Source organism: Microcebus murinus, chromosome 23 (genome assembly GCF_040939455.1).
Source record: "Microcebus murinus isolate Inina chromosome 23, M.murinus_Inina_mat1.0, whole genome shotgun sequence".
NCBI classification, from domain to species: Eukaryota; Metazoa; Chordata; class Mammalia; order Primates; family Cheirogaleidae; genus Microcebus; species Microcebus murinus.
The window spans coordinates 10,287,232-10,359,320 of record NC_134126.1 but is presented as its reverse complement, the minus strand read 5'-3'; positions in this window follow the sequence as shown (position 1 = coordinate 10,359,320).

Genomic DNA, 72,089 nt, shown 5'->3' with positions numbered 1-72,089 from the left:
GAAAAGAACTGAGAATGTCACTAACGCTTTTATTTTTGGTGCTTGTTTCTATGGTGATGCTAGTAACCTTGAAAACGTAGTCAAGGTGGTAGATGATACAGCAAAATAAGTTTTAGATATACTGACTTTATAAATAGAGATGGCCTAATTGCTCCCACCTTTAGGCATCTAAATATGCAAAATTTCATACATTGTCCTTTTAAAGGTATAATTGCATTGAAATAGGACAAAAAACATCTTATAAAATAATTTAATTGACAAGTATATGAAGCAAAATGTGTTTCACCTTCCCCTTCCAAACCTACTCTCCTCCTAGGGGTAAACACTGTTAAAAGTTAGGGGGGCAGGTCTTTGCAATTGTGAGTTGTGCTGCTATAAACATTTGAGTGCAGATGTCTGTATTATAGAATGTCTTTTTTTCCTTTGGGTAGATGCCCAGTAATGGGATTGCCGGATCACATCTAGTTTTAGCTCTCTGAGGTATCTCTATTACTTTCCATAGGGGTGGTACCAGTTTGCAGTCCCACGAGCAGTGTGTGAATGTCCCTATCTCTCCACATCCTCGTCAATACTTGTTCTTTGGGGACTTTTTGGGATGGGCACGCGTGTAGTTCTGACACAGGTGAGGCAAAGGCAATATGTAAAACCCAAATATTTGTACCCCTGTAATATTCTGAAATTAAAAAAAACCCTGAAACTATTAAGATGCTATAATAGAAAATATTAATAAATTCTACTAAGTAAAAAACTAAGTTAGGTGACCAGGCATCTGGAACTTAAGTGATCCCAACACGTGTTATATTTATGTATCAGATTAATCTTATGTGCCACTATGGTCCTCTCACTCTCTCTTTTCTCCTGGGCCCTTGGCTGCTGGTCTCTGACTGAGACTACTAGGACAGCCAGCTCTGTGTGGGTGACCATCAATCCACGCAGGGACAACTCAACAGTGCTTGAGTTGTTGAGGCCTCTCGGCATCCTTGTCAAGGCCTCCATCGAGGCAGGTCTCTCTAGTTTGTCCACTCATATATCTCAGGAGTGCAGAAGGACTGACGCCTGTGAAGCAAACATGTGGTATGTGGGAAATGAGAGTTCCTGGATAAAACCTTTCTTCTTCCCCAGGATGAATTGTCTTGTTCTGAGAAGTAGTTATTTCTCTGGGAATACCGTCCCTAGAGATCACACAATCACTGGGGACAAACACTAAGCAGCGCCTTGCATCCTAGTGTTGGTCCTTTCTGCTTGTTACTGCTCCTATTTCCTAGAATTACACTCTTTAGTACTAATACTCTAGTAGCATATGAGCCTTTGCTTCAGGATTTGCTGCTTTCAGTGAATATCAGTGCAAGATAATGTAGTGAACTAGATGTATGGAAATTATTGTACATCCCTAGGTGGAGAGGTCTCTTTTTATGTTGTTTCTTTTTAATATATCTGGCTATATTTAACAACATTATTTATGTTGTCATTTTTTGATCAACCTTTACATTTTTTATTTCATTAAGATTCAATGGGATATGTTTTCTTTATGCTTTATTTTTTAGCATTTCAATATATTTGCTGCATTATGAGTGGACATTTTTCCAGTATAGTTTATAATTGTAACAGTTAACAGTTCCATTAAAATATCATTGTAGACATATATATTATTGCTTTAAGGTAGATTCTGAAGGTGAAATTCTGAGTTCACATGGCAAATTTTTATTTATTTATTTAAACTTCATTCTTTTTTTTATTTCAGCATATTATGGGGGTACGTATGTTTAGATTACATGTGTTGCCTTTCTGTCCCTTCCCCCCGCTACGTCCCTCCCCCTGGAGTCAGAGCTTCAAGCTTGTTCATCCTCCAGATGGTGCCCATCCCACTCATTATGTATGTATATACCTATCCCTTCTTCCCCCCCTCCTATCTGCCTGATGCCCAATAAATGTTATTCCTATATGTCCACTTAGGTGTTGATCAGTTAATACAAATTTGCTGGTGAGTACATGTAGTTCTCATTTTTCCATTCTTCGGATACTTCACTTAGTAGTATGGGTTCCAGCTCTAGCCAGGAAAATACAAGATGTGCTATATCACCATTGTTTCTTATAGCTGAATAGTACTCCATGGTATACATATACCACATTTTATTAATCCACTCATGTATTGATGGGCACATGGGTTGTTTCCACATCTATGCACATCTATGCACAAATTTTTATTTTTTTCTTCAAATTATGTTTCTGTAAAAAACATGATTCATACTACATAAAACTGCTATTATTAATATTTACTTATGTTAGTCACTAGTAGATGGATGTTAAATATGTTACTGTGGATTTTTTTCTAGCTTTATTGAGGTATAATTGACAAACACAAATTGTATATATTTAAGGTACACAATGTGATGATTTGACACATGTATATATTGTGAAATGATTGCCAAAATCAAGCTAATTAACACATCTATCACCTCACATAGTTACTATTTGTTTATGACTAGAACCCATAAGATCTACTATCTTAGCAAATTTTAAGTATAAAATACAGTATTATTAACTATAGTCACCATTCTGTACATTAGATCTCCAGAACTGATTCGCCTTGTAAATAAAGTTTGTACCTTGCGTCCAACACCTGTCTATTTCCTCCACCCCAGGTCCTGGCAATCACCATTTTACTCTCTGCTTGGTGAACTTTTTTAGATTCTACACGTAAGTGAGATCCTATAGTATCTGTCTCTCTGTAACTGGCTTATTTCACTTAGCATAATGTCATCTAGCTTCATCTAGCATAATGTCATAATGGCATCCTGTTGTAACAAAAGGCAGAATTTCTTTTTTACAGCTGAATAATGTAAAATTCTGTGTGTGTGTGTTTGTGTATCATGTTTTCTTTATCCATTAAGCTGTCGATGGACATTTAGGTTGTTTCCATAAACCACAATTTTGGCTATTGTGAATAATGCTGCAATAAACATGAAAGTTCAGATATCTTTTGGGACACTGATTTTAATTCATTTGTATATATATCTAGCAGTGGTATTGCTGGATCATGTAACAGTTCTATCTTTAATTTTTTGAGAAAACTTCATACTGTTTCCCATAATAGTTGTGCCAATTTATAATACTACCAACAGTTGCCAACACTTGTTATCTCCTGTCTTTTTGATAATAGGCATCTTAACAAGTTAGAGGTGATATCTTATTGTAGGTTTTTTTTTTAATTTCCCAAATTTTTTAGTAATATTTTATATATATTTATTTATAATGACAAATTAAGGCAAAAGACATTTAAATTTTTTTTGCAACTGGATTTTTTTTTCCAAAATATTAAGGGGGTAATAAACATATGAAAAAATGCTCAATGTCACTAATCATCAAGGAAATGCACATTAAAACCACAATGAGACATCACCTTACCTCATTGTACTTTTGATGTGCAATTTCCCTGGTGATTAGAGATGTCGAGCACTTTTTCACGTATCTGGTAACCATTTGTATGTCTTCTTTAGAAAAATGTTTATTTAGGTTCTTTGCCTGATTTTTAATTTTTTCTTTTTTGCTGTTGAGTTGTACAAATTCCTTGTATATTTGGAATATTAGCCCTTTGTCAAGTATATAAATATATGGTTTGCAAATACATTCTGCCATACGGTAGGTTGCCTTTTCCTTTTGTTGATTGCATCCTTTGCTGTGCAGAAGCTTTTTAGTTTGAGCAGTCCTGCTTATTTTTACCTTTGTTGCCTGTGTTTTTGGTGTCATAGCCAAATAATCATAGCCATAGCCAATGTCAAGGAGGTTTTCATTCTAAGATTTTTACAGTTTCAGCTGTCTTTAATCCATTTCAAGTTAATTTTTGTGCAAAGTGTCAAATGAAGATCCAATATCATTTTCTTGCAGGTGAATATCCAGTTTTCCAAACACTATTTATCAAAGACTGCCATTTCCCCATTGTGTATTATCTATATGTGTGTGATTATTTCTGGATTTTCTATTGTGTTCCATTGATATGCATGTCTGTTTCCAGTATGATAGTATTTTGATTATTATAGTTTTGTGATTTATTTGAAGGTCAGAATGTGTGATGGCTCTAGCTTTGTTCTTTCTCAAGATTGCTCTGGCTTTTCAGAGTTTTTGTGGTTCCATACAAAACATAGGATTGCTTTTTTCTATTTCTGTGAAAGATGATACTGCAATTTTGATAGGAGTTGCATAGAATTTGTAGATCACTTTGGGTAGTATGGACATTTTGTTAATTAATCTTGTTAAAGATTAATTCTTCCAATCCATGAACATGGGATATCTTCCCATTTATTTGTGTCATCTTCAATGTTTTTATCAATGTTTTATAGAGTTTAGTGTACAGATCTTTCATCTACTTGATTAAATTTATTTTTAAGTATTTTATTCTTTTTGATGCTATTGTAAATGGGATGATTTTCTTAATTTATTTTTTATATAACTAACTCATTGTTAGTAGATAGGAACACAACTAGTTTTTGTATACTGATTTTATAACCTGCAATTTTACTGAATTTGTTTATTAGTTCTGGAAGTTTTTAGTAGACTCTTTAGGGTTTTCTCTATATATGATCATGTCATTGTCAAGAAGAAATAATTTAACTTCTCCCTTTCTGATGTGGATACATTTTATTTGTTTTTTGTCTAACTGCTGTAGTTTTAATATAATATTCTAGATTACAGTGAGATAGAGTATCATTTTGAATATTTATTGACCATTTCCAGTTTTTGTTGTTATTATTGTTGCTATTGTTTATTTTTAGTTGAATTGCTCACTAACTTCCTTATAACTTCACTAGTTCATGTTTGGTTTTCTTTTTTCTTAGTGGTTTGTAGAAGTTCTTCATATATTATGAAACATATTTTCATATGTATCTCATGGATGTTATTTATATTTTAACTTTGATTATGGTGTTTTTATCTTTATAAATTCCAAGTTTTCTTATATAAGCATTTCCCTTATTCTTTTAAATTTTATTTATTGCTCCAAAAGACTTTCCTCATTCATATCTTACTAAAAATAAAGTTTTCTTCTAATTAAATGTAGTTTTTCTGGTGCTTTTGGGATTGTAATTCATATCTAAAGTTTTTATATGTACTGTGAGATAGAAATTAATCTTACTTATTTTTTGTCTTAAACCAGTAGACAAGTGTTAAAATCTTACTTGTTAAATATACTATTATTTTCCCATTGATTCAAAATTCCACATTTATCCTAAGCGCTTTCTTTTACTCTTTCTTCCCCATCTTCCTTTTCTAGACCTTCTATTTTGTATTGGCTTTTATTGGTGTTGTCTTGCTAATGTTCTGGTGTCTAGATTAGTAAAAAGTTATCATATAATTTTGCACCAAGGAAAGAGGAACATCCCATATATAATATTTTAAATGTTGGTTATTCTGTTGTACTTGTCTTCCAATATAAAATCTTAGATTCATTTTGTTTTTATATTTTAAAAAATCACTTAGGATTTTGATTGTCATTCCTTTTAATTTATAATTTAATTTGGGGAGAACTGACAGTGTCACTATATTGAATATCATACTTCATGAAGTCAATGGCCATACTACCATAAATGTGCCCAGTCTCTTCTGATCTTGGAAGCTAAGCAGGGTTGCCCAGTCTCTTCTGATCTTGGAAGCTAAGCTAAGTACTGGTTAGTACTTGCATGGGAGACTTCATGTATTAAAGTAACTTGGATATTATTTTACATACCAAATAAAGTTGAAAAAATAATATTAGTATGAGTTTTCACATTTTTTAAGATTGTTCTTTGATTTTTTATACAAATAATATTGTATTGAGAGTTAAATTTTTCAGTACTTTTTAGGGATATGAGAGTGCAGGGTGTCATCTGTATGTTGATCTTAAATTGGTGATTTATTGCTTACTCATGTTTGCAGTTTTTTAACTGACTCTTGTATTTGATCTCTTAATCAATTTGTGTATTGTGTCTTTCTCTTTGGAATATTTAGGATCTTTTAGGAATATTTAAAATGAAAAGTAATGGTGTATATCCTTGTTTGGCTCCATATGTTAATGGAAATCTGTTTCTCCATTAAGTTTGATATTTCTTATAGAATTGATACAGAAGAAATTTTCTTATATTTCTAGTTTGTTAAATTGTATTTCTTTTTTAAAAATCAGAAGTGTAGTGTTCATTTTAAGATAACTATAGTATATCCAAGTGGTAATGTTGAATACTAGTTGTAATATCACAGGTCAAGAGAATGATCTGAATAGAAGAAAAAAAAAAAACTCAGCAAACTTCATAATACGAATGAATGATAAAGATGCACAAGTGAATGATATCATGAGGAGAATCTATTTCCAACAGGGAAACAGGCTGACTCCTTCTTGCTTCCATTGATCTTTGTACGTACTGCCTTTACACCATTTATGGCATTATATTATAATTATTTACTATAAGATATTCCTTTACATTCTGAAATAATTGGGCTCATTCTTCACTCTATTTGTCCTTAGTGTCAAGCACAGTGACTAACAAGGTAGCCATTTAATACATGTTTTTCCAATAATGGTAAGATAAGGAATAGCCAAATGTATCTAGGAAATCCAGGAGAAAATTCTGGCCAAATGATGGTAATATTACAAAGATTAGGTTAAAAACCCAGGAGAGAATCTTGGATTAAAAAAATTGGAGAATATCAGGGACTTTAGCAAGATCAATTTCAGTTAAGTGATGTATATGGGAGCTAGAAAGTAATGTAAGAAAAATGAAGGTAAGAAATGAATTGGAGTAAGATAGAAGATAGTATTGTTTCAAAAACCTTGAGAGTTACACCAAAAAGATTGAAAGGATATTTAACTTGTGGGAGAGGCAGTTTTAATGTTACTAATTTTAAGAATGAGAGAAATGTTTTAAGTTTTGGGTTACAAAGATGGGCCATTGAAAAAGTTTAAATATGATTCTGTTTATCCATGAAGTAGGGGTAATTGAATTTCAGATAATGTATAAGTTCTAATTTTTTTTTAAAGCCCATGACTAGTAATTTCAAGGGATCCATTAGTTTACTTTCCTCATTTATTGAGAAAAAAATATTTTGCTATCTTGTTTTAGGATGGTCAGAGAAATATAGACAGAACATAATAATTAATAAATACATTTGTAGACTTGGGTCTGAGGAAAAATGTAGATAAGTAATAAAAAGTCATTTTCCATTTACTGATCACAGCTGATTTCAGGGCTGGGTCATCCAAAACAATTTGCTACATCTGGGAAAGCACATTCAATCTCCTTTTGCATAATGTTTGAAGTAAGCTTTTGTACATGATAAAATGTGAAAGTCTGTACAAAAGTTTTTATTATTCAAAACTGCCTTCCTTGCAGAATATGTCATCTGGATGTTTACATAAAGATTCAAAATTTGTATTTTATTTTCTTCATTTTGGGTTCAGCATGAGCTGATGAAAGAACAACCAGGTCAGCAGTTTTGTCACTATAGAACTGCAGAAAGAGAGTTCAAATTGTACTTAGCCCCCTCCTAGATGGTATTTGAGGGTTGTAAAGAAGATGCTTTTCACTTAAAAATCTGATGCAATTAACCAGCTTTGAATTTTCTTGCATCAGCAAATCTTATATTTGAGTGATCTAAATGATTGCTGACACAAACTCTCGGCTAAGAAGGAAGAACTTTTCTTAGTGTATAAAAAGGTACCTATCATTGCTCTTTAAATTGAAAAACTAACATATAAGTTGCAACGGCTTCCAGTAAATTAAGTTGGTATATGTCTGTAAGAAATAGCTATAAGCTTAAGTCAAGATAATCAAATCAGAGTGGAGGAGTAACAACATTTTTTCAACCTTCCAGAATTGTTTTAATTCCTTGAAAATGCATATCTGTACCTTTGTTACATATAGTTTGTCTGTTTAACATATAGTTTCACTCATTCAATTTTCAGTTTATAGGAGAAATTCACTCCATTTGACATGAAGTAGTACTCCTATGTTTCACAATTATAGCTTATTTATTCACAGAATGGCATGACAGAAACAAAATTCACCTTAGAGCTGTGAGTGAACATGGATGTAATTATCCATTACACCAGTTACTTGCAGTGTGTCCTTGAGCCAGTTGCTTATTTTTCAGAGCCCCGATTTCCTCACCAGTACCATACAAATAATGCCAGCCACCTCACAGATTTGTTGAATTAAATAAAAGTGCATTTAACTACACATGGTAATAATTAGTGCTAACAAAACTTGAGTCCTTATCATATCTCTGAGTGCTTTCTTTGTACAATTGCACCTAATCTTCATAATAATCATGAGGTGGGAGCTCTCCTTATTCAGTGAAGAAGTGATATATTTAGAGATCTAAGATTGCCTTCTTTCTCTCAAAATTATAACCTATTTCTTTGTGTTTTTAAACATTCTGTTTTTAATGTCCATAATTTACATGACATGGAGCCTGAATAGGGTCTGATAAGAAATGCATTTCCCAAACTTAACCTTAACTGAATAAGTTTAATTATCCATAAATATAAACTGTGAGTCATTTCTGATTTACAGACTGAAATCATTCATTCATAGATTCTGCTCTATTGCATGCTTGGTGTGTCACTATTATTATATGTGGGGGATACAGTAGAAAACAAAGTAGTTGGCCGGCCGCGGTGGCTCATGCCTGTAACTCTGGAAGGCCAAGGTGGGCGGATTGCTCAAGGTCAGAAGTTCGAAACCAGCCTGAGCAAGAGCGAGATCCAGTCTCTACTATAAATAGGAAGAAATTAATTGGCCAACTAGTATATATAGAAAAAATTAGCCGGGCATGGTGGCACATGCTTGTAGTCCCAGCTACTCAGGAGGTTGAGGCAGAAGGATCACTTGACCCCAGGAGTTTGAGGTTGCTGTGAGCTAGGCTGACACCATGGCACTCACTCTAGCCTGGGCAACAGAGTGAGGCTTTGTCTCAAAAAAAAAAAAAAAAAAAAAGAAGAAGAAGAAGAAGAAAACAAAGTAGTTGTGGTCTTTGCTCTCATGTAGCTTACATTCTGGTGGAGGAGACACACAGGAGTCATAAATAATCAGATAATTATAGACAATTACAATAACCATGTAGGAGAATGGAAGAAGTAGGACTGACTAGGAAAACCTAAAAAGATGGCAAAGAAGTACAGAGTCCAAAAGGGATTAGAAACAATAAATTTTGTAATAACCACTTTGGGTGTCATGATTATCTCCATCAGATTCCAACTATTTATTATCAAAAAGTAGATGACTAGATTGATCTAACTATATCAGAAATAAAAGCTTCTGGTTTAATGTGATAGAAGATCTAATATCAAGTGGTTTATATGTAGGCACATTTATCTCATTACAAGGAAAGAAATTGAGACAGATAAAGAATCCAGTGTTAATTAATTCACTGACATGATGTTGTCACTTAAATTCCAGGGTCTGACTGAATTCAAGATGGCGGACTAGAAGCCTACACATGTTGCTATCTAGGAGAGGATCAGAAACTGCAAGCAGATGCCCATCTATGGATGGACCCTCTTGGAGAGAGCATTGTAAATTATCAGAGAAAGAAAGGATACACTCAGAGTGAAGGAGATGGGGACAAAGAGTTCCACTAGCCAAGATCGGAAGGTACCTGGGGGAGACTTATACATGTAGGGAAGTGATAAAGAAGAGAACCCCAGGGCCCCAGCTTCCTATGTAGACAATGCAACTTGAGCTGTGCAGAGCTCCCAATACCATCATGGGCCTTCATACTTATCAAGGAATGTTTGGAGACAGTTTAGTAAAGTTGCAATGGAGAGGAGGTTTAGCAGGAACATGTTGGCCCGGGTTCCCAGGTTGCTGACACCACTCTGACCTTTTGGGTCTGGGGAACCCAATCTGCACAGGGATTAGCTTAGCTGCAACTGCCCAAACATCACCTCTTGCTAGGCTGAGGCCCATGCCCTGCAGAACTGGGTGCTAAATAGAAGTTCAAGCCCCTACACATGGACCCATATCCCTATGGACCTGCACATCAACAAGAAGGCTGTGACCTTGCAGTCCTGTGTGCTGGATGGAGAAAAAGCCACCTGGCCCCATGTGCCACTCAGAGACCCATGCCTCCATGGACCTGCAGACCTGCATGACATGCAGTGGACCATGGTTCTTGGTTTTGAATATTGGACAGCAGGCCACACCCCCCTGTGGCCCCAAGCCCTGACCAGCCCCCTAGTCCTGCATGTTGGCTGGTGAGCCATGCTCCATGGCACTGTGCAACAATATGCCTGTGGTCCAGCTCTCCACCATGAACCCAGTAGCCACAATTCACCCCCTGTCACATACTGTCATTACCTACACTTGAATGGACCAAATGCCCGTGGTCCTGACACCTATGGCCACCACCTAGATAGCCTTGCAAAACAGCCACTACCACCACCCAGGAGACCGAGAGCAATCTTCCACAATGCCTGCCCCAATGGAGAGGGACTTACCCAGCCCCCTATCCAAGCTTGTGACAGCAGTCGGCCTGGGGACCAACCTACCACTCCACATAAAGATCCTCCAGCAGTGGCTCAGGTTCCATGACCCAACCAGGTACTGGACATGATCTTGTGACAAATCCAGGTACCTTCCAAGGTCCCATAACCTGCCTTGCCACCAGATGTAATCCTGTGATCTGTGAAGGCACTCCATACGATCCTGTGACCCACCACTCTGTAAGCTGCCATCCTGTGATGCATCCAGGTAATTACCAAGGTCCTGCGACCCATCCAAGGGCTGACCAAGATCATGCCACCCACCTCCATGGAGAGAGACTTGCATAGGCCCCTGCCCGAACTTCCAACAAGGGCCTGGGGACCAACCTATCAATCTGAACAAATATCTCCCAACCCTAACTTGGACTGTAACAACCACAGGAGATTGAGATGATGCAGGAGAACGATTGTGTTACAGGTTCTCAGTGCATCCACCCATCTCCTGCTGAGCCAGTCTTTTGGAATAGGACACAAAGAATTATCAAGGGACCTCTCCTCCTTCTCAGCAAATAGAGGAGTCTTCAACAAAAGAGAATAAATGTGCTTCAACCTATTAGCTCACAGCTAAAAGGTTTCAGATGAGAAGAAACCAGCAAAATATATATATATATATATATATATATATTGGCAACATGAAAAAACAAGCTAGTTTGACACCCCCAAAGGATCACAATAGAACTTATTGAAGGAAACTGTTGGCATTTCAGAAATGGAATTCAAAATATAGATGACATACAAGATGAATGGAGAAGATTAAGTTGAAAACTAACACAAATAAACCAAAAAATTTTCAGGAAATGAATGAAAAATATGGAAAAAATATTTCACACAGATTGAAAATAAAAGCAAGCAGATTAGGCCATTCTCATATCAGGTAAAACAGAATTTAAATCAACAATGATAAAAAAAAGACAAAGATGGTCATTATATAATGGTAAAGGGAGCAACTCAACAAAGAGACATAACAATCTTAAATATATGTGCACCTAACATAGGAGGTTCCAATTTTATTAAGTAAATTCTTATAGATCTAAGCAAAAAATAAAACATGATGTCTTAATTGTCAGGGACTCAACAGTCTACAGACAGAACTGAACAGACCATTGAAGCAGAAAATGAATAAAGAAACACTGGACTTAAACACAATTCTAGAACAAATAGACCTAATAAACATTTACAGAACATTCTGCACCATAACTGATGAATGTACATTCTTCTCAACAGCTCAGGTGTCAAATACCAAGATTGATCATATCTTAGGTCACAGAACAAATCTGAGTTACTTCAATAAAGTAAAAAATAAATAAAAAAAAAATATTATGTATCTTCACAGACCACAGTGGAATAACACTAGAAATCAACTTTAAGAGAAAGACTGAAATCTACACAAAGTCATTCAAATTAAACAACATGCAGCTGAATGATCCTTGGGTCAATGATGAAATTAAGATGGAAACCAAAATATTCCTTGAATGCAATGACAACCTTTCAAAAATCTATGGGATACAGTAAAAGTAGCCCTAAGGGGAAAAGTTATAGCTATAAATGCTTACATCAAGAAAACAGAGAGATAACAAATTAACAATCTAATATCGCATCTGAAGGAATTAGAAAAAGGAAAACAAACCAAATTCCAAACCAGCAGAAAAAATAATGCTCACAGCAGAACTAAATAAATAGAAACAAAAAGTATAATAAAAAGAGTCAAAGAAACAAAAAATGGGTTCTTTGAAAAGATGAAATCAATAGACAACCAGCCAGATTAACCAGAATAGAAGAGAAAGAAGTCAAATAGCCTTAATGAGAAGTAAAAAAAAAAAAAAAAAAAAAAAGACATTCCAACAGATACCACAGAAATAGAAAATATAATCATGAATACCACAAAAACTCTATACAAACAAACAAGAATATCTAGAGGAAATGGATAAATTTTGAAACACACAAGCTCTTGAGCCAGAATCAGGAAGAAATAGAAATCCTGAACAGATTCATAACAAGATTGATGCAGTAATAAAAAACCTCCTAACAAAAAGAAGCCCTAGACCAGATGGATTCACAGCTAAATTCTACTAGATCTATAAAGAAGAACTGATACCTGTCCTACAGAAATTATTACATAACATCAAGAAGGAGGGATTCTTCCCTAATTCATTCTATGAAGCCAGTTATCACATGGATATTGAAGCCAGGAAAGGACACAACAAACAAAGAGAACTACAGAACAACATCCCTTATGAACATAGATACAATAATCCTTAAGAAAAATACTAGCAAACCAAATTTAACAGATCATCAAAAAAATAATCCACTATGATCAAGTGGATTTTATCCCAGGAATACAAGGAAGGTTCATCATAAGCAATTCAATAAATGCGATTCACCATATAAACAGAAACAAAAACAAAGACCATACAGTCACCTCAATAGATACATAAAAAGCATTTGATAAAATCCAGCACCTGTTCATGATTTAAAAAAAAAAAAAAACCCTCAATAAACTACGGATAGAAGGGTCATACTTGAAAATTATAAAATTTATATATGACAAACACACAGCCAACATCATATTCAATGGGGAAAAGTTGAAAACATTCCTCCTAAGAACTGGAACAAGACAAGGATACCCACTATTACCACTTTTATTCCACATAGTATTGAAAGTCCTTGCCAATCAGGCAAGAGAAGGAAATAAAGGGTATCAAAATTAGGAAAGAGAAGATTAAACTATCACTCTTTGCTGACAACATGATCCTGTATTAAAATACCCCAAAGTTCCACTAAAAGACTTCTGAGATTGATAAATATATTTGGCAAAATCTCAGGTTATAAAATCAATGTATACAAATCAGTAGCATTTCTGTATACTAATAACAGGCAAGCTGAGAGTCAAATCAAAGACTCAATATTCACAACAGCTACAAAGAAAACAAAATATCTAAGAATGTACTTAATCAAGGAGGTGAAAGATCTATATAAGGAGAACTAAAAAGTACTGATGAAATAAATTATATGTGGTACAAACAAATGGAAAAAACATCTCTTGCTCAAGGATTGGTATAATTAATGTTTTTAAAATGTCCATACTGCCCAAAGTGATTTATAGATTCAATGCAATCCCTATAAAAATACTAGTATCATATTTCACAGACCTAGAAAAATTAATTCTAATCTTCATTGGGAACCCAAAAAGAATCTGAATAGCCAAAGCAATCTTAAGGAAAATGAACAAATCTGGAGGCTTCACATTATCTGACTTCAAATCAAACCACAGGCTATAGTAACCAAAAGAGCATAGTACTGGTATTAAAGTAGACTTAGACGAATGAAAGAGAATAGTGAACCCAGAAATAAAATCTTGTACATATGACCAACTGATCTGCTTTGTCAACAAAGCAGACAACATACAATGGAGAAAGGAAGCCCTGTTCAATAAATGGTGTTGGGAAAACTGGATAGCCACATGCAGAAGAATGAAACAGGATCTCTACCTCTCAACATATACACAAATAAATTCAAGATAAATAAAAGACTTAAATGTATGGCATGAAACCATACAAATTCTAGAGGAAATCATGGGAAAAACTGTCCTAGGCAAAAAATTTATGACATTCTCCTAAGGAAAGAATTTACGATGAAGACCCCAAAGGCAAATACAGCAACAATAAAAATGAATGAATGGGATTTAATTAAATTAAAAAGCTTCTGCACAGCAAAGGAAATAATCAACAGAGTGAATAGACAACCTTACAGAATGGAAGAAAATATCCACAAACTCTATATCCAGCAAAGAACTAATACCCAGAATCTACAAAGAATTCCAACAAATCAATAAGAAGAAAACAAACAGCCTCATCAAAAAGTGGGCAAAAGACATAAACAGAAATTTTTCAAAAAAAGATTAACTAGTGGCTAACAAACACATGAAAAAATGCTTAACATCACTAATCATCAGGGAAATGCAAATTAAAATTACAATGAGATACATACCCTCTTGTCCCATCAGAATGGCCACCATTAAAATGTGAAAAAACAATAGATGGTGGCATGGATGCAGAAAGGAATGCTTATATACTGTTGATGGGACTACAAATTAATACAATGTCTATGGAAAACAGTATGGAGATTCCTCGAAGAAATAAATGTAGACTTACTATTTAATTTAACAATCCCACTTCTGGGTATCTACCCAAAGAAAAAGTGTTTTTTTTGTTTGTTTGTTTGTTTGTTTAATCAAAGAGTCACCTGCACTCAAATGTTTATTGCAGCACAAGTCATAATTACAAAGATGAGGAATCAACCTATGTGCCTATCAATTTGTGAGTGGATAAAGAAAACATGATATACATATGTATAGGTGATATATATACCATGGAGCACCACTCAGCCATAAACAGGAATGAAATAATGGCATTTGTAGCAACTTGGATGGAACTGGAGACCATTAACCCAAGTGAAGTATCTCAGTAATGGAAAACCAAACACCATATGTTCTCACTAATAAATGTGAGGTAAACAATGGGTACACATGGGTACAAAATGGTATAAAGGACATGAGAAACCAAGAAGGCGGAAGGTAAGGGGGGAGTGAGGGATAAACACTTACCTGTTGAGTATAATGAACACTCTTCTCGAGATGGGCACACCAAATGCCCTGATTTAAGTATTACCAAGATATCCATGTAACAAAAACACTGTATCCCCTAACATTTTGAAATAAAAAACAAACAAGCAAAAATAATTTCCAGATTCCTTTTATCCTTTTTGTCCATGCTTGTGGGCCTGTTGGCTGCAGACAAATCTCCTTATGTTTGTAAGAGTTCTGTAGCAGTTCCCACCTTAGATTAGACAAAGTATTTGTACTAATGCAAGCCAAGAGCAAGTGCATTTAAATAGCAATAACTGAAGGTCCTGGCAGTGAGAATTCTACATTAGAGAGAGAAAGAGAGGTGGCGTGTGTGGTATGCACTTGTTTAGTTCTTATTACACACTACACACTCTAATCCTCACCGCAACCCTGCAAAGAAGAAATTTTAATTATGTCCGTTTATATGAGGAAAATGAGACAATAATTTGTGGGGCCAGAATTTAACTCCACACACCCCAGGCTTTTGAACATTACGTTCATATGAGGCGAGGTTTATGGTTGTGGCTATTCTGTGAATGGTATTCATTTATTGATTTCTTTTTTTTTTACAATTATTCGCTTAACGTTCCTTCTTTACTTCATTCATTTAAAATATTTATTCAGCACCCACTCTGTCCTAGCCACAGTGCTTGTGTGTCCAGTCATACTGATGCACAAACAGATCGAGCCCTAACCTTCACGTTCCTCCCCCAACTAGGAAACATAGCCATTAAATAAATAATAACACATATGTAAAAATACACAGTGAGATAAATGCCGTGTTCAGGAAAGTATGAAAGTACCTGGTATGGGACCTAATCTAATCTAGGGGTCATCAAAGGCTTCCTTGAGAGAGTGACATTTGAGCTGAGACGGGAAGGATGAGCGAGTTAATTAGGTAAACTGTGAGGGAAAGCTGTTGAGGCAGAGGGTAATAACATGTCTCCTTTAACTAGCAAATTCCAGCCGACATGATCAACATAGCATGCAAATAGAGAGCATGTGCATCAGCAGTGGGCTCAGGCAGGGTACCATCCTCACAGAAGTCTTTCCACAGGCACGGCCCTTAGCTAAAAGAAGCAATAGGAAGTTGGTGCTTATCTCCATTTCAAATCACGTCAAAGAGCTATGTGGAACTAAACCAAGAGTGTTCAAATCCCCCAGAAACGTCGGGCAATCCTCAGGTTAATTCTTGAAATGGTCCAGAACACTACAGAGACTGAGGCAAGGCAGAGAGAGAGGCTTTTAACCAGGGGTCCCATCTAAATTGTGCACCTGACTTAGAACACGTAGCTTCCACTGTGCTTCGTGTCTTTCCCCACTTCTTTGGATTTTCTGGATCTCCAAATGGATAACTGTGTGTTTTGCCATTGTAGTCATTATTGCTAATGTTGCTTGTTTTTATATTTATTAAATATAGATATTTTACTACATAAAGAATTTGATAGTGAAGCACATCAGGCACTCAAAAAATTCAGTTCAAAAATCCTCCTTGACAATAACTTAACAGCATGGAAACATCTCTCTTTACAATTGATTTTATAGATATACATCAATGAGCTTAGCATATTAAAATAACCACTATTTACTAACTGCTTCCTGTATATCAATTGAGGTACTATCCACTTTGTAAATTATGTCTTAATTCTTATAACAGCTTAATGTGTTATTGTTAACTCCCTTTCATAATGAGGAAACTGAGGCTCAAAGAAATATATGTAAGTTGAAGGGTCTTATAAATGGGGTGAATTGGGACCCAGTCCCAGATTTGTCTTGCTTTGAAGTCTATGATGTTTGTACTATCCCACATTACATTCCAGTTTAAAACATGTTAATATTCTGAAGAGGAGAGCATTGGACTTGAAATAGATGATAGGTGAAATAAGATGGCTTGCCCTGCACACTTGGGACCCAAATATACTCATGTCTCTCTTTCCCTCCAGGCAATCACTTAAGTGCCCCCTTATTATCTTAGCAGAAAGCTTTGTATGACAGTATTAGGACTGCTCTTTTGTAGAAGCTGTTGTAGTAGAATTCTAGGAGGTGGATCAGACTTTCAAATCTCAGTGGGAAGAGTGCTGATCTCTGAGGAGTCTATAAATCTTTGCTCCATGCTGATCCCAGTGCTGGTGTAGAAAAATTGCTCTATAGAGTTGATAGACAATACTGGTTCTGTAATGCTTTATGTTCTGATCTGGTTCTTCAAGAGAGGATAATCCCATACTTCTGGGGGTTGGAAAAGACAATTGGCATAAGTTGCCTATACTTAGGAAATAGAGATTGTCTCTTCCTTTGTATCTTTCTAAAAATGGAGGAAATCTTTGATAGAAATTTTTCAGCAAATACTGTCACCTTTCAGTGGCCACTGCTGCATTCTAACTAAATCCAAATCAATCAATGTCAGTAAGGGTGAGAAGCTCATGATTGGCTGAGGTCAATCAGGGCCCAGATACTGAGTCTGTGGTTGGGGTCAACCTACCCCTGCACATAATTATACAGAAAGGGGCAATAGTTGAATAAAACAGAGGTTTTGTTAGTAAGAAAAAAGTGAGGAAAATAACTTTAGATAGAAAAAAACAAAGGTGTTTGCTGTCACCTTTGGAGTTTACACAATTAGGATGAAGGAAGGACAAGGTAGCAACAGAGTGGAATGTACAGGTTTTCTGAAATGTCATCCCAATAGTTAATAATTTCACTAATAAGTGAAATAATAATATTATAATAATAATAATTCCAATTACATTTTTTTTTTGAGACAGGATCTTGCTCTGTTCCCCAGGCTAGAGTGCAGTGGCATCATTATAGTTTACTGCAACCTCAAACTCCTGGTCTCAAGTGATCCTCCTGCCTCAATCTCCTCAGGAGCTGAGACTAACGCACCATCAGCCTAGTTAATATTTCTATTTTTTGTAGAGACAGGATCTTGCTATGTTGCACAGACTGTTCAATTACATTTTAACATTTAATTAGTAAAAACAACAATTTGGCTTAAAGGAAGCACATTTAAATATTGAAAATTTCATTATATAAAAAGAAAGTAATATTACATCCATTTTTATTTTATTTTTTTAAAAAAACAAGACATGATGGCATTAACTATGAGTGTAACTACTTTTATGTTATTGGAAAAAAACCTCTGGACAATTTGAATATAGTATAAAGAAATTACAAAATGCAGACTGGGCTGCAGAATTTGGTTATGTCCATATTTAATATCTTTCCTCCATAAAGATGTCTAGTAGTAATAGACAAAAAAGATTATAAAAAATCATTTAACGTAAAAGGCGACAATTGAAAAATAAGTAAAATATTTATGAAATAAGTAGTTCATTATTCTCATAGGTAACCAAATTCTGTCACAGCAAAAAAAATATTTAGCTTCGATTTCTTACTTTGGAAAATTATATTTATTGTTAATTAGTAAAAAAGTCATTTATTTGACAATTTTCTCTCAAGAAAGGCAAGCTCAGAAAATTGTAGGTTTGAGTGCACATCACATAATTTTAATTTGTTGCACATTCCTATCCTTTTATAGCAGATACATGGATCACCTGCCTAACTCTGTTGTTAAGACTAGACATTTTTAGGGGGAAAATCTGTTTAATTTAAGAATAATACTAACATTTTCTTCCAGAATTCTTATAGTTTTGGCCTTAGGTTTGTGTCTGTTATCCATAGTGAGTTAATTTTTGTGAGTGGTGAGAGATATGGATCCTGTTTCAGTCTCCTGCAGGCCTCCTGTACTCATCATTAAATTGGAAATAATCGATCAACACATGGGCACATTTGGAAATAACACTCATCAAAATCAAGGAGGTGGGAAGGGGGAGAAGGGGATGGGTAAATTCACACCTACCAGGTACAATGCACACTATCTGGGTGATGGGCAATGTATGTAACCAAAAAATTTATTCCCCTATAATATTCTGAAATTAAAAAAAGAATAATACCAATGTAGAAGAAGAAAATTAACCTCAAAGGCATAACTAAGAAGAGGACATAGACTTTACCAACCCATTTATTCTTTTTCATTCTAGCCTACTTTATCATTGAAATTAAATCAGCATGAAAATTAACATAATGTTCACTTATTATATTTGTGTCTTTTCAAATTCATGAAATGTGTTTAAAACACATGAAATGTGTTTAAAATAATGAAAATGTAAAGCTTTTTAAACATGGAAATATACAGGAGTAGACATATACATAGGTCAGTATTTAAAGTCTTTTTAAAAATTTTTTTTTAATTTCAGAATATTATGGGGGTACAAACATTTTGAATATTTCAGAATATTATGGGGGTACAAACACAATTTCCTCCGTGATTCTGATGTTCCTGGTGCTTGGACCACATTTGAAGTACTAAGGCTCTATAATACTATGAAAGAACTTGTATTAGTTGTTTTCATACTTACATGATTCTATTAGCTTAACATGATCTGTATTGAGCAACTATTACCTGCTAGGAGATACAAAAAAGTAACAGATAAAATGCCCTCATAGAGATTTCCTTTTAGTAAGATGGAGACTAGATAACAAAATAAATATATCATATTTGATGGTCATAAGTTACAGAGATAAATGTCAGAGAATGGTGATTACTCATTTAATTGGGAGTGCCAGGTGTGCTTGGCCTTCCAATTTTAACTGAGGCCTTAAAAAGAAAGAGGCATTTAAAAAATTACATGATGAAAATGCCAGTCACGAAAATATCTGGAGAAGAATGATATAAACAGAGTGAACAGAGTGAAAGAAAAGTGCAGGAGACCTTTTCTAAGCTTATGTATTCTTCTAATATAAACTACATAAATCTATTTTATAATGCTTTTTGCATTTGGCCTAATGTCTGCCAAGTTCATTCATTTTATCAAAAATAGAAGAATTTCTTTTTTTTTAAGGCTGAATAATTATATGTATGTGCATTTACTATATATATTTGATATATATATATATATCACTTTTTAAAAATCTATTCATCTGTCAATGGACACTTACATTGATTCCATATCTTGGCCACTGTGAGTAGTATTGCACTGAACATAAGAGTGTAAATATCCCTTTGAGATTCTGATTTCATTTCCTTTGGATATGTCCCCTGAAGTGAACTTATGTAATCATATGGCAGATCTATTTTTAATTTTGTGAGGAATTTCCACACTGTTTTCTATAATGGCTGTACTGATTTATGATACATTCCCACCAACAATAATGCAGACTTAACAGTCCAATCCCAGAGGTACTGCATCAGAATTTGTATTTTAACAAACACTCCAGGGTGAATTGTTCATTAAAGTTTGAGCAGCAGGTATATAGCATAGGCACTCAATGAATGCTTCCTCTGTGTAAATGCAATATGCTAACAAGTGAGGGCTAACTAAATGTAGACCATTTGGTCTTTCAAAATTGATACAGTTTAGATTAATGAGCCAAGAGAATAAATAACAGAAGGGAGCATTGGGCTTTAAATGTTGAATATTCTATTACATATCATTTTGATTTACCTGGAATTTTACATTTTGGTAGAATTATTTGTACGGCCATAATCCTGTGATGGTCCTTCAAAAGGAAATATAAATAGGATTAGGGCATATTAATAAGAAAACACCAAATATTATTTACTGTAATTAGTAAAGATAGCCACTCATGAGTCAGTCAATAAACCTAAAAATAATTAAGGTGATTAAATAGAGGCTTAAAAAGTTGTATGGGTGAATGTTTATAAATTAAATATCTTTCATATAATACCCAGATGCCTGGCAGAATTGTGTAACTTGAACATTTGAAAAGAAGAAAAATAAGTACATAGATATGGCAAAATATGGTACTGACAGACAGAAACTTTCAAAGAGAATTTCTAAAAGTAGAATACTGTGTTAGAATTAGTGCCAGGTCTCTCCCACAAGAGCCCCATGAGATCCTTCCTACAAACCTGATCTCTAAATGAGTGTCAACAGCAACACTAAGATGAGACATGTCCTGGGCCTCGTGGCTGTGCAGTAACAAGGAGCGCCAAATCAAGACTACCTCTGCAGGATAGCTCACAACCTGCTCCTTGAGAGAGTGTCCTCCTAGTTGTGTTCAGAGTGAACTGTGTACCCAGTCTTATTAAAAGCATCTTAGTGATCAAAACTGCACTGTCCATTCAAGGCTTTGGACTTTTATTTTTCTGCCAGAGCTTTGGCTTAAAAGGATTAGTTTCCAATACGGCTGACTTCTTGCTGGCAGTTCTGATCTAAGACAGCTACATCAGGACAGCAAGTGGTTAGGGTCCTCATCTCCTGCCAACGTGTCTTCGCAGCTGATTCCATTAGCTCCAGCCATCGTTAACTCCATGTTTAACACTGACTTTCTCACTTTCACTCTTTCATCTAGCTAGTCCTGACTACATTCAATGTGAAGTGCATTTTAACTTCTTGACACATATATATACATATTTTTATATATTTACTTTACACATATATCTAAATTTATATTTATTATTTATTTATTTTAAAAGACTCCAAGAGGTGAGACATGAGGTACTTGCTCAAGGTGAAACAGACAATAAATTTAAAATTGCAATCTACGAACTCCAAGTCTTATATAATGTTACTAGTAAAGGCACCCCTGGTTGCTAGTATAGGCATGTTTGTTGCTAGTATAAGGCTAAATCTTGTTTGCCAGTCACATCTGTTCATTCATTTCTTCCAAACTGCATCCTAGTCTTTTCTGCAAATTTCTAATACATGACAATTGTAGCAATTCAGTTGTTTTTAAGTTCTTTGCTTTGAAGGAAACAGAATGCACAATGAAATAAATGAAATCCAAATTTAGAAAAGCTAAGCAGAAATTATAGTTTGAACAGTGAATTTTATTATATGCCAATCTGGTAATCATAAATCCTATGATATGTTTTATAGCATTATTACTACTATTTTTTTTATTTGGATAACAAACATACTTAACAGTGTACTTTAAATTCCATGCAAATTTTGTTAAAATTTATTTATAAAATGTGATGTTGAATCTTATATGTCAACTTGATTATACTAAGAGATGCCCAGAGAGGTGGGCAATGTGCCTGGAAAGGTGCTAAATTAAATAGGAAGAGATTAGTATTTGAATTACTAGACTGAGTAAGAATGAGTGCCCTCAACAATGTGGGTGGAAATTGTTCAAATTAGTGAGGGCCTGAATAGGACAAAAGGGCAGAGGGTGAATTCTCTCTCTATTTGACTGGGGAATCTCCTCCTGCCCTTGGCACTTCTGGTTTTCAGGCCTTCAGATTCAAACTGAAATCTATGCCACTGGCTCTCTGGCTCTTGGGCCTTTAAACTATACCATTGGTTTTCCTGGGGCTCCATTTTGCAGATGGCAGATTGTGGGACTTCTCAGCCTCTGTAGTCACATACATGATCCAGTTTCCATAATAAACTTCAGTTGATCCACCAACATCATTTTCATAAGTGACTTCAAAAGCATATTTATTAGGACATATTAGCTTATCAAAGATCTGATATGACCATCAATATTCAAAAGCATTTTGAAAAAAAATCCTAAAAACATAAAATACTTTAGGAGAAAAACAGATCAAGAAGCAGCATTATTAGTAAAAGGAATTTGGGCATGTAACTAAAGGGAATTTTTATACTTATCACAGTGATCAGTATAAAAGTTATATTATTGAGCCTAAAGGATCTATGGAAAAGTCACATATGTGACATTAAAAGAAATCTTAACAGGTATTTACCTACTTGAAATTTGAAAATTTGTTAGAAAAAGCTCTTATTTTACTTTTTAAAATTCTTTGTGTATTTCGATGCATATAAGGGGAACTAAACAAAGTTTAATACTCTGGGGATCGTGTGTAGGGTATAAGATTAGTATCACAAACCCTCCTCTATAAAATGCTATGGCAGTTTTCTGACACTAACACAATGTCAATAAACTAAGTAAATAGAAGACAGTCAATTGGCTGTGCAGCCTTTCCCTTTACTGGTAAGATTATGTGTCAACACCCTAATGGCTTTGAAGGATTTGTTTCTTTCTAGAGTTCAAATTACAACTCTAAATAGAGATGAAGCAATTCACTTCCCAGTGAGGAGGAAATTTGAATTAGACAATAAAATAACAGATAACAGGACTCTGTTCTAAATATAAAGTTTTATTTTACCAGGGTGAATCGCTGACAGCATTCCAAAGGCCATGGGCGATGAAACTTAGATTTGAAAAGTAATTTAACTCCTAGAAAAAATAAATAAACAGTCTAGATGAAAAACAAACCGAATGAAGTATTTATAATAGGGGAGAGTAGACAAGTGTTACTGAACCTAAAATTCATTGTGAAAAAATTTCTCAACCTGAAAAATGGCTACAAAAGAAAATTTTTCTTTGCAATTCCCAATGATAAATTTAAAGAATGGATGATAACATGTGGTGATCTCATCCAGGCCCAAGGCTGTAAATATCATCTATAATGTTAAAAATCCTAATGTTATTTCTTCAGCCTAGGATTCTTTATCTCTTGAACTTCAGACTCATATATTATATTGCCTACTTTACAATGTCAATTTTATAAAATCTTATAAAAATCTTAAATTTAATAAGTCCAAATAGAACTCCTGATTGTCTCCTCAAAAAAATACACTTCTCACAGCCTTTCCCATCTCACCAGATGGCAACTCCAGTCTTCCAGTGGCTGAGGCCCAAAACCTTGGTATTGTCTTGATGCTTCTCTTTTTCTCACATCCTGTGGAATTTGACTGTTTTCCAACACCTCCGTTGCACCTACCATGTTCCAATCCACCATTATTTCTCAGATTATTACAGAAGCTTCCTAATGGATTCCACGTGGTCTACTTCCAACCTTTCCACCCATCTCCCAACACAGTCTCTCCCCAACACAATGTCCAGAGTAAGCCTTTTACTACAAAAGTCAGATCATAACATTCATCTGCTCAAAACCTCTAATGTATTCCCCCATACCTCTTCCCAAACATGTGTATTAACACACAGTAAAAGACAAAGCCTTTAGAATGGCCTCCAAGGCTCTGGATTCTTTGTTTCTTCTCTGACCCAACCTCCTCCTACCTACTCCTTTGCACACTCCACTCAAACCACACTGGCTTCCTCATTTTTTTCTTAAAATACCAGGAAAGCTCTATATTAGGAACTTAGCAGTGGCTGTTCCCATTTCCTAAAATGCTCTGTCCTCATATATCCTCATGACTAATTCCCTAATCTTTTTCAAACTTTGCTCACATATCAACTAATTAATGACACCTATCCTGACCACTGCTTGGAGCATCATCAACAAGTCAAGAAAAAAAGAACAATAACATTTAGAAATATAGCTTATAGAAGACAGCTAAAAAATATTAAAAATATAATAAATAAGATAGTAGCTAAAAGAGAGTATTATGGGATAGAAAAATACATCCAGGACTACATTAGGTCCTTGAAATGATCTGTATATAATCAGATGGTACTCCAATTCCATTTTCTTCCCACCCAAGATAACTATCACTCTGATATCCAGATCAATAATTCCCCTGGTTTTTATATAATTTTATTGCATCTACATATCTTTAAAATTATTATCTTAGCTATATTTAACTTTATACATAGTATCATAGTACATGTAATTTCACACTTATTTTATCACTTAATATTGCTGAAATATTATTGTCTGTCACTGTAGTTTATTTGTTCAATAATGTTTAGTTGTGTCTATATTTCACAGCTTATCTGATCACTCTCCTGGTGATGGGAATTTGAGTTATTTTACACTATTTCTATTATGTGTGTACTATTCTTGTTTGTCTCCTTTTATATAGGTTCTCTCTTCACAAAATTTCAACTTTATTATTTCCTATGCTTAGGGCCACAAGTTCTAAAGTTGGTCTGAAATTTGATGCATTGAGCAATATCAAGCTAGTGTCACAGACCTCTCATTCCCCTGTATTGAGCACCTGACTCATAGGAGGCTACCTAACTCCAGTGGGCTACCATTCCAAAGGAGTCTCCACAAAACAGCTCTGACAGTGTGTATCACTTGCAAATCTTTCCTGCAATCCCAGAATATGCCCCCACCACCTACCACAACCATGTTCCAAATTTAGCTACCAGAGAGTTTGCTTCGAGGCTGAGGGAAGTGGGACAGTGTTTCTTCTGGATTGGATGGGAGCAAGCAGCCATGTGGCTAGTGAGGACAGCTTTCAGACCTGTCTCTTTGGAAACTGAAAAGCTGTTTTTCTACTGCAATGGTATAATGGTTGTTCTAACTGCTTTTTATTTCCTAAATATTGTCAGAACCATAAATAAGTTATATTATTTCCTAAGAAATGTATTCTGAGTCCAAAATAACCTATTTACAAATGACCTTTGGAACATAACCTGTTTACAAGTTAGGGACTCTGAATAATGCATCCCAGAGCTAAATGCAAATAGTTTTTCATTATCTGTTGTTATGGATCATCTGCTTCATTGCTCCTCTTCATTAGCACAGATAATAGAGACCTAACTGAATTATTGCTTTCAAGCATATCCATTACTTTTGTTCTGCACTATACAACTTTCCTTGAGTCTTTAACATCATTTCCAGCTTGATGTTCTGGCTCCCTGTTTTTGAATTTAAAAGCCCCTAATGTAACTAGTGACCTCCATAATACACCAATAAACAGACAAGCTGGATAAACTTTGCCTCCTTTATTGAAAAGACATTTACCAAGAACCAACTCAGAGAGTAAAATGGGGTGTCATGGACTTTAGGGCACATAGAAATAGAGCATGTTTCAGTAAGTTTATTAAATATGTATTAAAAACTTATTACACACAGGGCACTCTTCTGGATGTTAAAGATACCTATACTGATGGTTCATGCACTAATGGAGCTTACATTCAAGTGGGGAAGATGGCAATAAACATTTTAGAGAGTAAAGCACGCAATGTAGTATATAAAACCAGCCATGCGACAGTGAGGTAATGCAATGCATCAGGAGAAACTATTTTAGGTACAATGATCAAGGAAGTCCTCTGTGAGGAAGTGATGTCTGAAATGACATCTGAATGATGAGCTGGGGCCAACCCTGGGAAGAATGGGGTAAAGTGCTCTAGGCAGAGAAGAGCAAGTTTGAAAGCCCTGAATTAAAAACAGGGTTGGTGTGCCCAAAGGACAAGAAGAGGTCAACCAGGGCCTTAAATATAAAAATTATTTTTTTAACTCCATGTTTAGTAGTTGGTGAAGGATATAATATGCTACTACCAAAAATCTGAATATGAAAAATAAAGGTGCGATGGGCGAGACAACAGACCCAGGTAAGAGAAAGCAATGTGAGCATGCAAAAAGAAACAGACTGTATGGATAAAAATGTGCATCCTATACTTTAAAGATAACATGTATTAGCTGTTTTTATTGCTAAGATAATAACAATTAACATTTACTGAACATTTACTATGTTCCAAGCACTTTTCAAACAACTACAAGAAATAACTCATTTACTCTTCCAAGCTTTCCCTATGGGGAGATCCTATAAAAGTATATCTTTATATGAGGGAATTTTAGCACAGAGAGGATTAAGAACTTGTTTAAGTTCAAACAGACAGTACATGATGATGCTGGGATCCATATCCATGTAGTCTAACTAATCATTATAGTTTATAATCCAGAACTTGAGTTGTGGTCTATTGCAAAAATGACCACTAATTGTTCACTTCTCTGTATGAATACCTTTTTGCAGTGTGACTTACAGCTATTCCTATTAAGAGATGAGGTCATTTACCCACCCTGGGTGGTGGTGGTGGGGAATCTGTGTTTAACCATGTTACTTGCTTTGGCTAATGAGACATTAAGAAGCATGAAACAAGAAGAGGCTCAAACGATATACATTGGGAATTGTGAACACTGTGATTATGACCACATAAACAAGCCTGGCCTAGCCTGCTAGATGTCGAGTGGGATATGCCCACTTAACTCCATTATTGCTGGTAACAGTCATCGCCCCACCAGACACATCAGCAATAGAAAAACCTATTTCTATCTTCTGTTGCTAGCTGATCACATATTCGAGAGTGAGCCCAGGCAACACTTCATGGAGCACAGTAAAGCCGTGTCAGTGGAACTGAGCCCAAATTGCTGATCCACAGAATTATAAGCAAATGAGCTGTTGTCATATCAAGCCTCTAAGTTTCAGAATAGTTTGTTACATAGTAAAAATTAACTGATGCACACGACAAAGTAAAATGACTTTTTTTGCATATTTGAAGACATTGATCAATCACTTTACTTTCTCTGCTATGTATAAATATGCTGTTATTCTATCTTCTAGCAAAATAAGTAGAGGAAATCAATCAAAGTGAGTTGTGCTCATGATTGCTTGTGGGGCCAATAACTTTGTCTTAACAAACTTAGATCCTGAAGACCAAGACACTCGATAAAGCACAGAGTTAGTGGAAGTACACATCTAGCCAACCTCATCTGACATTATTTTCTGATATGTATTTTCCATGTATAATCAAATAGCATGAAAAGATGCTGACAGTGAATAGCATCATTGGTGTCAGCATTGGAGCTTGGGTGATTTCATAAAGACTATTGTAGAGAACTTTGTATGTAAAGCTCATCATCGATATCTTTTGACTAAAGAAAATATGAAATTGATAATGTCCAAGCAAAGATGCTCGACAGTGAAAATATGTCAGCCACCCCTGACAGAAAAATAAAAGAAGAAATATCTAATATGTTGTTCATAGTGTGAAGTAAGCAAGTTCTTTCCAACAAGGTCAGCAAAATCAGATATTGCATTCTCCAGAAGATTTGCTTCTCTGTTCAAATCTACCAACCCCTGATTGGCCTGCCAGGAGTTACACCAATATTTACCTCACAGATTTAAGGATGTGGCATTAATACCCAGGAAAAATAGTATCAAACAATATTCATTAGAAGGAAGTTCAAATTTATCACCATTGCTTATCTCCTGGTTCCACAATACTCACATGATTATGTGGCATTTTCCTAAGAAGCAGGAGAAGATGGCAGTTACTGTGGCATTGCATTTCCAGCAGGAATTGGGAAAAATAGTAAGAACAAGATAGGACAAGTGGGTTCCAAAAGAGTCAATTTCATAAAATGTGAGAAAATTATTATTATGAGGTTAACATGGAACAGTTTTCAGACACCTTTTATGTCATAAAAAGCACAAAAGTAAAGAAAGTATCATACTTAATGGATGTGGGACTGAGAAATCAAATTATCTCAAGGTAGTCACTTCCTAACCATTCCTCAATGACTCCCCGTGGATGATGAGACATTCAGTCTGCAACATATACAAATAAGACTGAGCAGAGAGTGAGAGACAAGAACACTAGATTTTCATCATTAGGAAACACATTGTTGAATCATTTGTATTAATAATCATTATACATGCCTCCGATCAGAAGGCTCACTTATGCTGAAGTTGAATGCTTACACTGTATTCTGTTCAGTCACAAAGACCTGAGTACACATTATCTCAATTTGTGCTAAAAATGTGCATTGTGTGTCCTTCACTAAATATGTTCCTTCACATGGCACAATGGCAGTGAAAAACTTTTTCAAAATGAAGCTCTTTGGCATCTATAGAAATAAGTGTTCAAGGCAACATCAATAATAATAGCCACTGCTTTTAACACAAAAGGAGGGAAGCATTTTTGTTATTGTTCACATTTTCAATGCAATAACAAAAACACAACTTACATAGTTTTGGACTATATTTTCATCAAATTATCTGATTTGGTTATCTTGATAACCTTCCCTCCTCTATGCTCTTAACACCAGTTTACTGATGATGAGACTGAGATTACACAGAAAGCAACATATTTTTCAATGGTAGATAGAGGATTAGAACCTGTGACTTCCAGTCTCTCTAAGGTATCAGTATGTAGTTTCCCAACCCATAGTTTCATGGAGAGGGACAGAGTAGGTGGGTGGATTTCTGGGATTACTTCAATTACAAAGCTTCATTTTTATAAGTTACTATATATAGTATCCATGTGCTATGATTATATTCTATTCTTACCATAGTAAAATAATTCAGCATACATCTAATAAAAAGTTGAGATATGAGAATCTAACAAAATGTTCATTTTACTCTGTACGATTTTAAGATAGTTAAAGACTATTTTCACTACAGAGGTTTGTCGATTATTTTTTATTTCTGTCTCTGGTATTGCCTGCCAAAACATAGCTGATTGGTGTGTTTTGCATCTCTCTCTTGACCTCTGGCAGACAGAAAGTCAAAAATCTATGCACCTTAGTCTGGCCATGAGAGCCAATATCCCAACCCTGCAGCTGCTAATGTGTAATGCTATTTACATACGAACGATTCCTGTTTTCCTCTTGGCCACCCCTTGTGTACACTCTGTTGTGTCAATCAGTTGCATATGTTTTCACAGGAGGCAGAATCAAAGCAGTAACCATCTACCATATGTGACTATGCCATATGTGACTCTATCCCTTTTCCATTTCTTCCCTGAAAATGAATGCATAAGATGAATTTTACCCACACATTTTATTTCATATATAAGATTAGCCACAAATGATTTCTAGGCTGTCCATAATTTTAACCACCACCAGGGCTTTGGGCTTCAAGATGAGATGCTAACAAGTTGTCAACAGAATTCCAACAGCTAGGTCATTACGCTACCACTCACTATTCACACTTGTCCTAATTTTCACCTTAATGAGGTGTCAGGTTTTGGCAATCCAGTCTGCATCTACTTTCAATGTAAAATTTCAAGAGATGATAAGGTGAGGAAGTAAACTCCTCCTTACTCTTGGAAAATTTTCTGAAATCTAGTCCTTGATGATCCTTTCGTGTAACCGAATCTTGAGCCATGTATGTGCTAATGACAAGCTGTCTTTGCTGACACCTTTATAAATTATAAATTAGTGCCCGCAGTAGGAAAGCAAGAATTATGCTGCAATTTAAGGGTATTGGCCAGCTGATCTAAGACTGCTTATGACCTACAGTGCCAATGCTCCCACCTCTGTAAGCTTGTTAAGGAAGTTAGAACAAATAAGGAATATGGCACTGCTTTGTTACTTTCTGGCTATTTGCTGATATCTTTCTATCAAAGTTCTGGTAAATATTGGTTAAAGAACACAATTTGGCCTCATTGTCTAAGTGAAGATGATATATGATTTCAAATTCCATTCTTGGCAGCTAGCCACTGTTTGGCTGAATGAACAGGCAGACGTCTGACGTTATGATAAACACTAAGGACTCATGTGCAAGAGAGAGACTGTCTACAACACACACAGAGACACAGGACCTTTTAACGCATGGAAACTACTTCCAGCAGTAAATAGTGTTCTACAATTTGAACATTTGTCCAATCTGCAAAGGACTCTAATTTCTTCTGAAGGAATAAGAAAGGATAGAGTTGAAGGAAATTTTCTTAGCACGAAGAATGCCAAAAAAAAGCTTTCCATTCTCATTATTTATTTTTCTCATCTCTTAACCTACATAATTATACAAAGGATTTGAGATGATTTTTACTATCTATTAATATTTACTTGCCTCTAAAATATTATAGTTTAAATATGCTGTAAACTTTGAAGTCAGTTAATACACCTATACACTTACCATTTTCTGAACATTTTATTAGTTTGTTCTAAAGATTGTTTGATGTATGCACTCCTCTTTATTACAAAGGCTTTACTTGATTGTTAAGAGGTAAAACCCATTTCATAATCTTAATTCATCTAGATTTTTTTCACAAATTAGTTTGCTATTGCTACTGCTAGTTACATACAAACTACAAAGTACAGTAGACTTTAGAAAGTGTAGTTCTGAGTATTTGCTGAGAAGCTGCCAGATATGGCCTTTTTGGCTCTTTCCAATATTCAGATAAAAAGCATTTCTCTTTCCTTCTGCTCTATTACAATATTTCTTTGCACTTTATATATATTTACTATTACTTATTTTTGCCATAATTTTAAATTTATATGGAGTTTAAATTAGCTTGTTAGTAATAGTGTTATAATTTTTATCTCAAATAGATAAAATATCAAGTAACAAACAGGTTTCAATTTATATAAAAATATCACAAAATGCTTCTTAAAAGATTACAACATTCTATTATATATTTTCCATGTTCACTGGCCTCTCAGAAATAAATAATATTTTATTAATGCATTGTTTTTCTTAACAAGCTATAAAATATCTCTTTAGTCTTTCTCAATAAATACTTAAATCTTTCATCAAGCTTCTTCCTTTCTAGAACTATATAAATGAAAACACTGCTCTATAAATTCCACTTACTGAAGTATAATAATAGTGAAATCAATGTCTTAGAAAAAAATGCATTTATCCAGTGTCTCTTTAATAACCACTGAACAACAAAACCTATAGGGAAATATTTTTCCTATTCTCCACAGGATGTACTGAATCGAAGTATTTTCATTAAAACTAATATGAAATGACAGAAAGTAGAGAAAAAGAGAATGGTCTTTGTTTATTTTAGTTATTTTTGCCACATATCATATATTGATAAAGCCATTTTAAGAGATGTCTGCATGATATAATACAGTGAAATTGACTTTTTTTTCATAACCACATGCACATTTTTACATCTGCAGCAATATTCTTTTCAAATAGTTACCTGCAGATAATTTCAAGTTCCCATTGATCTTTGGTGGCCTAGACAAGTTAAAGTGACGATAAAGCAGACAACCTGAATTATCAGCTTACCAAATAGGATATGAAGACTTGGTCATGCACAAACATTCATCTCTGATAATGTATAGTGGCAGACACTAAATTTAAAAATATATTACACAGTTTTCAAGCTAAAACAGATCAAAATATGAAAAATGCCAGTTTTCTTTCTTTTGTGAGGTTTATTTGCATAAACATGTATTTAAAATAGTAGCAATCAAGGAAGTCATGAAAAATAACTCAAATAATATACCATATTTAAGTGTGTCCAATAAAAATGTTTAGAAGATCTAAAATAAAAATGGCTAAATATAAAATTACATATATACTGCTGAAAATATTATTATTATTATTCTTTTGCAGCTCAACACACTGAGCAAATAGGAAGAGAGAAAATTTCTTATGTATAATTCAGTGTGAATCCAAGGTAGCAGTTAATTCTACAAAGAATTTCTGAAAGAAATTTTAAGCAGGGATGCAGATGGATCACACTGGGTCACATTAGACAAGATAAATATTATGGCTTCTTTTCTGCCATAGAAAATAGGAAAATCATAGAACTACACTGCCGATGGTCTTTGAAAATTGGCAGCTACTTTTAGGTATAAAAAACTTGAAGTCTTTCATTTTTTTTTTAAGGTTTTGAAATGGGCTTTTTGTCAAGAAATGTTCTCTGTCATCATTCTAACTAAATACTAAGTAAAATCAATCTCTGGCCTCAGTCTTATATCTTTCCTAGTAGTGGACTGGTTTATAGAGCTCTTATTGACAAACAGTAGAGCACCAATTTATAACTCTCTATGGTTAAATGGAAATAAAAATAAGAAAAGCTACTTCATGGGAAAAAGCAATTTGAAGCGAAAAGATTGTCCAAGTGAAAAGAAAAACCCTTAAGTTGTGGCAAGTCAGCAACATGCTAGAAATTAGAAGAGAAAAAGTAATTTAAGCAAAGAATAGTAAGATACTCTTCACTGTTTCAAAGTCAGAAAGTCAGACAAAAAATTCAAGTATTTCCTTTCTGAAATGCTTAAGTTGTTTTCCACAACCTTCTTTCTGTATTATACACTGCCTTGCAGGGTTTTGCAACAGCCTATTCATGTCAATATCTCATTTCTCCTTGTGTATTGTCATCCTTCTGAGAGTGAAGTGGAGCCAGATCGTGTACCAGCTTTCCAGAGCCGACTGTGCACATCTCTCTTAAACTTGCCATTCGATGAATATCAGGTTGGTAGCTTAAGATCAATCATATTAAAAGTAGTTATGCCACAGAAAACTGCAAATACTTCATATGAGGGCTATTTTCCCCCTGGAAAGCCAACTGTTAAACATTTACCTGAACACTGCCGTGCATATCCCTACTGTATCTAGCAAAGTGTAATGCTTAATAGAGATTCAATAAATATCTTGAAATAAAGAAATCAACAAATTGATATTTGGAACTACATAAGCATTTACAAAAATTTAAATTAGAAGATATGATTTATTTATGCTTTAATAATAATGATCTTTTTAAAAATTGTCTTGAAAATAATTATAGTCAGGATGGGAAAGAGTCAGTATGATGAGACTTACAGGCTTGTAGGTGATGATCTAGCTTTGCCACCAACTGATAAACTACCTGCAAAGTTTTTGTTTCCTCCTCACCTCTAGGGTACTGTGAGAAAATGAGATAAAACAGTGCAACTTAAAGTATTTGTGACGTACTATATGAATGTAGAATGTACAGTAAATGTCTTTATTATAGGAAGTTGTCTAAAAATGGGAAGTATTGATAGATGGAAAAGACAAAGATACGCTCACATATCAATGAGCAAAAAACTTGGTTTGTTTTTTGTAAGAGCAAATAGATGGTGCATTGGAATAAAATCTTTGTCCAAAGAAAAAAAATTCTTGATTTTTTTTCGTGTTTTAAATAGACTCTTAGAATCAATATCATACATTTAAGAGATTTATACAAGGAACATGACTATGACTGTGTGCATGGTTTTGACATAGTATTGCAACAATATATGCTGCTTCACATATTACTTTGTTCATGAATGCAGGGTAAAAATTTCTTCATGATCTTATTGGCCTAGATTTTTCAACTTTAAGACAGCAGTTTTTGCTTTGTCTTGTGTCCTGCTCTGTCTCTAACAATTAGATCTGGGCTTGACACACAGAAAGCACCTGATAAATATTTGCCAAACAAATGTGAAATTCCTTATTCACTGAACTCTCAGTTATGTACTTTGTGCACCTAATTACTTCAATAATTATTTTTCAAGTAATTTTTATTATCTTTGACCTTTTTTAACTCAAAATATTCTTCCTTCTATAGACTTCAAGTCATCCTTGAGATACCTTATTTATTATCTCTTAACATTTTCAGTGTTAGCATATTAGTATTTTTTCTGTTATCAAGTGGATTATCAAAATAAAGCACTTGCTTCAAGATTATACTTTCCCCCTATTATTGCTGATCTAGACAGCTATATTATTTTCACACTTTTGCTGCTTTTAGGCTGGTTCAAGTCATTCTCATCTCTTGATTCAATTGTGGCAATCATCTCCTAAAAAATTTACCAACTTCTACCAGCAGTCTGTTTTCAATATAGCAGCTAGCATAATAATTTTAAAACATAAGTCAGAATATGTCCCCCATCTGCACTGAAACTTCCAAGAGTTCCCTCCTTAATCAATGTCAAAACCAAAACCATTTTAGCTGTCCATTATACCTACACATTTTGATCTTTAATATCTCTCTTTCTCTGATCTGATCTGCTCATTCTTCTCCCTGACACCCTCTGGCCCAGTCATGCTGGCCTCCCCTGCTGGTTCCTAAACACAAGCACATCCTCTCCTTAGAGATTCTGAACCAGCTGGAAGTTCCCACTGCCAAGAATGCTATTACCCAGGATGTATACTTGAGTGAATTCCTTATCTCCTACAAAGCTTAGCTTAAAATATCACCCTCTTAGGAAACCCTTCTCTGATATCACTGACTAAAATCACCTCCCCTCCCCCAGCACTCACTTTCTTGCTTCTCTGTTTTATTTCCTAATAGCAAACATTTCCTTTGATTTGACAGCATTTATCTCCTCCTAATTTAACTCTACAATAAGAGAATGTAAGGTATTTGAGAGAAAATATTTATTTACAGCTGTGCTTCCAGCATCTAGAAAACTTCCTGGCACACAGTAAGCACTAGTAGATATTTCTTGAGTAGGTGAATGAATGAATAAATAACAATGGGAATATAAATCAAGAATGCTGAACTTCAAAACTAAGCTCTTAATTCTGGAAGTCAAAGGATGTGATTTCTAATCAAAGTTTCAAAATATCTGGCATTAGCAACTGCTAAGAGCAAACAGTCTTCAGGGGATGTATTTCTTTGGAAAATTAATGTTAATCTCTCCTTGACGCTCAAATTGCTGCAGACCTATCTTCAGGAATCCTATAGATCCTTAGGGAATCAGTTTGTAAATTTCTTGGAATCCTTTCCCATTTTTCTTCTATCAAAATTTGTCAACAATTAGTGCTTAGTTCAAGTGATAGCTCCTTCATCAAACAATCCCCCATTAGATATGAGTTTTCCATCTCCCAGTCTTTTGTAGCATTGTAATTTCTACATCACACTTATTACTTTTGAACTACATCTATATTGTACTTGACTCACCATTAATTATTAATTATTTTGGTCTTTAAATATTTGGTGTTAGTGTTTTGCACTCTGATTCAATCATAACATGCCCTTGAAAAATATTTTTTATTGAACGTGAAGAAACTCAGTTTATTATTTGGTCAAATTCTAATTTCTCATTGTTTATAAAATTTCTTTTGCTTACAGCACAATTCGGAAACATGCAATATAGAATAAAGAAATAGAAATGGCAAATATTAAGTAAATGTTCAATGTGTAATGCTAGAATTGAAGCAACTTGGGAAAAAATATCAAAAGGCAATTTTTCAAAGGTCATTTTCTATTTGGAGATACGGTTTTAAGATACAAATCAAAGAATATGTTCACTGAAATTTACATGAAAGTTGTACCTTTACAAGGAAACATGAAAGACAGTGCACTCCAAAGAAAAGAAATGAAAGTGTCTCCTTCCATTTCTTGAAACTGCATGGCACTTTTCTTTTTTAAAGATAAAATGGTTAATATGATTTTATGTTTCACAGTTGTAATTAGAAGTTATAAGACTCAAAAAGATACAATTCAATAGGACCCACTTTTAAACTGTATCCACATATTTCCACTTTCACTTATACGGGAGATGAAAAAATATATACAACTACACACATAACTAATATTAAACATAATTTGTTGAATGATGGAAAAGCATTAGTGCTTATTTAAATGTATTTTCAGGCATACTTTATTATGCTTCACTTTATTGCAGCTTCTCAGATGTTGTGTTTTTTACAAATTAAAGTTTTCTGGCAGCCCTGCATAGAGCAAGTTTGTCAGTGCAATTTTTCCAACAGCACGTGCTCACGCTGTGTCTCCGTGTCACATTTTGGTAATTATCACAATATTTCAAACTTTTTCACTATTATTATATCTGTGAGGGTGTTTTATGATCAGCAACCTTCGATGTTACTATTGTAATTATTTTGGAGCACATGAACCATGTCCATGGAAGATGGCAAACTTAATGTGTGTGTTCCGACTGCTCTACAGACCGCCATTGTCCTGTCTCTGTCCCTCTTCTAGGACCTCCCAATTTCCTGAGACACAACCATTAGGCCAGTTAATAACCTCACAATGGCCTCTAAGTGATCAAATGAAAGAGAGAGTTACATATCTCGTACCTTAAATCAAAAGTTGAAAATGGGTAAGCTTAGTGAGAAAGGCATGTTGAAAGCCAAGATAGGCCGAACGGTAGGCTTACTGCACCAAAGAGTTAGCTGAGTTGTGAAAGCAACAGAAAAAAAAAAGTTTTTGAAGGAAATTGAAGTTGATATTTATCCACTTTAACAGGAGTTTGGAAGAAGCTGATTCCAACACTCATGGGTAATTCCGAGGGTTCAAAACTTTAGTAGAGGAAGATGCTATAAATTTGGTAGAAATAGTAAAAGAACTAATTAAAGTGAATACTGAAGATGTGGCTGATTGCTGCAATGTCATGATAAAACTGTAATAAATGAGGAGTTCCCTCTTATGGATGAGAAAAGAAAGCAGTTTCTTGGGATGTAAACTCTTAGCAAAAATGCTATAAATATTGTTGAAATTACAATCAAGGTTTTAAAATATTACATAAACTTAGTTGAAACAGCAACAGGGTTTGTGGAAATTTATTCTACTTTTGAAAGAAGTTCTATTGTAGATAACATGTTATCAAACAGCATCACATGCTACAGAAAATGTTTTTGTGAAAGGAAGTATCAACAGGTATAGCAAACTTCATTGCTGTTTAGTTTTAAAAAATTGTCACAGTCACCCCAACCTTTAGTAGCCACCACCCTGATCAGTCAGGAGCCATCGACATCAAGGCCAGACCCTCCACCTGCAAAAAGATCACTGAACTCAGACGATAGCTAGCATTTTTTAGCAATAAAGTATTTTTTTAATTAAGGTATGTACATATTTTTTAGACCAAATGCTACTGTACACTTAAGAGATTACAGTATAGTGTAAACATAACTTTTATATGCACCAGAAAACCAAAAAATTCGTGTGACTTGCTTTATTGCGATATTTGCTTTAGTGTGGTAGTCTGAAACTAAATCTGTAATATCTCCAAACTATGCTGTGTCTTTACATGCATAAATAGAAGCAGAATAATTAAAATAGTTGTGTTTTAGTAAGAAGCATAATTTGATTGAATTATTGAATACCTATATTTCAGTGTTTTAAAAACTCAGTTATATAATTCCCATCCCTTAGTACTTTTTAGTCATTATTTTTGAACTAATATTGAAGCCACTTTCTTTAGCCTCCTGAATATAAACTATTCCATATATGATAATTAGATAAAGAAAATATAAAATACTGTGCTCTAAATTAATGTGCATTTTAATCACAATTAAAATAATATTTTGGATTCTAGGAAAGAAACATATGTTCTATACCTATATCTATATTTATATCTTTGTTATATATATATATACATACATTTAAATAGATGATAAATAGATGATATAAATATAAATAAAATATATATGTGTATATATATGCCTTGAATGTTATGTTCCATTTGTCTTATAAATGGTGAGAATCTCAGGAAAGAAAAAAGATCAGTCATAATACACATTGTGTTGAATTTTATAGATTAGTTTTTCTCATTCACAGAGTAAGAATGAGAGCTTCATACTGACTCTTTAGGTAGAAAACTGAGACCTCTCAACTATGCTGCTAGCAGGAATTTATTGCAATGCTTGAGGTGACTACCATTAAACTTTAAAAGATGCAGGCAGAACCTCTACATAAGAAAACACAGCAATTGATCTTATATGCAATATTACAGAAAAATATAACTTAAAAATTACATATTTCTAAACACTAGTGAAATGAGAGAAGATATTAATTATAGATTTCAAAAATCTGAAAAATACTATTAAATATATATAAGTTATATAGCCAATCTTAAAAAGATTTTAGCAATAAATATTAAACCATATTTCATGATTTATCCATCCATTCAAGAATATACCCTAAAAATTGTATGAAATTACAACATATATAATGGCTTGGGGAGTAATTTTCCTAGATGTTTCTCAGAAAAAAAAAATCACAAAGGAATAAATAGTCACTCAACAAGAAGAAATATGGTGAATAAAGTAGAATCAAAGAATTTAGCTTACTCAGAGAAAGGGAATTAAAATTAGTTTAGGAAGTCCAAAATTTCACTAGCAGCAGCTAAATTAGATAAGTCAGATAGCACACTACTGATAAGTTAGATTTTATTAATATTAAAAACTTCAACTCTGTGAAACACACCTAAGAAAATGAAAAGACAAGCCACAGACTGGTTGAAAATGTTTTCAGAACACATATTTGATAAAGGAATTGTATCCAAAACATATAAAGATCTCTTAAAATTAAACAACTGGAAAATAAACTATTCAATTGAATATGGGCAAAAATCTATAGAGAAAAATCATCAAGAAATATATACAGATTACAACGAAAAGCATATAAAAGATTCTTAACATCATTTGTCATAAGGGACACGCAAATTAAGACATTCTATATCAGAAAGATTTGGGGAGCAACTAAAAATTGTGGGAGAACATATGCCTTTATTATATTCTGATAGAAGACTGGGTAGATCCTTATGGTTTTAGTTAATGGAGTGCCAGCCTAATGCAGTGAGACACCTTGCCCTTGCCTTCTATGAAATGGGACATAAGAGCACATAATGATGTAGATTCCTACTGTTATGTACTTAAATAAAAATCATTTTCAGGAGAAATAATAGTCCTTTTCTTTTCCTATTTGTCTAATGAAGGAAAGTTCAAAGATATTACTAGATATGAATACCTTAAGAAAGATGTTGCCATTTTTTATCTTATGGTTATGTGTTACCTTTGCTTTAAACCACGTTTAGGGAACAAACTGAAACATTTGTTATGTTCATTTTTTATTTTATAGTCTTTATGTTGGAAAATAAGCTGTATCTGAAGAGGCCTGAGTGAGATGCTTCCAAGCATTTGTCATAACTTGCAATGCCACATTGCCTTAAATGATAGTGATATATTCTTTATTTAACTTTACAAACATGTAGGTTTTATTACTAAAGAATACAAAAGAGTTGAATAACACGGACTTGTGATGGGAAAATTGTGCCCTGGATAATGTGAAAGCAATCATTTTGTAATGTGCAACTCATTTCTTTGTAGCAAAATCAGAAACTTTTTCTCTTGTCTGGATTTTCCTGAATTTTTATTCCAGCTGGAATCATCATTGTTGTTATTCAAGTAGTATGGTCATTCACATGTGGAAGAACAACAGACAGCATGATTAATCTAGAAATTATTCTATACCCAAGATTTTATGACTGACTTTTGTTTCCTGTTTTCTAAAACTTTCTTTGTGTTAATTTGTCTTTGAAATAATAATGGTGATCTTAAAAGTCCTGCCAAAAAAAAAATTTTTTTAAGGCAAAATATCTTATTCTAGCATATGAAATTCATGTAGAAGAGCAACTCAATGCTGTATGTGCAAAGCATCTGTCTTAGTTTGCTTTATGGTGCTAGAAGAGAATGTCTGTTTATGGTAATATCTGTTTACTGGGTAATTCATAAACAATACAAGTTTATTTGGCTTATGGTTCTGGAGGCTGGGGAGTCTAAGAGCAGGGCGCTGCATCTTGTCAGGGCTCATGTCACACTGAGCCTTCTCCTTCTCTGGTAGAAGGAGAAAGGCAAAAGAGCATGAGAGCAAGAGGAAGCTGAACTTGCTTTTATAGCAACCCACTTCTGTGACAATCAACCCACTTCCACGTTAATGACTTTAATCCCTTCATGAGGGCAGAGCCTTTGTGACCTTCCCTGGCCTTACCTCCCAACACTGTTGCTTTGGGAATTAGGTATTCAACACATGGACTTTGGGGGACATATTCAAAACACAGTGGCCTCCAAATCAGGCATAAAGTAAACACGGCAGAGAAAACCTTTCTTCATCTTGTATGGCTTGAATGCCATTTGATTTAAATCTATATAAAATCACCTATTATTTGCTCATTGTTGGCATCTCTTGAACACCAATCCTTCCTGAGTCTAGAATGATGCTTCTGGAACATACTTCAGCTTTTATCTATACCTAGATCTTTTTTGAACTATTCATTTTCCACAGGAAAACAACCAGATCCCTATTGTCACTGTGTCTTCACTTCAATTTTTCCAAGTCATTTACTGAAAATATTTTATTTAACACAACTATGTGCTATTCACTCTTTTATACACTTGGGATAGATCTGTGAATACAAATTTCTGTCTCTTGGAGCCCACACACTACTGACAGGCAGCAAATGGTAAGTAATATTTTAATAATTAAGTAAATTATATATGTTAGAGGTAAAAAGTGCTATTAAGGACAAGAAAAAATGTAGAGCAGTTTAAGTAGAAAAGGTGAGTCAGACAATTTGTAGAATAAGATTTGTCACAAAGCATGATTTGGACCAAGACTTGAAAGGAGTGAAGGAGTTTGCCAGAATATTTAAAGGAAAAGGAACAGCCAGTTTGAAAGCAGAAAGCATGCCTACTGACTTTAAGGAATAGCAACAAGGATGAAGAAAATTATGCAAGGAGAAGATTTAACAGAAGGTGAAGCCAGAGAGGCTTCACTCAAGATGAACGGGGATAAATACAGAGTTTTGAACAAAGAACATAGGTTCCTTTTTAAGAATGATTACTCTGGGTTACAGGCTGAGGATAGACTCTGGGAAGGCAAGGTGGAAGAACAGAGACCAATTCATCCAGGGCAGATGGTGCTGAGGAGAGGTTGGGGTCTATTGTATTTTGAAGGATTCCTGACAGATTGGATGAAGGATAGAGGAGTCAAGAATGACTCCAAGAGTTGGCTTGCACAACTGGAAAGACAGAGTCACCTTTAAACAACTTGAAGTTTAGTAACTTTCAGATCCTAAACTCCGGCATTTTGTTTTGAATACTTTTGCTGGCTCTTACACTTCCTTAATCTTCCTAAGTCTCTCACCATTTGAAGTGGTTTGTGCCTTGACCTTTTTTTTCCCACTTATTATAGATTTACTATTATCTCTGCCCTAACTTGTTTTTCTTTGCAGTGTGCTGAACTCCATGCCCAATTGACCTACTTCATTATCTTAAAAATAAAATTGCAAACTATAGATGTAGTCTAACAATTCACCTTCAAAATATTTTACATGAACTGCAGTGGACTGACAAAAAAGGCTGAACCTTGTGTTAGGTTTACTTAGAGTGGGAACCCGAAAAGTATGTATAGGACGTAATACTTAGATAGTGATCATAAAGCCTGTGAAACAAAAGCCCCAGGAGTCTGGAGAGTCCAAGGTTATAAATCTAATTTCAACCACAGACAGCTGTAGCAACACTAGCATTCCTATCCCCGCTGAGAAGGATGAAGCTACCCCCCCTCCCCTATCTCTGCAGGTGCTGCCCACTATTTTTCTGGGGGTAGTGGGCAGCACCTGCAGAGATAGGGGTGGGGGTAGATAGAGCTGGAACCCATTCTACTAAGTGAAGTATCTCAAGAAGGGAAAAACCAGCAGCACATGTACTCACCAGCAAATTGGTATTGACGGATCAACACCTAAGTGGACATACGGGAATAACATTTATTGGGTGTTGGGCCGGTGGGAGGAGAAACATGGGCAATATACGTAACCTTAACATTTGTACCCCCATAATATGCCAAAATAAAAAATTAATTAATTAAAAATAAAAAAAATAAAAAACCAAGACTTTCCCCTCGGTGTGGACGCTCTTTTGACCTCCACCCATCTGCACCCAAATGCTCAAAATCAACAGCATTTTGCTGCTACCCGGGAGGTTTCATGTTTCTCCCTCTTGGCTCCGGATCTAACACCTTGCAGCCTGGTACAAATCCAAATTCACACTTTCCAACTTCATGGGGACCACTTCCGAAACTATTTCTTCCTCTGCCACTGGAAACTCACTCCCTTCAACTTTCAAATTGCCATTATATGCCCTTTCAACCACTGCATAAAGATGACAGAAGCTGTCAGAAATTAATGATCTCATCTACAAACATATCTGTTCCCAACAGACTGTTTCTCCTATTCAATTTTTACCTCTCTACCTACTCTTCAGATTTATTTCCTCAGAACTTTGATCCATGGGTTACCTACATCTTCATCTATCTTATAGTTCTCCCTTTATAAGGACTTTTCATCTTAGTCTATAAGCATGCCCAAGTCTTTCCTCTGAATAAAAAGGGGAGCTTTATTTACAGGCCATTTTATATTTGCTCTCCTTCCTAAGCATCAAGTTCTAACTAAATTCATTGCAAATTTAGTTTGGTCCCATCACTTGGCAGAAAGTACTTAGTAATGTCAGCTGTAACCCCTTGAAAAATTCTCTCTTTTTAGAATGCTAGAATGTGGCACTACTGACTCTCTTCTGACTGAGACTCTTATTTTAATCTGTTTCCTTGATATCTGACTATATATTTTATTTTCTGTATTCTGATGCTTTGCTATATGGGGCCTTTCTGCCCCTGGAGGTGGTAAACTACTAGACTGCCTTTCACAAGCAAAAGCAAAGGATCAGAGCTCAGACCCCCAATCCACTCCTTTTTGATCTTGTTCATTCATTCATTCATTCATTCACTCATTTCTTTACTCTTACTTTGCTTACTTTCAAAACATTAGGAACTAAAATAGAATCCTAAGGCTCCCCCGTTACCTGCTGACTGAATGGACGCCCTCCTGGCCGAGGGGATACTCTAAAAATAAATTGCCTGTCAGGAGGAGGGAGGTCGGACATGTCTCATCATGCCCCTCTCCCTGCTTAGAGATAGCCTTTGTAACCCATTAACAGGCCCAAGGCTATGAAGACAAACCTGCAGTTCCTCAACTTACAAAACAAATATATGTCCTGTGGCTTGTCTCTGATTAACAGACCTCCTTATCTTAAAATATTCCAAGTCTCTAGACAAAGCTTCATGTCCCTTCAACCAATTACAAGTCAAAGAATCTTTAAACCCACCTATAACCTGTAAGCCCCTGTTTTGAGATGGCCCACCTTTTTGGGTCAAATCAATGTATGAGATCCATGTATTGATTTATGACTTTATCTGTAATTCCTGTCTCCCCAAATGTACAAAACCAAACTGTAACCTAGCAACAGCAAGTCTACTTGCTCAAGGCTTCTTGGATGTGGCTCCAGGTCATGGTCCTCAAATTTGGCTCAGAATAAACATCTTAAAATTATTTTACAGAGTTTGGCTTCTTTTCCGTCAACAACATCATTTGAGACAACATACTGTACCATAACTTTTTAAAGCCCCTGGGATAAAAATACAAGGATAAGAAAGCAATGAAGGGGATTTTATTCCAGAAAATGTTGGGCTCAGGGAAATGTCTCAGGTATGCTATTGTATTTTCAAAACAATTTCCAAATAATTCAAATGATCAGTCAGGTTTGTCTTGCAAAACTGAAACTTTATAATTCCCATATAACAATAACTCTTTATTCCTCCTTCCCCTGTTCTCTGACAACTGTCATTCTATTTCTCACTTCCACGAATCTGATACTCTGGGCACATCATATAAGCAGATGTTTTGTCCTTTTATGAGTGGTTTACTTCACTTAGAATAATGTCTTCAAAGTTCATTCATGTTATAGCATATGTCAGAATTCCCTTCCTTTTTAAGGTTGAATGATGTTTTACTGTATGTATATATCACTTTTTGTTTATCTAGTCTTCTATGGATGGACACTACGCTTTCACCTTTTTGTTACTATAAATAATGCTGCTATGATTGTGTGTGTATAAATACATCTTCAAATCCCTGCTTTCACTCTTTTTTTAGTTTACAACCAGAAATAGAATTGGTAGATCTATTATTAATATGGTAATTCTATGTTTAATTTTTTGAGGACTTGCTATATTGTTTTCCACAATGGCTGCCCATTTTACTTCTCCCAAGCAATGTGTAAGGATTTCAATTTCTTCACATTCTCATGGTATTAGACGGGGTTCTCCAAGGAAACAGCACGTGTGTGTGTGTGTGTGTGTGTGTGTGTGTGTGTGTGTGTGTGTATAAAAAGAGAGAAAGTTTTATTTTAAGGAATTGTCTCATACAATAGTGGAGGCTATCAAATACAAAATCTGCAGGATAGGGTGGGAGGCTAGAGACCAGCAGAAGAGTTAATGCAGTAGTTTGAGTCTAAAGACAGTCTGTTGGTAGTATTCCCTCTTTTCTCTAGGGAGATCAGTCTTTTTTGTTAAGATCTTTATCTGACTGGGTGAGGCTCGTCTGCACTGTGGAAGGAAATCTGCTTTACTCAAAGTCTACTGATCCAAATGTTAATTTCATCTAAAAAAATACTTCACAGAAACATCTAGAATAAAGTCTGAGTACTGTGGCCTAGCCAAGTTGACACATAAAATTAACTATCACATCTATTAACATTTGCTTTTTCTAAAAATTTTTGATGAAAGCCATCCTTATGAGTATGAAATGTTATCTCAACTGTGGTTACACTTCTTTTAGTATGGTTTACAACCAAAAGCACCAGTTAAGAGTAGACCAAAACCAAGTTTATAACTTTTGTCCATCCTTTCTCATACTAATTTTTATGTCTGTACATATTTATTCCTATAATTGGAACTTCAGAGATCTGTATGTTCATATATTGGGGTCCACGTTTCACTTGGCAGTGGACAAGACAAGCGCTGTTAGTGGGGGCTAAACTCAGTCAACATTGTATAGGTGTCGTATTGTGATCTATCATGCATGTTGTGGATATTAAATATAAAAATAAGCACATTTCTAAAGATAAGATTCTTCCCCAATTGTAGTTCTTTTAAATTGTATATCATAATTTTGACAGTTAATTATGACCCAGAAGTATGCATATTAGAATGACTTTGGATATCAAGAAAACACTTCCTCTACATCCTTGTCAACATTTGTTGTTTTTATGTTTTGGATAATAGCTTTTCTCATGGGTGTGAAGTGATAGCTCATTGTGGTTTTGATTAGCATTCCTCTAATGATTAATATGTTGGATATCTTTTCATGTGCTTATTGGTTATCTGTATATCTTATGAGAAATATCTATCCGAGTCTTTTGCCAATTTTTAATTGGGTTTTTGTTGTCATTATTGTTGAATTGTTGGCATTAATATATTCTAGATATTAATCTCTTATCAAATATACAATTTGCAAATATTTCCTTCCATTTCATGGGCTGCTTTTTCGCTCTATTGATAGTGTCCTTTGATGCACAAAAGTTTTTAATTTTGAAGTAGTCCAATTATCTATTTTTTCTTTTCTTGCCTGTGCTTTTGGTATTATATCCAAGAAATCATTGCTAAATCCAATGTCATGATGTTTTTCATATATTTTTTCTTCAATGAGTTTTATAGTTTTAACTGTTATGCTTAGGACTTTAGTTCAAACACATCAATTTTAATTATTTATTTGTATAATCTATGTTCCACACTATACTCTTAGGGATTGAAGCACAGGGAGATGCTTGTATTTACATATCCCCCAAGTTTAAAAGCTATCTCTGAAACTTTATAAATTTTAAGTAAATGTTTGATGACTAAAAAATAAATAATAATAAAAATAAAAATAATAACATCTTTCTGTCTCAGCCACTATTTTAAGCCTTTTAGATGTATTTAATTCATTTTTATCCTTAAAAAATATCTATTAATGAAGAAACTGGAGCACTGAGATGTTAAATTACTCGGCCAAGATTACATAAATAGTGAGTGACAAAGTTTGGAATTCATATGCATATACATGTGTTAAATGATGAAGCAATTTAGAACAGTATAATCTTCTAGATGGCAAACAAGCAAACAGAGCATGACAAAGGCTCTCAAATTTGGCTTAGCATCGTAATTGCTTGGAAGAGCTTTAAAAAATACAGATTCTTGGACCACACTCCAGACCTACTGAGATACTAAGAATTTGTATTTTTAAAATTATCTTGGGTGATTTTTATGCATTCAGCCTGGTATCTGCCTGAGCAAAATTGTCTCAGAATCACTGAACACTATCAGAACGCTGAAAATTTCTCATTTGTGTTGGTACAGAAAATGATCAGAAAGCACTGGAAATATATCCTTGTTGCTGTTATCAGCTATTCAAACTGTCTACTTCCAAGGAGAACTGAAATTGTTTGACTAGAGAAGGAATACTTTGGGGATTTGTAAAGCTGTTTGCTGGGATGAAATGGGGAGCATTATTGCTGATAGGAGATAAAAGAAGGGTGGTTAAGGAAATGTAAAGCCTAAACCTGTGTAGTGAGAACTGAAATAGGTGAGTATATACATCACTCTGTGCAAATCATGTAGAAAGAAAAATGAAAAAAGAGAGCTTGAAGACACTCTAAGTCACTAATTTATAAATAAACAATTTATAGTAGGCAGAACTTTTTGCCTTGAATGAGCAAAGGACAATTTAAGTGAATCAATTAATGACTAAATAAAGAATGAATCAACCCTCCAGATGGGTACAGTATCAGTAAATGGCATGACAGAGAATTTTATCAACTATTATTTTATCCTGTAGAGCCTAGAAAAACATATCAAAATATTGGAGAATGAGAATCCTCATTTTTACTTCTGTGTGAAGACATGTAAATACAGCAAAAGGACCTTGCTTCTCCCCAGCACCTGAAGTGGGTCCCTAAGAATCAGAACCTAGTACAGTATTACTAGAAAGAACTGCACATACAGTCCAGGTAGGAGCCACCTATGTCTCAGCAATGCGCACTCTAAAGTGCCTAATTAGAAAGCCAGGAACAAAGAATGTGAACTTTACGATACCTATATAACAATGTGAATCTATTGTTTTGAAGTATGAGATAGTTAGAAAACTATCTCTTTATATGGATTTGGATTGTACTATTTCTGAAAAGTAATGTTTTTCATTGAGAAAATGTAATCTATGTACAAGAGAGAGAAAAAAACCAACAATTCCAATCTAAGCAACTTGTGTGTGTTAGAGACAGGGCGAGCAAATGAGAGCACGTACGTATATATGTGCAAGCACACAGTAGAGGAAAAGATTCAAAGATTCCAATCAGGGAAATCAGGGGGGCGTGAGGATGAAGATGCTTGAGACCACACTGGAGGAGAGCTCTAAACGAAGCGCTGCCCCAGAATACATTGTGGGATTCACAACGCCACGGGGGATTGCTAATGGCACTGCTGAAACATGCCCTAATTTGCTGGTTGTCAGTCAGATTTAAGGAGTATATTCTAGGGGGAGAACACTTGATAAGAGGTTGGGATGGGAGACATTTTTTCCAAAAGGTAACTGAAGCTTTAAATATTAGAAGAAAAAGTCATATTGGAGAGGAAATAAGATCTGAGAATGAGAAGTCAGGTTAGAAAAAGAAGTGAGCTCACAGAAAATCTACTTGTGACAACTTTAATATCTTTATTTGTTTCTCGCTTTGACTATGGTAAAAGCCATAGTATCATGCATCTTTAAGTTTCCTGCCTTAGACTGGGGGCAGTGGCTCATGCCTGTAATCCTTGCACTTTGGGAGGCTGAGGTGGGAGGATCGCTTCAGGTCAGGAGTTTGAGATCAGTGCCCGTAGTCCCAGCTACTCAGGAGGCTGAGGCAGGTAGATTGCTTGAGCCCATGGCACTCGGGCCTGGGCAACAGAGAGATACTCTGTCTCAAAAAAAAAAAAAAAAAAAAAAAGTTTCCTACCTCCTGTGTTGTGTTATATTTTATTTGATCTGTATGTCTCCTATAAACACAATGTAATTCAATGAAACATTTTGCCTGGGTCATCCAAACCACTTTGGTTTATAAACAAAATTTCTACATAGTTATTTTATATTCTGATCCCAATATTCATCACAGATATAATCAAATCTCTGAAATTGGGTATCATCTTATTTTTCACAAAATTCCAATATGCTATATTAAAATTACTGTATTTACTAGAATAAATATGGCATATTTTCCTTGCAATGAATTAATTATATAAAGATGGCATTGATATGTTACAGACAGGATTATTTCCTATTCACTTTTATAATAAAGGATATTTTATCATCCACAAATATTGATGTACAGTTGCTAAGTACACATAAAGTCCCTTCATCCCCTGAACAATTCCACTATTGCATTATCTTTAACATATATAAAAAAAAGTTTATATTGAGAAGAACCTATAATCTGCCCACTTACTTTCTATTTCTCTTACAATTTGCTTTTAAGTTTCATAATTTTAGTCTGTTTCTAAGATGATAAAGATGTAAACTCTGCCTTAAAACAGGCATTGATGAGGGAACAATTCACCCCGACTGATTTGCTTTGGCATATTTCATCTGTCTTGGAACCTAATATATGCATCTGTTGTCATTTCCATGAAAATGCTTCTGATTACTAATCAACCATTTTTATTAATAATAAGTTAATATCTCTCCTAATGATTTTACATTTTAATGAAAATGTAAATGCTAGATGTAATGCAAGAAACATGAATTTGTGTCTCTACTGCAGATACTAAGTTTGCTAAAGTGAACTTCTGAAAATTGTAAAACTTCAGAGACAATATTATTCCTTCTGATTTTCCTAAGGAAACCAGTAGTCCTCTATAAATGTTTAACTGCATTGTACAGTCCCAGTGGCATATTACATTTGACTGATAATAGAATTTCTTCATTAGCAGGAGGAAATGTTTGAATTAGATAAGAAGTTAAGGAATGTTTTAGTCCTTTATTGTAAAGCTGCCCTGAACACTGCTTTACCTTATTAACCAAAACCTCCTTATTGAAACTCTCATTTTACTTGGCTTCTAGCTGTCTGGCCACCCCTCAGGAACCATTGTGGGCTCATCCTTTTCCACCCATTAATTAGCCATTAAAATCTAGGATTCTTTGCTGTGCAGGAGGAGCTTTTTAGTTTGATATAATCCCATTTGTTTACTTTTGCTTTTGTTGCCCATGCTTTTGAGGTCTCATTCATAAAATCTTTTCCCAGATGAATGTCCTAAAGTGTATCCCTTGTTTTCTTCTACTAGTTTTATTGTTTCAGGTCTTATATTTAGGTCTTTGATCTATTTTAAGCTGATTTTTTGTAATGGGGTGAGAGGTGGGGGTCTAATTTTATTCTTCTACATATGGATATCTGCTTTTCCCAGGACCATTTATTTCAGAGAATGTTCTTTCCCCAGTGAGTGCTCTTGGCACATTTGTCAAAAATCGGTGGGCTGTAGATATGAGGATTAATTTCTGTGTTCTCTATTCTGTTACATTGGTACCTGAGGCAGTTTTTATACCAGTACCATGCTGTTTTTGGTTACTACAGCTTTGTAGTATATTTCAAGGTCTGGCGGTGTGATACCTCCAGCTTTGTTCTTTTTGTTCAGGATTGCTTTGGTTATTCAGGGTCTTTTGTGGTTTCATGCAAATTTTAGCATTTTGTTCTATTTCTGTGAAGAATGTCATTGGTATTTTGATAAGTATTGCATTGAATCTGTATATTGCTTTAGATAGTATTGTCATTTTAACTATATTAATTTTTCTGACCCGTGAGCATGGGATATCTCCCCCCCCCTTTTTTTTAATCTTCTTCAGTTTCTTTCATCAGTGTTTCTGTAGACTGAAACAGTAACCTACAGAATAGGAGAAAATATTTGCAAACTACTCATCCAACAGGGGATCAGTATCCAGGACATACAAGGAATTCAAACATCTCAACAGCAAAAACAAAAATAATACAATAAGTTAAAAAATGGGTGAATGATCTGAATAGACATTTCTCAAAAGAAGACATATAAATGGCCAACAAATATATCAAAAAATGCTCAACATCACTAATCATCAAGGAAATGCAAATCCACAATGAGGTATCATATCATCTCACTCCATTTAGGGTGGCTATTATAAAAAAAAACCAAAAACCCAAAATAACAAATGCTGGCAAGGATGTAGAGAAAAGGGAACTCTTAAACACTGGTGCTGAAATGTAAACTAGTACAGACACTATGGAGATCTGTATGGAGATTTCTCACAAAACTAAAAATAAGACTACAATATGATGATCCAGCAATCCTACTACTGGGCATTTATCTTAAGGAAAGAAAATCAGTACATTAAAGACATATATGCACCCTGCCCTGTGTTTATTGCAGCACTATTCACAACAGCCAAGATATGTAATGAACCTAGATGTCCAATAATACCAACAACAGATTAATGGATAACTTTCTATGGTTGTTATTTTTAAAGACCAAACTACTTCATAAGAACCACTTGTTTGCATACAGCTCTGCCCATTCTTTTGGCTTCTTCCTTCAACACCTGGTTCTCTGAGTTTTAGTCACAAGGTATCTCTCCATTTCCGCAGACAGGCCATGTTTGCTCTGATCACCAAGCTCTGACAGTGAATTACTTTCTTCTCAAATGCTCACCAGCATCATCTCCTCCCTTTGCCTAGTTAATCCTTACTCATTAGACAGATCTTAGCTTAACCATTGTCTAGAACCTTCCAGACACTCAGATTAAGACATATTCCTATGTTATATGACCTCATAAACTTGTATTCCTCTTCTTTAGGACATTTATTGAAACCAGCTCCACATGGACCTGGTAATATAATTTTATTTCTAAGTATGTTACAGAACCATTTAGAGCTCGGCAGAATCCCTTACCCTAAGTCACACATTTCCTACATTGAAGTTAGAATTTTGAATGGGTAAGTGGAGTCTATGTTGACTTTATAGTGTGACCACACACAAAGCAAAATCTTAATATTAAACCTGTTTACTGATCTGTCTCCAAGTAGCTCACATGGCACAGATTTGTTCCTCAATCTCTCATCTTACTTTCTCAAAACAATCAACATATTCTCTCAAAATTTACACTATCTTCTTTCTTTCTATAATTTTGGTGGATTAAAAAAAAAATTAGTACTTAGTCCCAGGAAATCCAATCATTTTGACATTGATGGATCTTAATCTCTACCTTTTTCCTATTTACAGAAACAAGTTTCTAAGACATAACACCTAAACGACATCTTCCTCTAATGTGGGGAAATGGGCACTGTTGTTAGGGGAGCTTTTCTCTTAGTGTCCTCATCTTCCTGTGTGGCTGGGATGTTCATTCTACAGATAGTTTTTGAATCTGAATTATCTGCAAGGTTTTTTACAGTTGCTAGAAATACTATAGTGAACTAACATAAACACACAAATAATAATAAACACCAAAACCTAAATTTTATGTCCTCACAAGATTTAAATTTTAGTGAGACAATTTAGCAATAGGTAAATAAATATTGTCTAAAATATAACTGAACAGATATAGAAAAAGTGAAAAAGTGATGTTTGAGCAGTGACCAAAAGAAAGGGAGAGTGAGTGAGGTGAACATTTGTGGTGTGAGAATTTTGGACATAGGCAATAGCAGATGCAAAGGCCCTGAGACAGAAGCATGACTGGGCTATTTGAGAATGGAAAGAATATTAATATGGTTTAAGTAGAGAGGACCAGTGGGAGAGGAGTGGGGAACACATTTAGAAAGGTTGCCAAGGATCACACCATAGAAAGAGCACTAAGGAGTTTAGATTTCATTTTTTGTTATGATGTGAAACTATATAAAAGTACTGACCAGGAAAGTGACATGATTCATGGATATACATATATATATATATATCTTCAATAAGTTCAATAAGTCAGAGATGACTTATTGAACTGTTGCATTGACTGAAGATTAAAAGAGAAAACAGAATGAGGCTATGAAGCTATTACAGTGGTCTTTAGGGGAGATCAGTTTGGCTCAGATTAGGAAGGAAGAAAAAGAAGTGTTGAGTATTCTCACATTAGGGATGGGCTTAAAAAATTTTAAGGGCTATGTCCCATCACTTCAATACTAGAAGTCCTTAGACAGGGAATCAAACATCCTCTGGACTTTGAGCAGGAGGATGTAGTTTTCATTATCCACCTGTTGTCTTTCAATAGACTGGCCTTTCTTCAACCTTACTGAAACCTGAGAACTCTGTGAGGTGAGAATGGGAGGAAAAAAGGAAAGTCACTTCCCAGTTTTAAGCTGTGTCTATTATAATATTCGCATGCTGCAACCCAGTCCATTAGGAATCTACAGTAAGCTTTGGAAACACAACTTTAGAAATAGTACATTATTCTGTGTTCATTTATCTCCTACAGTTGCACACACATCTACTTCCGGCAGAAGTGGCTGATGAATGGCAGATATTTGGTTGTTGCTATATGCCCTCAAAAGAGAGCATCTTCATGTTATTCCTTTAACATACAGCACCCTTACACATAGATTTTGGACACAAGTTTTATACCTGTAATCTTCAGCCATGAATTTAGCTAATGCTTAAGAGAAGAAGCATTAAATGATTTAATTATCAATAAGTTGGTGAGTAGCAAATGCTCTCTTTACATAAAGCATGAAATGTAGGAGAACATCTCATTTCAGAAAAAGAGAACAGAAGTGGTAAGTCAATAAAGAGCTAAGAAGTGCCATTTCAACAAAGGATTTACAAACAGAACAACATAATGTGCAACAATCACACATAACAATTAAAGTGGTTACTGCATATTTGGCTATTCTAATGAGTAAAAGATGAAATACATAGAAATATGGCTCCTAAATTTTGCTGATTTATTCAGCAATTACTATTGATGATTGTTAGGGATTGTTATAGAAACTGAGATTACAACCACTAAAGATACAAAAGTATCTTGTCATTTGAGAAAAAACCTAGATATTTCTGTGCTTTAAACCTGGATATTCTTCCACTAGTTATACCAAAGGAATCTAGATTTTAAAAGTTTGTGATATTTTAAAAGCTCATGACATACAGCTCTACTTAGTAGCAGCCAGTATGAAATATAATTCTTAATATATGATTGGCAACCAATCATCAAAATCATTTTCAAACTATGAGAATTGCTATAGCATTTATATTAATAAATACCATAGGAAGTTATAAGACATAAACTATGCTTTTTCACATTCCTTAAATCTTCACTGTTCATAACATTAATATTATAAACTACCCATATTCTCCAAGGAATTATCTCTTCTAAGAAATTCATCACCACCTCTGTCATTTTACTTATGTATATTTTATTATATATAAAAAAAAGAAATTAAATACCCCAAATGAAATTTGCATCATTTTAGAGACTTAAATCTTTTAAGCAAGGGCATTCAGATCAAGAAATGAGTTTACAGTCACTATTTTCAACTATCTCTAGGCATTGGCCAGAATTTCAATCATAAAATGTTCAATATTCGCGTTGATATGCTTTAGTCGTTGACCATAATTTTTTCAGGAAAAAAAGATCAGTACAGAAATTTGCTACAACAAAGTACAAACCTAGTAAAGTTTTAATCATGTGATGCAGTGTTCCCATAAAAATCGCTTACTTGTATTTCTCAACGTCCTCGACAGTGCATAGGATCTTCTTAAATGCAGCCCCTTAAATGCATTCTTCTTAAATGCAGCCCCTAATCCCCCACGGCCAGCCCTCCCACACCACAGCTCTCCACAGGCCCTGTTAACTGACTCCCAAGACTTTACATCTTCAGTCCTGTACTATGAACTCACGGGGTCCTTCTCTTATCTTTTTCCTTTTTTCTATAATTTTTCATCTTAAAATTACAAAAGAATGTGTATAGGTAGATAAAAAATAAGCCAACGACCACATTAGGGATAGTTATAATGATTGTTGCATACTTCTAAACTAGCCATATTGTTTGAGAACATTATGAATTCCTAAAGGAAATTTTATAACCAAAGTATTAATGAAAGCATGAGAGTGAACAGTAGAGCCAGGCACTAAGGTATAGGAAGAATTCAGAAATTTCACCCATTCTCTCTCTATGCCCCTACAGTAGTTTTACAGGGGCAGGCAAAAGTGTGGGGTGGGGAGGGGTGGGGAGAGGGGGAAGACAGCGATTCAGAATCAATCCCAACAATTTACAACACATAGTTCATAAAGTGGCCATTGCCATTGCACTCTTAATGTTGTATGCTATTAACACACATGTTAGAAGCATATAAAGGCTACAATTTTCAGTAGTATAGTATATTTGGAGTAGAAATGTACTAGCTATTGCATAGTGTATCCTATGATGTGAGCTAGGTAGTGTGAATGGGTTTACAAGAAGGGATATAGTATCAGGACAATTCGAGAATTAATGTTGCTGAGTGAGAAGCATTACAAACTGCATATAATAATCTAAGATTAAGTTAACTGCAAAGACAATGCATCCACCTGTGAAAGAAGAACATTTTTCTTCAACTTAATAGTGGTAACACTAGCTAAATAATAGCCACCAATACTGAATACTTTACTTATGGTTTGCAGTTCAACTATACCAGAAAAAAAATCTTAGGATTTAGACAGTGAGATATCCCCAAAAAAGATGCAGCAACATTTTTTTTTTCACAACATATTATCTTCTTCTCCAAGACTAAATAAGCTGGGGAAAAATAAGACATGGTACACAATTCATCAAAGTAAGCAATAGAAAAAGTCTACTCCAGTTTTCTCAAAAAATCCCATTTACAATGTACAAGAAAAGATAAGTTTTAAAAAGCATTCTTTTGGTAAAATTGAATAAAATATGGTCTCTGTTAAGTACATGAATAAAATTATATCATACCGACTGAAATAGAAAAGTTTCCATAAATGTGGAAGGGGATAAGAACAGAGCTAAACAGGGTAAAAAATATAAAAGAAAACCAAAATCCAATTGCAAAATGCAAAATGCAAAAACCAATATGCAGAAGCAACACCAAAACAAAAATTTAATCTTGGTTTCAATTCTCATGTGTGCACTGAGTCCAGAAGTCAGAAAAAAATAGCTAATAAATATAAACTATCCAAAAAAGGTAACGGATATTTATATAAGAGAAAAAAATTATACATAGGTCGTATTTCCTGAAAATAATTTTAGAATAAATGTAAGAAAAGTAATAATCACAGATAAAATAAACATGTTTCCTGAGTTGAACAAATGCTTGATTCTACAGATATACATGAATCACTATGTAATAGAAAAACAATAAAAAACAACAATATTCAAGCTGATACTGGTGAAATTAATATTTGGAGTAACAAAAATAATAAGTCAATATTATGCAGGTAATATTTTGGAAACTGTATCAGAGAATTAAAAATGTACAGAGTTGCTATTCTGTTAAGAGCATTTCCTCAATCCTTACATGTTCTTTTCAAAATATTATTTCCACCCTTCATCATGCACATAGACTACAACTGAGTTAGAGTTTTCTTATTACTGGACATTTGGGTTGTCTAACATGGCTTGCATTTCAAAATAGCTTTGATATAGGTTTAAATGCATATTTTATAGCATTTGTGTTTCTTAAACTGGAATCTTAGAAGTAGAATTAATGACTCAGAAAGTATCAATATTTAAGATTCATAATATATATTTCCAAATTATTTTCCACAGAGTTTGGCTATTTAGGCTCTCTCCAGGTTGTACATCTTCTTTCACTCTTGTTCACAGCTTTTCTCCACTCATTTATTTAAGGTTTATTTGTTTCCTACGTATTCACCATAGTATTACTTCTGGAGACATAAAGATACAGTATATAAAAGTCTAACATTGGGGCCGGGCGCGGTGGCTCACGCCTGTAATCCTAGCTCTTGGGAGGCCGAGGCGGGCGGATTGCTCAAGGTCAGGAATTCAAAACCAGCCTGAGCAAGAGCGAGACCCCATCTCTATTATAAATAGAAAGAAATCAATTGGCCAACTGATATATATATAAAAAAAAAATTAGCTGGGCATGGTGGCACATGCCTGTAGTCCCAGCTACCAGGGAGGCTGAGGCAGAAGGATCGCTCGAGCCCAGGAGTTTGAGGTTGTTGTGAGCTAGGCTGACGCCACGGCACTCACTCTAGCCTGGGCAACAAAGCGAGACTCTGTCTCAAAAAAAAAATAAATAAATAAAAGTCTAACATTGGGAAGTTTCCACGCTAGAGGAGGTATAGGTGGGGATATTGCATGACAGATAATTACAAAATACTGTGGTCAAGGCCGGGCGCTGTGGCTCACGCCTGTAATCCTAGCTCTTGGGAGGCCGAGGCGGGCGGATTGCTCAAGGTCAGGAGTTCAAAACCAGCCTGAGCAAGAGCGAGACCCCGTCTCTACTATAAATAGAAAGAAATTAATTGGCCAACTGATATATATATAAAAAATTAGCCGGGCATGGTGGCGCATGCCTGTAGTCCCAGCTACCCGGGAGGCTGAGGCAGAAGGATCACTCGAGCCCAGGAGTTTGAGGTTGCTGTGAGCTAGGCTGACGCCACGGCACTCACTCTAGCCTGGGCAACAAAGCGAGACTCTGTCTCAAAAAAAAAAAAAAAAAAATACTGTGGTCAAAACAATATAGATAAGTGACAGATAAAAATTATTATTAATACAAAAGTTAAGAGAAGGCATTCCTCACCCAGACCACAGATTTCAGGATTATCCCTTGGTAGAGAAGGGATATCTGCAGTGACATACTGAGTTGTATGGAGTTAAATGAATTCAATAAAAATTAAATTTGAATTTAATAAAGAAGACAGGGTATACATGTGCACGTGTGTGTGCATGTAAGAAAGCATACGTCATTTCAAGATGGAAAGGAATATGACCAAAAGAACAGAGGCAAGAAGCATAGCAGTATATACCAAGAATTTGGTGTTCTTGGAGAGTAAAGTTTGATGGAAGAAATAGTAAAATTTCAGGCTAGAGAGGATAGAGATAGCCAGATCATGGATAATACTGGGTATCAGTTTTAGGAGGTTAGTAGTCAAATACCACTAAAGGCCATTAAGCTGTCTTAGCTGTGTGTTAGAGAGATCCATCTGCAGGGCATGCGTATAGTGTACCTGATGGATTAGTTTGTGATGATTTGTTCATCACAAGCCAAGTTTTTGACAGTTGACTCAAGCTCAGATTGAAAGGTAACTGTCCAGCCCTGGCATTCACTATGAGGAAGTGTTCGCTGCCTCCATTCCTATTCATGCGATGGCCACCAACATTTTTAGCACAACAGCTGGTTGTGAATATCTAATTGTTTGAGTCAAAATTTTATGAAGGACATTTCTGGAAGACCTTTACTGATAAGAAATCTAGACAAAACTTCTCATCTGAATAAATACAAATCGAGTACTGGATTTATATTAAAAATATATATAAAATATATTTATCTCAGTTGAAAATTGGTAAAAGTTGTATCAAGGACTGTAAAACAAACAACATTTACACAAAATATCCTGTTTTTATTTGACACAAGCTGCTAATCAATTATATGATTAGTAAATATTTAACTCTGAAAAATTAATCAAAAGAAAATTTTCAGTATTATAACTTATTGTTCTTTTTTATGTGGCTATTCGGAAAGGATAGAAGAATGCCCATCTCTTTTTCTTAGTGTCCATGTATCTTAGAAATACATAACAAAGAATAAATTGTTAGGTATGGAACAGATTTAAAAACAAAATCTTTTCCTACCTGTGTGTATGCTCTTGCAACGTGACTTGCTTGGCCATTGGAACTTTACCAAATGCGATACAGCGGACACTCGAAAAGTACCTACTCACTGAGCTTTACTCTCTTGCTGCACTTGGAGCCCTATATCCAGCATGTAAATGAGTCCAAGCGAGTGTTATGGAAGGTGAGGTGTCAAGTGGAGAAGTGGTGATGTACCAGCTGACTGCAAGTGGTCAAATATGTGAGATGTAAGATCATTCTAGAGCATCACCCTACAGTGCACCTGCTGGTCAAACTTCCAGCTGAGTATAGATGCATAAAAGATCCCAGTGCAGAACAAGCTCTGGTCAAGACCAAAAGAACCACCTGACTGACCCACAGAATTACGAATAAATATTAATAAAAGATTGTTGTTTTATGTCACTAAGTTTGTGTGGCTTGTTGTATAACAAAAGCTCACTGATATATGATGTGAATTGCTTTGAGTTAACCCTGGGAACCACACCACTGAATCACTGTACTCTTGTGTAAAAGAAAGTAAGCATACAATCTCAATTTCCAAAATCTGTATTCATGCTATTTTTGTAACAATGTCACTTCATATTTTAAAGATGGAATGTATTAAAATAAAAATATCTTTATGGGCACAATGCCTTTCAATAAAAAAGTGAATTTACAAATGTTAAGGCCTATTAAAAATGTGTTTTGACCTTACTGAGGAAGAATACAATAGGTACAAATGTACATCTCATAACTAAAATGATTTTTCTGTATATTAATTATGTTATTTCAATTGAAAATACACATGTAAATTAGCTATAATGCTGCCCATAGCTTATTAATGGGAATTCACTGTGAACAATTTGTCTAAAATATCAGTTTGAACCAATTCTATTTGGCTGATTTTTATATGCAAATTTTTTTAAATTGAGCTATTTCAGTGGAATATCAGATGTTACATAATTATGTAAGAGTTACTTCCAAAACAATTTTAAATCTTTTTTTAATTCATTTAAATTCATTTTTATTTCAGTGTATTATGGGGGTACAAAGGTTTAGGTTACATATGTTGCCTTTGCCCCACCCAAGTCAGAGCTTCAAGCGTGTCCATCCCCCAGACGGTACACACCACACCCAGCAGGTGTGTATATACACATCCCCTCCTCCCGCCTCCCACATACCTGGCACCAGATGTATGTTACTACTATATGTGCACTTAAGTGTTGGCCAGTTAAGTTAGTTAACACCAATTTGATGGTATATGTTTTTCCATTCTTGTGATACTTGTGATACTTCACTTATAATACAAGAGGTACTAGATCACCATTGTTTCTTACAGCTGAATAGTGCTCCATGGTATACATATATCACATTTTATTAATCCACTCATGTATTGATGGGCACTTGGGTTGTTTCCACATCTTTGCAATTGTGAGTTGTGCTGCTATAAATATTCTAGTGCAGATGTCTTTTTTATAGAATGTCTTTTGTTCCTTTGGGTAGATGCCTAGTAATGGGACTGCTGGATCAAATGGTAGTTCTACTTCTAGTTCTTTGAGGTATCTCCATATTGTTTTCCACAGAAATTGTACTAGTTTGCAGTCCCACCAGCAGTGTAGGAGTGTTCCTATCTCTCTGCATCGACGCCACCATTTATTGTTTTGGGACTTTTTAATAAAGACCATTCTCACTGGAGATACAATTTTAAATCTTTGCCATGTGATACATATGAGAGTCATTCTAAAATTCTATCAATTTTACTCACTAATTCTGTGCCACAAACACTGACTGCAATATATACCAAGTGAGACCTCAAGTTTGGAAAACACACTTAACCATAATTGTCAAGGCACCTTCCCATCTCACTTAGTAAATCATGATTAACTTCTGTCATTTACTGGAAGGGTTACGCTTGATGAAGCATTCTGTCAGTGTACTGAATTTAACAAGTCAAAATGATTATATTAGTGTGTGCATCAAATAACTAATATTGAATTCCCTTAATATCTTAAAATGTAATCTCTGGTTATTCTTCTTCTTCACTTTTCCAACATTCCCGAGACTATGAAACAAATGTATTCTTAATTTAAAATCATTCAGGCTATACTTATACCAGGCTATTGATAATTTAATAAAGTTTCTAAAATCAATTACACTCTACTCTATTTAAGTATAACCTCACATTACCACTAAAGATGCAGAAAATGAAATTTGATTGCTCTTTTAGGTTATTCATCATGAGCACCTAATGGAAACTTGCCAAGCAAGCTCCTTTCTCAGACTATACACTACACCAAAATGTACTCACCAGTGTTTTATGACACTTACTGTTCAGTAATCACAGTTATCATTCTAGGCCCCACAGTATGAGATTGTCCTATTGAAGAAAATGAAGTATTATCAAATATTGAATCTCTCATATTTCTTGATAACACTCAGAGGAACTACTCACTTCTTATTCATCATTTCTACATCTTAAAATTCTGTACATTATCCACAAAGTGATATCTAAGGTTCTGGCAAGCAGAATCTTAATGGTCTAGATATTTAGTGTGAATGTCAAAGTCTGTGATTTCCCCATAATAAATTTCAATTGACTGGTGTCATTTACTGGAAAGGTTACATGTGATTGAATTTATGACCATTTGCTGCTGAACTCAGCTTATAAATTGCTAATGATTCTGGCAGATGATTCAGTTTCTTATGCCAGTGAAATATTTGAGGTTAATTAAATAGCCTCTATAACCTCTTTTCACCAAAATGCCAATGAACTGCTGAGAAGTTAAATAAATGTACTACTTGGTACCGAGTGATGCTAAATAAACTACCCTAAGTAGGCACTTTCCTGAGCCTATCACAGCGATCTTCTAAAACTGCATGAACTGTTGGATCCTTAAAAATTACTAAATGGAGGAATTATTTGGAATATAAATGTTGTTTCCAGTACCATTATGCAGACCTTTCAGGTCAAATAAGAGTAAAATAAATTCAACAAGATATTTATTAGAAAAAAAAATCAACTTTAAATATAAAATGATCAACAAATATAAGATCATATATAAAATTCTTTCCAGTCACAAATTACATTATTTTCATTTTACATGGATGTTTTAAGATTTAAGATTATTGAACAAAACAATTCAATGTTTAAAATAATTCATATCTAACTTAAAAATTATACTAAATTGATAATTCAGGTAATAATTTTTTTAAGCAAAAGACTTAATGGATTTCTTTTAATAAGTAGTATATTTTACCTATTTTCTGATGAAATATTCCTATTTTTCCATAGGTATGGCATTTTATATATAAATACCTCTAAATTGACATCATTCAAAATTATTAGGATTTATGCATATGAGATTATTATTTTCCTGTCCTATATCTATTCTGTCCTTCTTAGTTTTTACTAGAACCTGTGTTTTTGGTTTATTTATTTAGGCAGCAAAGTCCCTAGCTAAAGAATTACATGTCCTAGTATCCCTTGTAGTCAAGAGTCAATAATGAGATGTAAGAAGTTATTGAGTAAGGAGTCAAGTAAAGCTCTTCAAGACTTTATTTGAGAAATTAGTCTGTTTTTTTTTTTTTACTTCCATTTTTGTCCTATATATTTTAGAAATCCTAGAGTTTGGGTGTCCAAAATGGATCATAGGTGACCTTGAGGATAGTAAAGCAGAAAGATAACAAGGGAGTGACCTTGCAGCCAACTCCAGACTTATTTTATCTAAGGAAAAAAATGTACTACATTATTAAGGTCCCTTATTTGGTCACTTAATAACTGACCTTTATCCCAACTCATATAGCTAGCAAATACTTCACTATTGCATCAGGTGGAATACTAAACTCTTTTAATAAAAATAATAGCCATTAGTTAACAAATTCCCTGTAAAATTTTCAGCTCTTCCAAATAACAGTTCCCACTTATTAACTTATGAGGATAAAATAGAATGAACTATATTTTAGTAAATATTGATTCATATACATGCAATTTTAATCTTATCAGCTCTTATCTACTCTAATCAAAGAATAGTGCCATAGTGAATCTCAGCTAGTCTCAGCCCTCTGTATTCATTTCATGTTATATTATCTTCTTAAACTAGCTCATCAAATCTCAATATTTTATATATTGTAAGAATGGCTCTAAACACATATTCTCCAGCCTTGACCTTTCCATAGAGCTCCAAAATAATTTGAATATTTATATGTGCCGGTGCTGCACTAGGGAATATATATGTACATGTATGTGTGTGTAGGCCAGTGGCTGGACAGAGCAGGGAAAAGGGCTTTAGTTCTTCCAGCCCAGGCCAGCACCCGCCCCCAGGCAGACCAAGGTGGGGTTTTGTCTTTGGCAGAGATGGGACAAACAAGATAGACAAATATCTGTGTATATATCCAATTGATTCTGTTTTGCCAGAGAAACTTGACCAATACAATAGCAATATATTCTCCCCAAGAGATCTATGACTTCATGAAAAACTTAATAAAAAAATTCCAACAGAATTTCTGTGGAAATTAAAAAAAGTTATTTTAAACTGTATATGTCAATGAAAGGGGTCAAAAATAGTTAAAGCAATCTTGAAGAATAGCAAAGCTGGAGAATATATACTATCAGAATCAAGACTTAATATTAACATAAAACTTCTATAATTAAAACAGTGAGATGTAAGAATGAATAAATATTTTAATCAAACAGACTGGAGAGTCCAGAAACTACTCATTTGTAAGCTCATTTGATTTATATTTCTGATGTATATTGTACAGTGGGAAATTAGTTATCTTTCCAATAAATGGTCCTAGGTTAATTAGATATTCATATAGAAAGAAAATAAATCTTGACCCTTACCCCACATCATACAGAAAACTCAACTCTTAATAAATTGTGGATTTAATGTAAAGGTAAAATAATAGAACTTCTGGAAGAAATAAAGGATAATGCTAATATCTTCATAACCTGGGAGTTTGCAGAGATTTCTTAAATAGGGCACAAAAGCATTATTTTGTATCCTTTAAAGAAACTGATAAATTAAGCTTCATTAGTCTAAGAAATTCTCATATAATCAGGTAAAACGAATCCATCTTGTTGGAAGTCAGAACAGTAGGTGAGTGAGTTTTGGGTGAGTGACTGGAAGAAACTGAATAGTGGTGCTCTATGTTCTAACCATTACAGTAAGGAGAGAAAGAGAAATAAAATAAGAAAGTAGCAAATAAAATTGTCATTTTTCTAGGTTCTATGAGCTCTCAAGAAACTGGAAAACCCGTCAATCAACTGAATAATGCTGTAACTACTAAGAGTAAGAGAAATGTTACAATAGCAATAAGTGACCTTCATATATAGAAAAAAAAATCATTTACTTGCATTTTCCACAATGGAATAGGTTGATAGGTTATTTTTCTCATTGTATAAAGAATAACATGTTTCTGTACAAAACATTAGAGGACATGTCAGAAATAAAAAGTTTACAAATATTTCAGCACCCAGCGATAACCACCATTTGAACATTTTTGATGTTGTTGTAAGCCTATGAATGTAAATGATTTAACATACATGAGTTACTATCACATTTTTTTTCTTAAAGTATTGTTTTGGTTTCATAATTCCTCTTTCTGTACCTTCCATCCCCTCAACACTCCACTTCCCCCCCCAAGCGCTTTGCACAAGATGACCATTGCTCAACCTCATGTGTATTTCTTTCCTCTACATTCCTTTTTCTCCAATCTCATGGTACCCACAACACACACAACATACACACACACACACATGCACACACACATGCCTGTGCCTACATAGTACTTTGTCATTATCTGCTCAATTAAAACATAAAGATGTTAAATTGGTCTGTACAAGTTTCTTTTCTCCCTCAGCCATACATTGTAGAAATCTCTCCAAATCAACTATTATAACTTTACCTCATTCATGATAGCAGCTTTATATTTCTTTATATGAATGTAATATAGTTTATTTAAACTTTTTTTAATACAGGCATTGACTAGATCCCATTATTTCAGTTATCACAACAATGTTGATTAAACATACCTGCACATGATTATTTACAAATGGCATTTTTTGTTTCTAGCTCTGAAACTTCATTCCTAGACTGCCTCAGGAAATTTATTTTCAGCGCATGCCCTTAAATCTTAGTTCACAATGCCAAAGCCACCGAATATAAATTGTCTCAATTTCCAAAGCCAAGCACATACAGTGTCTGTTTATGTATTATCTTTACTCTTTCCAGCCTGGTAACATGAAAAAAGGTGCTCACTGTCCTGCTTTAGGAAGATCTCTCTCTCTCATTTATATGACTCCCATCCCCTTTCACATTTATCCAAACCTTCATTACCTATATCATCCTATCCATCCCAAATATCCAACATCTTCATTTTTACTTGACATCTCCTGTCAGCCTTTAAGCATTTATAAGTCTTTTATTGTTTTAAAAAAAAAATACTAGGAAAACACAAACACCACCATTTTCTCTTGATGCCACTTCCTTCACTTTCCTCTGGCTACTGTCTGTTTCTCTTCTATTTCTTACTGAAACTCTTTCCTGGTTGTCAAGACTTGTTATCTTCGTTTCCTTGGTCTCCTAATCAACTTCAAACCCTGGAATCTAGCTTCTATACTCATAGTACCACAACTCACAGCATCTTTTTTATAAAAGCAGGGGTTAGCCTTTGTCTTTCATCATTTTTTCACTAACTAATAAACTAACAATAGTTACTATGATGGTTAATTTTATGTTTCAACTTGACTGGGTTACAGGGGGTCCAAATTTGGTCAAAAATTATTCTGGCTATGTCTGTGGGGGAAGTTTCTGGATGAAATTAACATTTGAGTTGGTAGACTGAGTAAAGTAGATTGCCTTCCCTAAAGTCATGGCCCCTATCCAATCAATTGAAGGCCTAAATAGAACACAAATGCTGGCCCCTCTCTCTTAAATAAAAGGAAACACCTCCTGTTTGATTGATTTGAACTGGGACATTCTTTTCATCTGGCCATTGGACTAGAACTTGCATCATTGGTTCTTCTGGTTCTCAGTGCTTTGAACTCAGATGGGAACTACACATTCGTACTCCTGGGTCTCTAACTTGCCAATTGCAGATCTTAGGATCTCTCAATTGCTATAATTGTGTGAGCCAATTCCTCGTAATAAATCATATATACAATTAATTCAGTTTCTCTGGAGAACCCTGATTAATACAGCTGCCCACAGTTTTTTCCTTTACTTTTTTTATAGCTTACCTTCTGAAATACTTGTTAATTGTATAAAGAGAGAAACATAAAACTTCACAGTAAAGAAAACTGCCACTGTTAACTTTACCAATAATAGGCTCAAACTAATATATTTTTATCTTATTTTTATTTTACCTTTCTTATTGCTGTCCATAATTTAAAGCCTCTATTTAATCTAGAGGTAACATCGGACATTCTATAAATTAACTAGCTCAAAATATACAAAAATTTAGCATTATAAAAGACAAAGAAAAACAACTTCCAGATGAAAGGGACTAAAAAGACGTGAAAAATTAATGCACTGTGTAATTCAGTATTAGCTCCTGTCCTAGATTTTGTGGTGGTGGTGGTTACATAAGTCACTGTTGGGAAAACTGGCAAATATGAAGAGGAACTGTGGATTATATAATCCAATCATATCAATGTTAATATTCAGATTTGAGAGCTGAAATATAGCTATATAAGAATGTATCCTTGGTCATAGGAAACAGGCATTGGAAAATTTTGAATCATGTGGATGACACTGGAAGCTTAAACTTGGAGGCTTACAAAATAATAATAAATATACATATATGGGAATATATATGTGCATATATATATACACACACACACATACATGGAGAGAGAGACATGGTAAGAGACAGAGAAGAAAAAAAGCAAATGTGGTAAACGTCAACATTTGGAGAATCTGGGTGAAGGTTCTTTGTAACTTCAATGTATGCCTGAAATTATTTCAAAAATTACGTCATCTTACTTCAAAACTTCATCATTTCTTGATGTCCCTATCAATGAGTTATCAGTCCTGGCCTTGCCCATGGCCTTGTGCACTGACACTCCTACCATACCTTTCTGTCACTGATTCTTTACAATGGGTTTTCTTCTCCATAACCATCCCCCACCTCACTGTACATCAAACTAGATTTTTATCCTGGTTTTATTTAAACAGTTTTTTTTTTTTTTTTTTTTTTTTTTACTGGGGATCCTCTCATATTTTTATATATGTTCTGCAATCCCACTCTTTGTTCTCTAATCATTCATTTAGTAAAGTTTAATGGGGGTCTGCTATGTGCCCAGCACTGCTCTTTGCCCTGGGAAAAGAGAAGTGAAAGCACAGATCGAATCTCTGATAAGATTTTTTTTATTTGGGGAAGGAGACAAACAAATATAAATAAGCAAATAAATGTGTAGAATGTAATGTGGTGATAAATATGATGAGAAAAATAAGTCAGGATGTGTGAATAGAGCATGATAGGGGATTGGTATGGTTTGGGAAGACTTCAGATAAAGTGAAATTTGTGCATCATCATACATGGACAAAAACTAGGTGGAAGAAGATATCACACCCAGGAAGAAGCAAAGGAAAAGGTCCTAATGTAGGAGCTCACACAGCCTGTTCAAGAAGGCCAGTGGTGTGAGGAATTGGGAAACAATGGGAAATTCAGTCTCAGGCAGTTCATTACGTAGCACCTTATATGCAATGGTCAGAGCTCCATGACCTGTTTTAGAGCACTCTATATGCTCCTGTAAGGGCCCCATAATCCATTGTGTGGAACTCTACATGCTATGGCCAGAGTAGGAGCTCCATGACTCATTATGCACCACTGTCTATGCTATGGTAAGACTCCATAATCTGCTATGTAGCACTTAATTTCTCATAAGGGCTCCATGACCCATTACATAGGACTCTATATGCTATGATAAGGGCTCTATGACATAATCAGAGCAATTCCTTTAGTTCCTTTACCAGGCATTTCACTCATACTTTTCCTTCCTCTAGAAAACCCTACAGCCAACATTCCCAACTTGCCTTTGCCTGAGTGAATTCTACTTAATCTTTAGGTCTCTACTTTTTATGGGAATTATTCCATGCTACCCTCAAGCTCAAATATGAATTAAGTGCCCTCATTCTGTATTCCCATAGCTTACTGTACCACTCTCTTTGAGCACTGATCTCACTGCAGTAATAATTGTGATATCTTGGTTTTGTTTTCCACTAGAACTGAAACTATGAGATTAGAGATGTAGCTAGCCCTGTGTGCCACTGTATCCTCACCACCCAGCAGGAGCTAGAGTATAGCATACCCAAAATTGATATTTGCTGAGTGAAATAAATAAATTCAAAGTTTTAATAATTAAAAATGCTCAACATCTCTAATCATCAGAGAAATGCCAATGAAAACCACAATGAGATATCACTTATCTACAGTGAGAATGGCCTTTATGAAAAAGTCCCAAAACAATAAATGTTGGTATGGATGCAGAGAGATAGGAACACTCATACACTGCTGGTGGGACTGAAAACTAGTGCAACCTCTGTGGAAAGCAAAACTGAGATACCTCAAAGAGATACAAGTAGATCTACCATTTGATCCAGCAATCCCGTTACTGGACATCTACCCAAAAGAACAAAAGACATTCTATAAAAAAAGACATCTGTATTCACATGTGTATAGCAGCACAATTCACAATTGCAAAGATGTGGAAACAACCCAAGTGCCCATCAATACATGAGTGGATTAATAAAATGTGGTATATGTATACCATGGAGTTCTACTCTGCCATAAAAAACAATGACAATATAGCACCTTTTGTATTACCCTGGATAGAGCTGGAACCCATTCTACTAAGTCAAGTATCTTAAGAATGGAAAAATAAGCACCACATGTACTCACCATCAAATTGATTTTAACTGATCAACACTTAAGTGTACATATAGCAGTAACATTCATTGGGTGTCAGGCATATGGGAGGGGGAGGAGGGATGGGTATATATATGCATGAGTGTAATGCGCACTGTCTGGGGTAGGGACACGCTTGAAGCTCTGACTCAGGTGGGGCAAGGGCAACACACATAACCTAAATATTTGTACCCCCACAATATGTTGAAATATAAAAGAAAAAAACAGATACCATTACAGTCACATCATATTGACCAATTAAATAAAACACCACAATTACCGAACAATATCGGGCAGTTTTATATTCTGCAGATAATTGTGCAAATAGCTACAGATTTTCAGAACAATTTGTTCAATAGTATAAAAAAGGTTCATATCCTCTAACTGATAAATTCTACTTCAAGGATTTTTAAATACATAAATAGCTACTGATTTTAAATAGTTAGCTATGTTAATAGAGACATAACAGCCTCTAAAGAAATAATATACTGCTACCAAAAATGATAGAATGGGCATATATTTATTGTCATAGATAGTTTATATATCTAAATACAAAAAGCAGGTTATAAAACACTATTAACATTTATAATTATATAATACATGAATATAACTATCTAGCTGGAAGGATGTATACCAAATTATTGCTACTAACTCACTCTAGGATATGGAATTGCATGTAATTTTTATTTTAAATTTTAGAATCTGTGTTTTTGTAAGCTGAATATGTGTTTTTTAAAATGAAATAAACAATAGTGGTGGTTTTTCTTTTGCATTACAAACCTCAAGGAATAGCATGATAAAAAGGAACATTCCAGGTAAATATTAATGTATTATTTAGTTATTGTTTTAAAACAAAAGGTATATGTACACTTGTGAGAACACTAAAAATAATTTTAAAAAAGGCATAGTGGAAAATGTATGAGAGTCAGTGTGTGGCAAACCAGGCTTTAGTTCCAGTTTTGCTGGTGCACTGTGGATGAGTTTATCTCTGAGAGCCAATATCAGAATATTTCCTTATTCCAATAATACCTGTCTCAAAGTTTGTGAGAAATTGTGAAATAATGAATTTAATGTGCTCATGTCATAGTAGTTGATCAAGCAATACGAGTTATATTTAGGTTGTTTCAAAATATTTCAGAATTCTATTTGTTCAGTAGGTGTTTCCTCCATTAGACAAAAGCTCCATGATGGCAGACCCTGTTTTGTTTTGTTCATGTCTGTATGCTCAGAGAAACAGTTGGCACTTGGAAGGTATTCAACAAATATTTTTAAATAGATGAATGCATGAATGAAAATTAGGTAGGAAAAAAATCCATTCTTACATCTTAGCCAAAACAACACTGAATAACAGTCATTAAAAGATTGCTATATTGAAGGTTTCACTACTTTAATTGAAATGCATCTCTTATAAGAAATACTAAAAGACTTTAAGGAACTCAGAAGATTGATGGCCATTATTGTTTTACCTATTAAGAAACATTCAGACTTATTCCTCCATTAACAAATCAAAACTTTAAAAAGGAAAAAAAAATGAAAGTGATAAATTAATGCCAAAGGAACTTGTGAACAGTGATTAATTTCCTGACATTCCAACTATCCTATTATTTACTATAATTCTAAACTAACGTTTACTTAGCTCTTAGTCAAACTGTAAAATTATCAATACCAAGTTTCAGGACTTATTTATCTTATTACATAGCAATTTTTTCCTTCTGGCTCATTCTGGAAAATATAAATATCCCCTACATATATGTATTTACATATTCACATTTACATATCTATCGTTTTAATGGTTGAATTAGCTATCAAGTTTCGATGATCTTCAAAATACATTTTTAAACTGTAACTCCATAGTTAAACTGTAGCTCAATTTCTTTTACTGACAAATAAATTGCCCTAGGAAGTTCAAAAAGCAAGAAAAGAGCATTTAACCCTTGAAATTGTATCTTTCTTTAAATTATAGATTCAGAGACTCTCAGAGATGGAAAGAACTTCAAAGAGCTTTTTGCCTGATCACTAAAAATGAATTTACCCTACATAAAAAATAACCTATTCCAAATTGTCATTCAGATGCTATTTGAATGTCTATTTAACCCTTGAAATTGTATCTTTCTTTAAATTACAGATTCAGAGACTCTCAGAGATGGAAAGAACTTCAAAGAGCTTTTTGCCTGATCACTAAAAAATGAATTTACTCTACATAAAGAATAACCTATTCCAAATTGTCATTCAGATGCTATTTCAATAACTCTGGTCTTGAAAGTTTAAAGAGGGATCTTTTCTCTTTGTACTGTGTCCTCAAAACGTAGAAGAGGGTTTGCACATAGTAGGGATTCAATAAATACTTCTTGAATGGATGAATGAATGAATGAATGAACTCATTATCTCCTTAAGTAAACCAAATTTTTGTCCTTTTTTAACCTTTCTTAGGGATTTTGTAAAAAAAAAAAATTAAGTAATAGAAAAAAAACATAAAGAACAATATATTACATGAAACAATAGTAGCAGATATCTTTTCTTTTCAGTAAATATAAATCAATTATATTATGCTTAATAGATGCAACACATTCCATTCCTTTGAATGAACACATAATAACTTATCTCACCAATTCTTTTAATGAATATTCATATTGTATCATATTTTTGTGTTTAATGACACTGTGATAAATATCTTTGTCCTTATATTGTTTCGTATGTGTGTGACTAAAAAAGGACTTTGTGTAAATTGTTAAATTGCCCTCTTAAAAGCTCTTAGCAGTTCATATTCCTGCTAAAAATGCATTAGAATGCCAACATTGGACACTGTCAGTGTTTTTTTAATTTATTTATTTATTTTCAATTAATAATTGCGTATACGTATGCGGTACAATGTGATGTTTTGATCCGTATATACATTGTAGAAATATTCAATTAAGCTAATTAATATATCCATCACTTTACTAACATCTTTTTGTGTGTCATGAGAACATTAAAAAATCTATTCTTTCAGCAATTTGAAATATACATTACATTATTATAAACTGTGGTCACCATAAAATGCAACAGATCACTTAAACATATTTCTCCAATCTGAGACTTTGTACCTTTTAATTAGCCTTCATACAGCTGAGAGGTGAAAACTGGCATTTCATTGTGTTTACACATGCAGCACAACACCAGCAGTAAGCAGCATGGGCTTTGGGGTCGGTCTGCCTAGGCTGAATCCCTGTTTCACCAGTCAATAGATATGGGAACTCAGTCAAGTTAGTTAAGCGTCTGGGTCTCAGCTTTTACAACCATAAAATAGGGATGATAATGATATGTACCGTATAAGGATCTGATGTGATTCAGTGAAGTAATATGTATTAAGAGTTTGGAACCGTGCCTGATACACAGTTAAGTGCTTTTCTCAAGTTGTTTTCTTGTTTTTATTTTATTATTACCAAAATATATTAAGATTAAATAGATTTTCTTGTTTTGGAAATTATATCCTTAGCTATGTGATCTATTTCAGTTTTCATATTAATACACTATATATAAGAGGAATATTCATGCTTCTTATGTCATATTGATATATTTTTTCTTTGGTATATTTTCCTTTGATATATTTTTCCTTGTATGAGTCCACTAGGGCTTCCATAACAAAGTAACACATACAGGGTGGCTTAAAGAAGAGAATTTTATTTTCTCATAGATTTGGAGGCCAGAAGTCCAAGATCAAGGTGTTGGCAGGTATAGTTTCCCCTGAGGCCTTTCTCCTTGGCTTGTAGAAAGCCTCCTTCTCACTGTCTTATCATGGCCTTTTTTCTGTGCTTGTGTATCTCTGGAGTGTTTTCATCCTCTTAAGAACACTTGTCCAATTAGATTAGTGCTTCACACTTATAGCCCCATTTACCTCCATTACCTCTTTAAAGCCTTGTCTCAAATATAGTTGTGCTGAAATTTAGTGCTTCCACATATGAATTTTGGAGGGACCAAATTCAGTCCATAAAAGTCATTTGACTAACCACCTGTTTCCCTATAATTTTATGGCCTTACAGAAGTTTTTTAAACATTTTAATGGAGAGTTTGGCATATATTAGTGAGAGCCAACAAGTCATAAGTGTGCAGTTAAAAAAATAATCAGAAAGTGAATGCACCTGTGTAACCACTGCTCAGGTCAAAGAAAAGGAATATGACCAATACCATAGAAGTCCCTCGCCCCATTATTCCTCCTCCTTACCATAATACCTTCTTCTTCCACTGTTCTGAACTT